The sequence below is a fragment of the Suncus etruscus genome, chromosome 11 (genome assembly GCF_024139225.1).
Source record: "Suncus etruscus isolate mSunEtr1 chromosome 11, mSunEtr1.pri.cur, whole genome shotgun sequence".
Lineage (NCBI taxonomy): Eukaryota > Metazoa > Chordata > Mammalia > Eulipotyphla > Soricidae > Suncus > Suncus etruscus.
The window spans coordinates 863-72,951 of record NC_064858.1 but is presented as its reverse complement, the minus strand read 5'-3'; the positions used below and the strand labels follow the sequence as shown (position 1 = coordinate 72,951).

The 72,089-nt window shown below is 44.4% G+C and overlaps 1 protein-coding gene and 1 non-coding gene across 2 annotated transcripts; one reads left to right on the top strand and one right to left on the bottom strand.

Annotated features, from left to right (window-relative positions):
- Positions 1–43,721: 43,721 nt before the first annotated feature.
- Positions 43,722–43,828, bottom strand: LOC126023631 (U6 spliceosomal RNA). Its single transcript, XR_007500738.1, has one exon. It is a non-coding gene; the product is annotated as a U6 spliceosomal RNA (small nuclear RNA).
- Positions 43,829–50,340: 6,512 nt separating this feature from the next.
- Positions 50,341–71,483, top strand: LOC126022951 (histone-lysine N-methyltransferase PRDM9-like). Its single transcript, XM_049783964.1, is given in 5 exon segments — positions 50,341–50,496; positions 52,226–52,352; positions 61,851–61,934; positions 69,883–71,383; positions 71,385–71,483. Coding segments are annotated over 5 exon segments (1,791 nt in total). The 5' UTR covers positions 50,341–50,463; the 3' UTR covers positions 71,431–71,483.
- Positions 71,484–72,089: the final 606 nt, after the last annotated feature.

The following is a 72,089-nucleotide window of genomic DNA, read 5'->3' as shown; positions in this document are numbered from 1 at the left end:
TAAACCAAGCTAGCCAGGAAAGGATGATCATGGAGTCCATGGCCTTTTACCTTGTATCCTCTGCCTTGAGCCCAAAAACCTAGAACACCTCTTTCTTTATTAAAACCAATTCCCAGTACCAGGAGGCTTCAGGTCAAGAGAGAGAGACAAAAGTACATATTCAGTGGACTTTTACATATCAAAGGAAGAGGTTTAAGAAAGGGAGACTTGGGACATTGGTGATGGGAATGTTGCACTGGTGATGGGTGGTGTTCTTTACATGACTGAAACCCAAACACAATCATGTATGAATCAAGGTGTTTAAATAAAAAAAAATTTAAAAAAAAAAAAAGAAAGGATGAGGTTGGGGGAACTCCTTTGTTTAGGGTTGATATTGGGTATCATCTTACACTCTTAGAGCCTGCCTCCTGGCCTGCACACAGGGTGCGCACTGACAGAGGCTAGGAGCAGAGTCCTGACTCCTGGAGCGGCCCCGGCACACAGAAGAGTCAAATTAAAAGTGTAAAGAGTCACATGTGGCTCGCGAGCCACAGGTTGCTGACCACTGATCTAGGCCAAGAGAATGTGGCATGTATGTACCCAAATTCCTTTTTGTGACCCTCTGAACAAGGGTTTCTTCTAAGGCAGTGAACTCCTCCACATTCCTTTCCTAATAATTTTTAAGAACCTCATTGCCTGAATATATTTTCCTTTTTTTATTTTTTTATTTTTTTTTTTTTTTTTTTTTTTTTTTTTTAGCGTTTCTATTTTTTATTTTTATTTTTTTTTTTTATAATTTTTTATTATGAATTATGAGAACAAAAGATGCAAAGAAAGAGGATAAGGTAAAGTTACAGTGGAAGGACAATCACCCATAACATAATTATCAGAAGAAGTCCCCTTGCTGATATCTTAACTTTGAATTTTCACCAAAGAAAGTTAAGATAAATAAAACAGAATCCATGTGCAATTACTTTTTCCCTCAAGTCCCCAGATTGTAGCACATTATAATATTTCTTAACAGCACACAAGGCAATCTAAAGCCATCAAACTTACGTAACTCCTTAAACATTAGAGGCATAGTGTTTTTTACATTTCCATGTACATGCATATTAGCTTAAGTTAACCTCAAATTTTAAGTGGGTGTGTTTTAAGGATTAGAGTCAAAGGAGCACAGTAAAAACGGTGTTAGAGTGGCAATTGTTGTTTGCATAGGCCCACCAAAATATGAGAGGCATGGAAAGGAATAGCCTTGGCCTAAATACAAAGAGATCCTACCCCTGAAGTTTCCTGGCATAAGACCAGCTCTAGGCCTCAGGAAAGTTATCGTTCGCTCCAAGACATTGTCCGTAGCGCCAACACACTTATCACACAGTCTCTGTTGTTGGTCTCATGTTTCTGTATTAAAGATTCTGGAATCTGCATGTCCTACATTGAAGTCATGATGAGGAGTGCCTTCTCGTTTCACCTCACCATGAAAGGGGAATGCAGGAAGCCCTGTCCTATAAGCAGGTTGTTGTTGTTGTTAAGTCTTCTCAGTGTTAAAGGAAGTCTCTTTTGAGCAGGACGATGTCTGAGCAGTGGTAGGGTCTTCCGTGGTAGAGGATTGCTTCCAGGTGATGTTATAGACAAACCTCACCATAAAGGGGCAATACAGCAAGCCCTGTCCAGTAAACAGGTCATTGTTCTTGTTGTCTTCTCAGTGTTAAGGGATGTCTCTTTTGAGTAGATCGATGTCAGAGCAGCTGTAGGGTCGTCCCTGGTACAGGAATGCCTCCGGGTGATGTTATATACAACCTTGGATGTTTTGTAAATGTCTTCTGTAGATCAAGGGGTAAATGGAGAATGTCCATTCTTCTGAGGCCTGTGCCAGGTCTTTATGTCAATGTTCAGGGTGTAAGGTCTCATTGTACTACAAGATTTGTGTGTTCCCATTTCTATTAGATAAGAACTTATTGGTATGTATAGTATTTTCCCATGTCAGTGTGCCTACGCAAACAAGATATAAAGCCACGTGGTGCTATCAGATATATGGGGGCATAAGAACATTTCCAACAAGACCCATGACTTGGTTCAAACATAAGTATTAAACTGAGGGATTCTTTCACACCAAATTCCATATTGAGCAGTTCACAAAGAGAAGATAAAAAAAAAATGGGGGGGGGGATCATCACTGTATAAGAAAGTATTTAGCAAAAGTTATAGCCGTCAAAGAAAACACCCATAAAATGTTGAAAAGATATGTGTCCTTTTTATGCCTTTTAAAATAGTTGTGTGGGTGTTAACTCTAGGGCACCACTTTGGTCTGTGAATTAGGACTCAAGAGTACTTAAGTTAGAAAGGGTAAAAAAGGAGTAATGATGATAGGAGTTAAAGAAGTTAAAGAGAAATATGAACTTATGAAGGGGTATGCAAAAGGGCAGAGTACAAAATGGACATTCTGCATACATAAAAACATAATTCAATGATAGTGAGTACTAGTAATGTTTCTTGTGAGAGTACTATTAATGTTTCTTGTGCGCGCAGGGGCGATAGCCCCCGCGCGATTTTGAAAATGTAGACTGGACAGAGATTACCAGTGCCAGCCAAACCTCCTCCTGCTAGACTCCCGGCTCCCAGGAAGGAGAGATCCTTCAAGAAGCTGGGAGAACAGAAGTTCAGAGCCCCACCCAGACCCTCCCTAAGGAGCCGCATGGATAGTGGGGGAAGGCCTAGGGTCCTTCAAGCTCCACCAAGGGACCCAACTCACCGGCTTGCCCAGGGGTGTGGCCCGGGGAAGCCCTGGAGATCTGGAGCAAGGCGGCAGAGGGGTGCTGGGGTTACCCAAATCCCACACCCCCCCTAGGCCTGGCCAAGCAGGCCTCCGGCATGGCGTGGGCCTGCCAAACCTCCTCCTGCCTGACTCCCGGCTCCCAGGAAGGAGAGATCCTTCAAGAAGCTGGGAGAACAGAAGTTCAGAGCCCCACCCAGACCCTCCCTAAGGAGCCGCATGGATAGTGGGGGAAGGCCTAGGGTCCTTCAAGCTCCACCAAGGGACCCAACTCACCGGCTTGCCCAGGGGTGTGGCCCGGGGAAGCCCTGGAGATCTGGAGCAAGGCGGCAGAGGGGTGCTGGGGTTACCCAAATCCCGCACCCCCCCAGGCCTGGCCAAGCAGGCCTCCGGCATGGCGTGGGCCTGCCAAACCTCCTCCTGCCTGACTCCCGGCTCCCAGGAAGGAGAGATCCTTCAAGAAGCTGGGAGAACAGAAGTTCAGAGCTCCACCCAGACCCTCCCTAAGGAGCCGCATGGATAGTGGGGGAAGGCCTAGGGTCCTTCAAGCTCCACCAAGGGACCCAACTCACCGGCTTGCCCAGGGGTGTGGCCCGGGGAAGCCCTGGAGATCTGGAGCAAGGCGGCAGAGGGGTGCTGGGGTTACCCAAATCCCGCACCCCCCCAGGCCTGGCCAAGCAGGCCTCCGGCATGGCGTGGGCCTGCCAAACCTCCTCCTGCCTGACTCCCGGCTCCCAGGAAGGAGAGATCCTTCAAGAAGCTGGGAGAACAGAAGTTCAGAGCTCCACCCAGACCCTCCCTAAGGAGCCGCATGGATAGTGGGGGAAGGCCTAGGGTCCTTCAAGCTCCACCAAGGGACCCAACTCACCGGCTTGCCCAGGGGTGTGGCCCGGGGAAGCCCTGGAGATCTGGAGCAAGGCGGCAGAGGGGTGCTGGGGTTACCCAAATCTCGCACCCCCCCTAGGCCTGGCCAAGCAGGCCTCCGGCATGGCGTGGGCCTGCCAAACCTCCTCCTGCCTGACTCCCGGCTCCCAGGAAGGAGAGATCCTTCAAGAAGCTGGGAGAACAGAAGTTCAGAGCCCCACCCAGACCCTCCCTAAGGAGCCGCATGGATAGTGGGGGAAGGCCTAGGGTCCTTCAAGCTCCACCAAGGGACCCAACTCACCGGCTTGCCCAGGGGTGTGGCCCGGGGAAGCCCTGGAGATCTGGAGCAATGCGGCAGAGGGGTGCTGGGGTTACCCAAATCCCGCACCCCCCCTAGGCCTGGCCAAGCAGGCCTCCGGCATGGCGTGGGCCTGCCAAACCTCCTCCTGCCTGACTCCCGGCTCCCAGGAAGGAGAGATCCTTCAAGAAGCTGGGAGAACAGAAGTTCAGAGCCCCACCCAGACCCTCCCTAAGGAGCCGCATGGATAGTGGGGGAAGGCCTAGGGTCCTTCAAGCTCCACCAAGGGACCCAACTCACCGGCTTGCCCAGGGGTGTGGCCCGGGGAAGCCCTGGAGATCTGGAGCAAGGCGGCAGAGGGGTGCTGGGGTTACCCAAATCCCGCACCCCCCCAGGCCTGGCCAAGCAGGCCTCCGGCATGGCGTGGGCCTGCCAAACCTCCTCCTGCCTGACTCCCGGCTCCCAGGAAGGAGAGATCCTTCAAGAAGCTGGGAGAACAGAAGTTCAGAGCCCCACCCAGACCCTCCCTAAGGAGCCGCATGGATAGTGGGGGAAGGCCTAGGGTCCTTCAAGCTCCACCAAGGGACCCAACTCACCGGCTTGCCCAGGGGTGTGGCCCGGGGAAGCCCTGGAGATCTGGAGCAAGGCGGCAGAGGGGTGCTGGGGTTACCCAAATCCCGCACCCCCCCTAGGCCTGGCCAAGCAGGCCTCCGGCATGGCGTGGGCCTGCCAAACCTCCTCCTGCCTGACTCCCGGCTCCCAGGAAGCTCCTTTTTTTATTTTTAATTTTTTATTTTGGAGAGTCTCTATTGTACTTTAGGCTTTGTGCTTGGGTGGTGCCATGAAATGGATGTGCTTTTGAAAACAAAGCCTACAGTTATCCCTAAAGCTTCTCTTTGTTCCTTCTGAACATAATTTTAAGGATAAACTATGTACAGATATTGTGGTTCACAGAATGCACAGCCTTGCCTTTTTGTCTTTTTTCTTTTTTTGTTTTTGTTTTTGTTTGTTTGGGGGGCCACACCGTTTGATGCTCAGGGGTTACTCCTGGGTAAGCGCTCAGAAATAGCCCCTGGCTTGGGGGGAACCATATGGGACGCCAGGGGATCGAACTGCAGTCTTTCCTTGGCTAGCGCTTGCAAGGCAGACACCTTAGCTCTAGTGCCACCTCTCCCGCCGCAGCCTTGCCTTTTTTATCATACCAATATATGCTGGGGCCATTGCGGTTGGGGAGTAACTTCCCCCATCAGTCTCCTTTCTGGGGTCTAGTTAGGAGAGGTGTTTTCTGTCCCAACACTCTCTTGGTCTAGTGGAGGTACCTCTGGCATTTCTATTCCTGGGAATTCCATGGTGTTGAGTGGGCAAACATTGTTATGCCCAGAGATTATCTGGCATTGAGGAACTTGTCAGCCTCTTGAAATCTTCAGTGTTTTGTACTGGGGTGTGATGGAAACCTCAGGCTCCAAAACCAGGACTTGGAGAGACATGGGTCTGGAAGATAACATAGACACAGGAAATAATCCACACAGTGAAAGGGGAGTAACAACAGGTTCAGGACATCCAAATACAAGTCTTCCGCTTCCAGGAGGCAGGTAGCTAGTGGAGGAAGACTGGATGATGCAATAGCTTTCCTGAGACTTTGGCTTTTGCTAGCAAGAACTAGACGCCAAGGTGGAGAACGAATACTGAGTAAGGTGGAACACAGTAATCCAACACCAGATCACACCTTGGGGTGGAGGATGTATTCTGAGTAGGGTAGGACCAAGTTACTCCAACACTGGGGGACAAAAGCCTTTTACTGTCTGGTGTGTAATGTTGGGAGACATTTCTGTCCCCACAGATCCTTGATCCTTTTGCTACTTTCCCTACTAGTTTTCTTGAATTGGATAAGGGATATTTTGCTCCCTATGCCTGGGTAAAGTACTATGATGTGTGGCATGTCTGACCTCCATCATGTGTCTGAGGGGCACACAATGATCCCTCTAAAGGGCATGTTTCTGGGATCCTATATGTGGTTATGGAGTGAGAGCATTTGTCATGCGTTGCTGGGCCTAAAAAATTAATCTCTGTCCTTCCCTGTTTTCCTTCTAGCTTAGTGAAAGGCTCATCTATTCCCCTGCTGCTTAGTATGGTGGGTGGTAAGGGACCTGGATTCCTTGAGAATTACTTTGGAGCTCTGGTTGCACTCACAAGTCATTTTTTTGCTTAGGTTTAATTTAAATTTTTTAATTCAATTTTATGAAGTTTTGGCCAATATTCATTTTATTCCCCTACCCACTAAAAGATAGAGGAGACCCTGTTTTTATGACTTGTCTATAGGAAAGGAGGCTCATCTGTTCTTGATTTTGAATGTTTCACAATTGCTAGAGTGTAGCACACTTTTGGAGTAAGGCTTGTTCTTATCTGCTATATTCCCTATAGTAGCTATTTCTTCTTCAATTGGAAGGGAGAGAGGAGGGTGGAAGGAGACAGGTAGGAAGGAGGAGGAGGGAAATGACAAGGCTGGGTCTAGAAAATGGTGACTTAGCTTGATGCTTCCCATCTGCCCAGTGAAAAAATGAGATAAAAGGCAAAATCTGAATCCCAGTGTAGATGTGGCTAGTGTGACAATCTGGTTCCCATACTGGTCCTTCTGGGCTCTGTAGTATCCTGCTCCATCCAGAGATGAGAGTCTGTCCTGTTCTGGTCCAGACACCTGTTAATTTCTATTTATCTTCTGCATGCTCACTCAGTTTCACCTTGACTAAGAGTGAGAATTCCCTCTGTTGATAAGAAGTCAGATGGAATGTGTTAGAGGGGATGACCTATGCAAGGAGGAGATTCTATTACAGACCCCTCATTGTGTAAAAGACAGGTGTGTGTGAGGCCAGCTTTTGGGATCCTGGCAGGAATTTGGGGATTAAGAGAAATCAAAGGGAGGAAACCCAGAGTTAAGAAGGATGCATTCTTGGGAAATGGTGGAGGAGGAGAGGAGATATTGGGCTCCCCCTGCCAGGTACCTGAAGACTCAAATTTCTTGGTATTTTCTTCAAGTTATAGAACACATTGCCAGTATCACCAACTGTGCCACCTCCACCACATCCTCATCCTCTTCCATTTTATTTTCTGTGGTGGAGTTGCAGGTCTGAGACAACCAAGAATAGTTTAGTGGCTTTGGATGGGGTTCACTTAGTTACCTCCCTTAATAATTCCACCTCCTCCACTAACAAAGGTGGCTCCTTCCTCCTGGGGAATCTGCCATTCATTTTCTTGGTTATCAGCATGCCTTTGAACTAGGCCTGGAAGCTGCTGGTTCTGCTCCTTGATGGTTTTCACAAGTCCATTTAAATAAGAAAGTGGGGAGAAGCAGGGAAGGAGGTTGGTTTGGGCCTTCCTCTCTAGAAGCCCAGGGCCCCTCTCACTGACCCTCCCTGATATCCTGCTGTATTTACTCCTGTTCTAGCAAGTCCAGGAACCTCAAAGCACCAGGTTCACAAATCTGTCTTGGAGCCCAGCCAGCTGCTGCTCGAGATTTTGGCTTGTGAATAGCGCACAGGTAATGATAGTGTGATATTCTCTGAAATGCAGCTCTGAGCAGTGATTGTAGGTGGGTTCATCACACATCTCATCCTCCCCATCAAGTTGCAGGAGGAACTGTCCCTACTCCATATTTATTTTTTTTAATATCTTTATTTAAGCACCAGGATTACAAACATGTTTGCAGTTGGGTTCCAATCATAAAAAAGAACAACCCCCTTCACCAGTGCAACATTCCTATCACCAATGCCCCCATCTGTCTCCTCCCCTCCCCCCTACCTGCATTCAAGACAGGCATTCTATTTCTCTCACTCTCTTATCTTTCTTTTTTTTTTGGGGGGGGGTTATACCCGGCAGTGCTCAGGGGTTACTCCTGGCTCTACGCTCAGAAATTGCCCCTGGCAGGCTTGGAGGACCATATGGGATGCCGGGGTTTGAACCACCATCCTTCTGCATGCAAGGTAAATGCATTACCTCCATGCTATCTCTCCAGCCCCTGGAAAGGATACTTAAACAGGGATCACTTGAGAGAATTATGTGCTGAGGGCCAGGGGTCAATATCAGAGCCATCACCATATTCATCCTACATCCTGTCAGACTGAGTGATTCTTCTTGTCTCCAGCTCTGTTCACTTCAGTTATGCACTGGGCACAGAAATGCTATGCATAAAGGCCCAAGTTTAAAATACATGGCTTCTTTGTTCCAGGGCGCGAGAAAGATAATTCTCCATAATCATCTCCTTCTGCAGCTGCTGCTTCTTCTCCCTCTATATCTTCTTCCTTTGCATCTCCTCCTCCCCCTCTTCCTCCTCCTCCTCCTTCTGCTTTTTTCCCTTCTTCCTCTTTTCTCTTATCCTCCTCCTCCTTCTGTTTAAAGAAGTTTAAAGTAGAATTATGGAAGATGTTCAGGGAGCTCAATAAAAGCATCCATAGACTTGACTGGAGCACAATTAAGCATCAAGAGGATTTGACGACTAAAATTAGAAATTTTCACACTGAAATAACAGGTCCGAAAAACTGAGCTTATGCAACTCTTGCCAGGCATGGGGTTTAGGGAGACCCCATGCCGGAGGCTTTCTCCCTAGCCTGGAGAGTGCTGGGAGGCTTGGCAGGCCCCACAGCCGTCCCCGTCTTTCTCCCCTAGACTCCAGGCCCTCCCTGGTGCCAGCTCAGATGGCCAGAAGTGGGTTCATGTGGATTCTTAGGGGTCCTCAGGCTTCCCCCCTCCTTCCGTACTCCAGGGGAGAGGTGCTTGGGGAGGAGGGTGGGCAGACATCTGGCTTCTGGTTTCCTCTTTGATTCTAGAGGCAAGCTCTTGCCAGGTATGGGGTTTGGGGAGTCCCCATGCTGGAGGCCTTCTCCCTAGCCTGGGGAGTGCTGGGAGGCTTGGCAGGCCACCAGCCATCCTTGTCTTTTCCCCCTGACTCCAGGCCTTCCCTGGGTGCCAGCTCAGATGGCCAGAAGTGGGTTCAGGTGGACTCTTAGGGGTCCTCAGGCTTTCCCCCTCCCTCCGTACTCTAGGGGGGAGGTGCTTGGGGAGGAGGGTGGGCAGATATCTGGCTTCCGGTTTCCCCTTTGATTCTGGAGGCCAGCTCTTGCCAGATATGGGATCTGGGGAGTCCCCATGCTGGAGGCCTTCTCCCTAGCCTGGGGAGTGCTGGGAGGCTTGGCAGGCTCCCAGCTGTCCCCCTCTTTCTCCCCTGGACTCCAGGCCTTCCCTGGGCGCCAGTCCAGGTGGACTCTATAGGGGTCATCAGGCTTTCCCCCTACGTCTTCCTACACTAATAGGAATGTACTTTGGGAGGAGGGTGGGCTGTTCTAGCACTGGTTTATGTTGGGACAGTCACTGGAATTTTTTTCTCCTTGGTCTCCTAGTGATAGTATTATATACATATAGTTTATATATGCATAATGTCCATTTTGTATTGTGACCTTGATACTGCCCTACTAAGCTCATTTCTAATATTTTACTGCCTCAGTCCCAACCCTTATTTCCCCCCACCTTCCCATGTAGGTGCAGCTCATGACATGAAGCTCACCACATAGAGTGATGAGTGCAGTTAGAGAAATACCTACACTGAAAACTATCATAACAATGTGAATGAATGAGGGAAAAAGAAAGCCTGTCTTGAGTACAGGTGTGGGTGGGGTGGGGAGGAGGGAGATCTGGAAAATCGGTGGTGGGAATCTTGCACTGGTGAAGGGGGGTGTTCTTTATATGACTGTAATCATACAACTACAATCATATTTGTAATCACGGTGCTTAAATAAAGATAATTAAAAAATAAATGTCTGTATTCCCCAAATAGAAAAAAAAATTGCTCATGCATGTCTGCTTTTCCACTAATCTTCCTGAACTTGGCTTTGAGATCAGAGTTGCATTGCAGGTCAATGAGCTCCATTTGAGGCACAGAAGCATCTTGCACATCAAAGGAAAGGGGGTCCACAAAAATTTAGAAAGTGGCTCTGTGCTTTTTGAAGTCTGCAAATCTGTGATCAAATTCCTTCTCTAGCTTAAAAATAGCATCAACATATTTCTCACCACTGAATGGTATGCCTGCATCCACAGTTCCTTGCATGCTGAGAACTGGCAAACGTTTGTCTGAGCTGGGATTTCCATAACACAAGTTTTATGGAGAATGCTCTCATGTTGTCATAGGCAGCACTGATAAGCTGCCCCGGGCCTTGTAACATCTTGTTTAGTACATTCAGCTTATGTGTGATGTTAACAAGAAAAGCTAAGTCCATGAGCCATTTGTGATCACTCAATTCAGAAACAGCATTTCCATCCTTCTCCATGAAGGCTTTTACTTCTCTCAACTCAAAAAATCTTTTCAGGACATTACCCCTGCTGAGCCAATGTACCTTGGTGAAATAGAGCACATCTCCGTATTCTGACTCCATTTCCTCTAAAATAGCATGGAACCTTCTGTGCTTTAAGCCCCTGGATCTGATTTGGTTGATGCATTTCACAACAACAGACATCACATTGTCACACGGCAGGCATTTACTACAAAGGGCCTCCTGATGGATAATGCACTGAAGAGTAATGGCCTTCTCTACACCCTCCTCTTCAAGTTTTTTTTTGAACAAGTGCCACCAGTCCATTTTTCCTCCCTGTCATTGATGGCTCTCCATTGGTTATTATTCCAACAAACCTCTTCCATGGCAAAACTGCATTCTCAATGGCATCACACAGATGCCAAAATATCTCATTAGCGGTGGTCTGGCCATGTATTGGAATTATTGTGAGCAGCTCCTCTGTCAATTCAAAATTGCAGTCATGTCAGAAATGCGCTCTGCCACAGTGTTGGCAGAAAGGCTGATTTTGTTAAACTGACCTTTCTTTTCCAGGCAGATAATACTTGCAGCCTGTAACATGCATTTTTTTTTTAACAAACTCTCCTGTGAATGGTTTCCCTGCCTTAGCAATCATCTCACTAACCATGTAACTAGCTTCGACTGATGCAACATTCTCTTTGGTTGCTTTCTTGAAGAAATCTTGTTGCCTCATTAGACATGCTTTAAGCCTAGCAACCCGTTTGGCTCTCTCATTTCCTTGATATTTTGCACATTCCTCAGCATGTTTAGTTAAATAATGGCGTTTCCAGTTGTATTCCTTGTGCACTGTAACTTTCTCTGAGCAAATAAGACATGTTGTGATGCCCCTGTGCTCAACAAAGTAATACTGCATCTCTCACTTTTCCTGAAATTGTCTGTGCTCATCATCAATCTTTCTCTTCACTGCAGGCTTTGATGAAGTCATAATGAAGGTATGACAAAATCTAATTCTGTAATAAACTTCTCTCCCTTAGGCCTCCAATAATGCAAGGGACAGCGGGCAGGAGTAGTGGAAATGATGTTTGCACCAAGTGCAAAGTATTCGCGATTATTCGCTTACCGAATATTTGCAATAAAAATCACATTAGTAAGAAAAAATCTCAAGAGTGAGTGAGTAAGAAATGGCTGGATGTGGGGGTTTCCAGGCAGAGTGCTGATTGCTCTACCTGCAGAGTCTCCACCCAGCTGTGCCTCTTCTGAGAAAACTGAGGACCTGAAGGGAGCCCTGTCCTACTCTTCTCTGTCTTTCCTGAACTCTGGAAGCTCTCCTCAGAGCCCTGGGAAGCGAACCCCAAAGAAACTACATTCGGAAGCTACCCAGCGAGTCAGTGAGTGAGTAAGAAATGGCTGGATGTGGGGGTTTCCAGGCAGAGTGCTGATTGCTCTACCTGCAGAGTCTCCACCCGGCTGTGCTTCTTCTGAGGAAACTGAGGACCTGAAGGGAGCCCTGTCCTACTCTTCTCTGTCTTTCCTGAACTCTGGAAGTGAACCCCCAAAAAACTGAAGCTACCCAGCAAGTAAGAAATGGCTGGATGTGGGGGTTTCCAGGCAGAGTGCTGATTGCTCTACCTGCAGAGTCTCCACCTGGCTGTGCTTTTTCTGAGGAAACAGAGGACCTGAAAGGAGCCCTGTCCTGTCTTTTCTGAATTCTTGAAGCTCTCCTCAGAGTCCTGGGAAGCGAACCCCAAAAATACAGCATTCTGAAGCTGCCCAGCGAGCGAGTGAAAACTACGCCTGTCCAGTGGGGACTGACCATGAAAAACTGTGAGTGCTGCCTGTGTGTGTCTCTCTACTATCCTGTTGCGTGAACCTCTTGAGAGTGGGCTGAAAAGAGGCTCCAGAAGTCACTTGGCTCCACTTTGCTACGCAGCCGTGCGCTCTTTCTTAAAAAAGAACACCATCACAAGAAGAAAAAAAAAACACACTAAGAACTGTGTTGGATCACAGAAGCAAGAATTTCTCTCCGGACTGTCTTCTCTGCTGCGTGCTCGGGCCTAAGATTTGATCCTGTGTGAGGCTTCATCCAGGGAGGACTCCCCTACCTTGGAGGCAAGTCGGCCCATCCAGAAAGGGCGGAGCCAGAGAAGTGTGCTGCCTGCATCATATAACCAATGAATACCACCACAGCACGTAGAAAAACCCACAATACAAGTGTGACAATGGGAAAACAACGCAGGCCAGCATCATACATAGAGAATGAAGATGACAATTCTGATGACCAGTTAATGATCAACCAACTAATCAACCTCTCAGATAAGGACTTTAGAGTAGCAATATGGAAGATACTCAAAGAACTCAAAGAAACCATGGATAGAGTGGAACAGAACACTAATAAGAACCAAGAAAATATGAAGACAGAAATCACAAAACTCCAAACTGAAATAACATGTCAACTAACAGGCCTGAAAAAATCAGTAAACGAAGTGAATGACAAAATGGATAAGCTCTGGGACAGGGTATCAGAAGCTGAGAATAGACTTGGTGCTGTGGAAGATGAGATACATAATAATTCCATACAGCAGGAGAGATTGGAAAAAAAACTTAAAGCAAATGAACAGACAATGGAAAAATTAGTCAAAGAATGGGAACAGATGAAAATAGAAGTCTATGATAAGATCAACAGAAACAACTTAAGAATCATTGGAGTCCCAGAGACCCAGGAAGAAAATTTCCAGGAAGAATCAACGGTCAAGAACATAATTAAAGAAAAACTTCCAGAGCTAAAGAATATATGTGATCAAATCCTGCATGCTCGAAGAGTACCAACCAAAAGAGACCCAAGAAAAACCACCCCAAGACATATCCTAGTCACAATGACAAATCCCACAGATAGAGACAGAATTCTGAAAACAGCAAGATCAAAAGGGGAAATTACATTCAAGCAAGCATCCTTGAGATTTACAGCAGACCTGTCACCAGAAACACTCAATGCCAGAAAGCAGTGGTGGGATATTATGACAAGACTGAATGAAATGAATGCTTCACCTAGAATACTGTACCCAGCAAAACTCACTTTCCGGCTTGATGGAAGAATACATGGTTTCACAGACAAAAAACAGCTCAGAAACTTTACAGACTCAAAACCAGTCTTAAGAGAAAAACTGAAAGACCTAATTTAAAACAAGACTAACCAAAAGACACACCAAATTTCGATATAAAGATGGCATTAAATCCCAGGACAATTCTTTCTCTCAACGTCAATGGACTAAATGCACCAGTTAAGAGACACAGAGTGGCTAAATGGATCAAAAAACTCAATCCAACCTTCTGCTGCCTACAAGAAACGCACCTGAATAGTCAGAACAAACATAGACTCAAAATAAAAGGCTGGAGAAAAATTATCCAAGCAAACAACACCCATAAAAAATCTGGAGTGGCCATACTAATATCAGATAATGCAAACTTTATACTCAGGAAGGTTGTAAGGGACAAAGATGGACATTTTATATTAATCAAGGGGTATGTAGAGCAGGAAGAAATAACTCTCCTAAACATATATGCACCAAATGAGGGGCCAGCAAAATATTTAAAACAGCTGTTGACAAATCTGAAAAACAATATCAATAACAAAACAATAATTGTGGGGGACCTCAACACGGCTTTGTCAACACTGGATAGGTCAACCAGACTGAAACCCAACAAGAATATACTAGACCTGAGGAGAGAAATGGAAGAAAGAGGCCTAGTGGATATATATAGGACACTCCATCCCCAGAAACCTGGATACACATTCTTCTCCAATGTACATGGGACATTCTCCAGGATAGACTACATGCTGGCACATAAAACATACCTCCATAATATCAAGAGGATAGAAATTTTGCAGACTACCTTCGCTGACCACAAGGCTCTGAAATTATTTGTGAATTCCAAAGGGACTCAGAAGAAAAACTTTAACACCTGGAAGTTAAACAGCCTCATACTCAATAACCAGTGGGTCCGAGATGAAATCAAGGAGGAAATCAAAAGGTTCCTGGAAACAAATGACAATAAAGACACAAACTTTCAGAACTTATGGGACACAGCAAAAGCAGTACTGAGAGGAAAATTTATAGCTTTGCAAGCAAACATCAGGAAGGAAGAAGGAGCTTACCTGAGTAGCTTAATGGCACAGCTAATAGAACTAGAAAGTACTCAACAAAAGGACCCAAAAATAGGAAGACAGAAGGAAATAACAAAGCTGAGAGCAGAAATCAACGAAGTGGAAACCCAAAAAACAATCCGAAAGATCAACGAAAGCAGAAGTTGGTTCTTTGAAAAAATAAACAAGATTGATAGACCACTGGCAAACCTAACAAAGAAAGAGAGAGAAAGAAACTTGATAACTCGTATTAGGAATGAAAAAGGAGAGATCACTACTGATATGACAGAGATTCAAAGGGTAATCAGAAACTACTTTGAAAAACTCTATGCCACTAAAAATGAGAACCTGGAAGAAATGGATAAATTCTTGGACTCATAATCTTCCACGGTTGAAGAAAGAGGATGTAGCATATCTAAACACCCCCATCACCATTGATGAAATAAAAATGGTAATCAAAAGTCTGCCCAAAAACAAAAGCCCAGGCCCAGATGGATTCACGAATGAATTCTTTCAAACTTTCCAAGAGGAACTACTACCAATCCTGGCAAGACTCTTTCATGAAATTGAACAAATGGAAGCACTCCCAAATAGCTTTTATGAAGCCAACATCACCCTGATACCTAAACCAGACAGAGATGCTACGAAAAAAGAAAATTACAGACCAATATCGCTGATGAATGCAGATGCAAAGATCCTCAACAAAATCCTGGCAAATAGGATTCAATACCTCATTAAGAAGATCATCCACTACGATCAAGTAGGTTTCATCCCAGGAATGCAAGGATGGTTTAACATCCGTAAGTCTATCAACATAATACACAACATCAACAACAAGAAAAATAAAAACCACATGATCATATCAATAGATGCAGAGAAAGCATTTGATAAGGTCCAACATCCATTCTTGATCAAAACTCTCAGCAAGATGGGAATGGAAGGAACCTTTCTCAATATAGTTAAGGTCATCTACCACAAGCCAGTGGCAAATATTATCCTCAATGGAGAAAAACTAAAAGCCTTCCCTCTAAATTCTGGCACAAGACAAGGCTGTCCTCTCTCACCACTCCTGTTCAACATAGCACTGGAAGTACTTGCTATAGCGATTAGGCAAGAAAAAGATATCAAGAGAATCCAGATAGGAAAGGAAGAAGTCAAGCTCTCACTGTTTGCAGATGACATGATGCTCTACTTAGAAAACCCTAAAGACTCTACCAAAAAGCTTCTAGAAACAATAGACTCATATAGCAAGGTGGCAGGCTACAAAATTAACACACAAAAATCAATGGCCTTCCTATACACCAATAGTAATAAGGAAGAAATGGACATTAAGAAAACAACCCCATTCACAATAGTGCCACACAAACTCAAATATCTTGGAATCTACTTGACTAAAAATGTGAAGGACCTATACAAAGAAAACTATAAAACTCTGCTCCAAGAAATAAGAGAGGACACGCGGAAATGGAAACACATACCCTGCTCATGGATTGGCAGGATTGACATCATCAAAATGGCAATACTCCCCAAGGCATTATACAGATTCAACGCTATCCCTCTAAAGATACCCATGACATTCTTCAAAGAAGTGGATCAGGCACTTTTGAAATTTGTTTGGAACAATAAACACCCTAGAATAGCTAAAGCAATCATTGGGAAAAAGAATATGGGAGGAATTACTTTCCCCAACTTTAAACTTTACTACAAAGCAATAGTTATCAAAGCAGCATGGTATTGGAATAAGGACAGACCCTCAGATCAGTGGAATAGGCTTGAATACTCAGAAAATGTTCCCCAGACATACAATCACCTAATTTTTGATAAAGGAGCAGGAAATCCTAAATGGAGTAAAGAAAGCCTCTTCAACAAGTGGTGTTGGCACAACTGGCTAGCCATTTGCAAAAAATTAAACTTAGACCCCCAGCTAACATCATGTACGAAGGTAAAATCCAAATGGATTAAAGACCTCGATATCAGACCCCAAACCATAAGATATATAGAACAACACATAGGCAAAACTCTCCAGGACATTCAGACTACAGGCATCTTCAAGGAGGAAACTGCACTCTCCAAGCAAGTGAAAGCAGAGATTAACAGATGGGAATATATTAAGTTGAGAAGCTTCTGCAACTCAAAGGAAATAGTGCCCAGGATACAAGAGCCAACCACTGAGTGGGAGAAACTATTCACCCAATACCCATCAGATAAGGGGCTAATCTCTAAAATATACAAGGCACTGACAGAAATTTACAAGAAAAAAAATCTAATCCCATCAAAAAATGGGGAGAAGAAATGAACAGACACTTTGACAAAGAAGAAATACAAATGGCCAAAAGACACATGAAGAAATGCTCCACATCACTAATCATCAGGGAGATGCAAATCAAAACAACAATGAGATACCACCTCACACCCCAGAGAATGGCACACATCACAAAGAATGAGAACAAACAGTGCTGGCGGGGATGTGGAGAGAAAGGAACCCTTATCCACTGCTGGTGGGAATGCCGTCTAGTTCAACCTTTATGGAAAGCGATATGGAGATTCCTCCAAAAACTGGAAATCGAGCTCCCATACGATCCAGCTATACCACTCCTAGGAATATACCCTAAGAACACAAAAATACAATACAAAAACCCCTTCCTTACACCTATATTCATTGCAGCACTATTTACCATAGCAAGACTCTGGAAACAACCAAGATGCCCTTCAACAGACGAATGGCTAAAGAAACTGTGGTACATATACACAATGGAATATTATGCAGCTGTCAGGAGAGATGAAGTCATGAAATTTTCCTATACATGGATGTACACAGAATCTATTATGCTGAGTGAAATATGTCAGAGAGAGAGAGAAAAACGCAGAATGGTCTCACTCACCTATGGGTTTTAAGAAAAATGAAAGACATTCCTGCAATAATAAATTTCAGACACAAAAGAGAAAAGAGCTGGAAGTTCCAGCTCACCTCAGGAAGCTCACCACAAAGAGTGATGAGTTTAGTTAGAGAAATAACTACATTTTGAACTGTCCTAATATTGAGAATGTATGAGGGAAATGCAGAGCCTGTTTAGAGTACAGGCGGGGGTCGGGTGGGGAGGAGGGAGATTTGGGACATGGGTGATGGGAATGTTGCACTGGTGATGGGTGGTGTTCCTTTTATTACTGAAACCCAAACACAATCATGTATGTAATCAAGGTGTTTAAATGAGAAAAAATAATTAAAAAAAAAAAAAGAAAAAATCTCAAAAAATCGCATTAAACATTTGCATACCCTGAACGGAACTGCTCGGGGTATGCAAATGTTTAATGTGAATTTTTTCTTATTAATGCAATTTTATTGCGATTATTCGATAAGCGAATAATCGCAAAAACTGCGATATTTGAAGGCTGGCTGCAGGCCACAAAATATTGTACAGAGGACCGCAAATGGCCCACGAGCTGCGAGTTTAAGACCCCTGGTCTAGAGGCACCAGGTTGAGGAAGGCCTTACCCCAGCACTAGAACTTTATATTTTATAATTAAAACAACAGTTGTCCATGTGCCTGTTTCTCCTCTGCCCTTTGCTCATGTTCTCACTCCCTGCCCTCGCTGTCACCTTCCTGTGTCTCTCGCCCTTCTGGATTGGCCTCAGGTCAGCCCTGAGCTCACTATTTAGCTCATCAGGGTAGGATTTTCTGTGGGTCCCTTTTCTGTGAGACATTTTCTTCAGACATAAGGTCCTTTTAATCAGTGTAATTGTAGTGAATGTCCAGAGAGAAGGTTCCTGATGCTGGAGTTTTTTTTTATTACAAATTATTTTCTGTTGAAATTGAGGAAGATGGAGAGAAAGAGAGAGAGAGAGAAAGAGAGAGAAAGAGAGAGAGAGAGATCATGTCCTAGAGAGAACATGAATTTGGATAGGAGCTGGCAGTGAGGCCGGCTTTGTTTGTGGGGGGTCCCCAGCTCCAGCCTTGCACAGTAGGATCTTGCCTTAGGCTGGAAAAGTCAACCTGGGACAACAAGCCCCTCAGTCGATGACTCTGCAAGGAGAGTCACAATGTCCATTGTGTTCCCAGTATTGCAGGTAAGGAACCGCCAGCTCAAAAAAGTATTTTTTTTGTTTTGTTTTTGACCACACCTGTTTGATGCTCAGGAGTTACTCCTGGCTATGTGCTTAGGAATTGCTCCTGGCTTGGCGGGACCATATGGGATGCTGGATGATGAACTGCGGTCCATCCTAGGCTAGTGCTTGCAAGGCAAACGCATTACCTCTAGCGCCACCACTCCAGCACCTCAAAGAAGTCATTTTAAAAATGTTTTCTTGTCCTGTTCACTTTATTTTGTTTTGATCCTGGTGTTGCTTGGCACCTTGTAGTGTGAGTTTATGGCTCATTGGTGAAGCATGGGTGGAAGAGATTCTATTTTAAAAAATAAAACGAAAACCTCTTTGGAATGAAGAGAACCCGGGGGGAGGACTACCTCAGGAAGCTCAGAAGGATCCAGTAAGATCCCGCAGGTCTGTGTGCAGGTGAAGGGGCCAGCGAGGCTGCAAAGACCAGGCCCTGAATGTCTCCTCCCTTTGTCTCCTTTGGGTCTGAAAAAGGCAATGGGTGCAGTGCTCCGAAGTGGCCACACGGAGGTGGCAGCCCCACGTCCCGAACATGATTTCCTAGCAAGTGGATCTAATTTTAGCATCCTGTAGTATGCTAGGGGCCACGTGTTATACGAAATTCTTTTCTTTTTGTGCCACCACTAGCAGCGCTTGCGGAATGTATGATGCCATGGACGGAACCCAGTACTTTTTCATGCAAATCCCAGTCTCCAACCTCTCCCTTTAATTTTTTTTTGAAGTGTTTTGGGCCAGATCTTTAGTACAGACGAAGAGGCAACTGCCATACAAGCCACTGACTGAGGCTCTATCTGCACCCTATTTGGTAGCCCCAAATTAAAAGTGATCTCTTGTTGCAAGTCAGCCCCTGAAGAGGTTGACTGATAGAGGGATGGAGGATGAGGCCTTTCTCTTCCAGCTCGGAGCAAGCGTCTGCCACCCTGTCTAGCCGAGGGTTCTGAGGTGAAACGGAGGGTAAACAGCTCGCAGACAGTCAGGCTTGTGGAAATATTAGCTATATTCGGTGGACAAGACTGAAAAAGACTCAGCCTCAGTTCCAGCAAAAACGCCCCGGCCTTCCACAGACCCTTGTTTTTATCCCCCAGAATCAGGTACCACCCAATGGTGGGATCAGATACCAATAAATGGTGGAAGCAGAATCAGGTACTACCCTAGGGTGGGGGCAGAATTACAGGTCACACCCTAGGGTAGGGCACAATCACCAATCAGGTTAGGGTGAGCAACATAATAATCCCCTAAAATATTTACATACACAAGAATCTCTGAGTGCAGAGCCTGGAGTAAGCCTAGCACAGCTGGGAGTGGCCTACAGGTGAAAATACCGAGTTGAGGGTCTGGAATGTGACTCGGTGGTAGAGCAAGTGGCTCACCGTGTTCTGGGCAGCGACTCCCAGCACAACTTTAAAAGATTAAAACAACAAAAACCTTTCTATAAACCAGGGTTAAAGCCACGACCAGTGGAGGACAGTCGTGGAAGCTGGTGTGTGTGTGTGTGTGTGTGTGTGTGTGTGTGTGTGTGTGGCAGAACTGAGATCTTGTCCCTAAGTGTGCAGGAGAAGGGTCCAGTGAGGCTGCAGAGAGCCCCCCAACCCCCCCGGCCCTGGAATGTGTCTCTTGCCTTTGCCTCCACTGGAGCTGAGATGGGAGCAGTGGCCCAGGGTGGCCATACGAGGGCGACTGCTCCACGTCCTGAGCATGAATTCCCATCCCAAGTGACTAATTTCTTAATTAAAGAGCATCCTTTCGTATTCTAGTTATAAAAATAGTAGTGAGTAGGGCACTTGCCTCACACGTGGGCAGCCAAGGTTTGATCTCCGGCATGCCATGTGATCCCCTCAACACTGCCTGAATTGACCCCTGATTGCAGAGCTAGAAGTAAGTCATGAGCAACACATAGCATGTCCCAAAAATTCATAAGGAAAAACGGTGATTTCTTCAATAAGTCATTTATCTGAGCTTTATTTGGGGGTCTAGGGTGGTTTTCAAGAAACCTGGGGTCCCTCTTGCTGGATCACGTGGTGCCAGTATTGAATCAGGGTCAGTCATATGTGAAACAAGTGCCCTATAAATGATCTTTCTAGCCCAAATTTGATTTTTGTAAAAGTAAACTATGTTTGTTAAATGTAATTTTTTTTTGGCTTTTGGACATCACACAGCGGTGCTCAGGGGTTACTCCTGGATCTGTGGTCTGGAATCTCTCTTGGCAGACTCAAGGGGCCATATGGGAGGCTGGAAATCAAACCTAATTCAGCCTCACTGTACTATCACTACAGTCCCTTAAATGTAATTCTTTTTTGGGTGCTAGATATGGAACTTATGGTCTCAAATATGCAAAGCAGGTGCTCCATTACTGATACAAGTTTTCTGCACCCAGTCTTACAGTTTTTGGGCCAAACTTGGTAGCACTCAGATTCCATGTCAGTACTTGGGTGTTGTGTATGCAAACATTTCAATGGGATTATTATGTTACTAACCCTACCCTGATCAGTGATTGTGCCCTACCCTACGGTGTGACCTGGCATTCTGCTCCCACCCTAGGGTGGTACCTGATTCTGCTCCCACCATTGGATGGTACCTGATCCCACCATTGGATGGTACTTGATTCTGGGGATCTGTGGAAGGCGAGGGGCTTTTTGGCTGGAATGGATGCTGAGGCTTTGGGCTTCAGTCTTGTTCTCCGAATAAAGCTGAATTTTCACAAGCCTGACTGTCTGTTAGCCTTTTACTCGCTGCTTCACCTCAGGACAGCCGGCTGAACAGGGTGGCAGATACGTGTTCCGAGCTGGAGGGGAAAGACCTCATCCTCCATCCCTCCATCAGTCAACCTCTTCAGGGGCTGACTTGCAACATTATGGCACCCGGACAGGCTGAACCTGGACCCTCAATAACTGTAAGTGAAATACTTCATTGGAAATGTCCTCTGCTGACTATTAAATGGTTTCTGTGGTTAGTCATGTGGATTCTGCCACCTTTTTTATTTATGCATTGGTTTTCTATTATACAAGTGGATTATTCCATTTTGTTTTAAACTAATTGGTTTTGATCTAAGGACAATCACTGCAGTTGGATGGTTGTGCTCTATATTTCAAATGAAAATTGCATTGTCTCCAGCCATCATAGTTTGTGGAGTTTCTGTGTTGGCTCACATTGTTACTGTGAGCATAGTTATTGGCTGGTATTTAGGAAATAGAAAGTGTAGAAATGGTGAGGCTAAAACCAGTATAAATAAGAAAATGTTTCTGACGAAAATTCAAACCAAGGTGCGGGCTGACGAATCCAGCCCCATCATCAACAATATAGGAATTTTTGCTGGAAGAAAAACAACTCAGAAAGTTAAATCTGATTCTAGTGAATTGCATGACAGTAGTGACTCAGACAATGATCAACCTCCGGTGCTAACTCCACAAGTGAGGCCTGATTCTATTCACAAAATTGAATCGCACAACAGTGCAGATTCAGACGATGAACCACATGCTCGGTCTCAGAGCTCTATTCAGAGTAATTTTGCTAAACCAGCCACATCCCCTTTACACGGGGTAAATGTTTCTAACTATGTACCCTATCAGATGGAAGAATTAGATCAGTTTAAAAAAGCATGTAAAGAGTATGGTCCAAAATCACCATACAATGTGAAGTTACTAAAACTTTGGAGTCATAACTCATCTTGGACTTTGTATGATTTAAAAAATCTCTGAAATATGCCTGTCGTCTACACAGTGAACTGAATGGGAAATGTACTATTCAGAAGGCATAAAAGCCAAATTATATAGCCCAGATGGTACCAAAAAAACAAGTGGCAGGTGTTACTCTATCATATGAATTATTGATGGCAAAAAATCAATTTGCTAATATTCAGACACAAGCAGCTTTACCTAAAGAAACCTTAAATTTAATTAGGGATATTGCATTGTCATCATGGGAAAAATTGATTCTAACAGCATTGGTAGAGGAAACTTTTTTAAAATTACCCAAGGCCCTTATGAGCCATATGCAGAGTTTGTAGGTAAGATTAAAGATGCTCTGAAGTTACAAGTCGAAGATGAGGAGATGAGAAACTTCCTCATAAAATCTTTGGCTTATCATAATGCAAATTCGGCCTGTATATTAGTATTAAATACATTAAATGAAAAGACAGATGTGAATGATTTCCTTTATACCTGTCGGAATATCTATGGGGAACCCCAACCCCCATCCCACTTAAACTTGGTACAAACCTTCCCAGTTACCAAGGGAATGATGCCTTACTCCCCTCAGGGACAGGGCACTTTCTGTAAACCAGGTCTTTGCCCTAAATGCAAAATGGGTCGCCACTGGGCGAAAGATTGCAGATCCGAAAACCTCATTGATAATAACCTAAGAAGAGGTTTCAACACAATCCCCAGGAGGCAAATCATCTGCTACCATTATGGTAAACAGGAGGCATATTCACCTTCTCAAGGGCACACATACAAGATGCAGGGAAACGCCCATATGGCCTCCCCCCAGGCCCTTCCAAATCAGGGGCAAAGCTCACAGACCATAATCCTTTCAAGCCCAGCCCAAGAAAATTCATCATGATAAGGGAATTAATTCCCGCCACATCAGGGAGCACTGGATTAGACACATTATGCCCAGAGGACATTACAATTTACCCAGGAGCATGCCCTTACATGTTAGAAACTGGCATTGTGGGCCTTCCACCCTCAGATACTATGGGTTTGATTCTTAGCAGAAGTTCCCTCAACATAAAGGGTATATCAGTAACCACTGGTGTCATTGACTCAGATTCTATGGGAGAAATCATTGTAGTTATTACTGTACCACTTACATGGACCTTTAAAAAAGGAGAAGCAATTGCCCAGATAGTAATAGTGCCTTATGTCAAATTTGGGACTTCAGATAAGACTAGAATTGGAGGTTTTGGAAGCACAGATCAGGGTGCTGCTCAAAACCCAATTGTGGCTCTGGTTACTAAATAAAGATGAACACCCAATGATCAAACTTCACTTGGAAGGGCAACCCTTTGACGGCATGATAGGTACAGGTGCTCAGGTTACCGTAATTTCTGATAAAGAATGGCCAAAAAATTGGACTCTTCAGGAAATCCCGTATTCGCTAGAAGGAGTAGGAGGCCTAAGCTCCTGTCTGTTGAGTATGAAAACTATGATATTTTACGGCCCAGAAAATCAAAAAGCAATAATCAGACCTCATGTGGACCCACTTTCACCATCCCTGTGGGGCCGTGAACTACACAATCAGTGGAAAGCAGAATTACACATCCCATTAGCTCCAGAAGAGCCCAAACCTTCTTTTGATTTAAAAACCCAAAATTTTTAGTAGGGGCCACTACCATTAAAACACCAGCACCAATAAAAATAAAATGGAAATCTGATGAACCAATTTGGACAGGTCAGTGGCCCCTTAAAACTGATAAATTAAAGGTGCTGACAGAATTAGTGGAGGAACAGCTAAGTTTAGGACATATTGAACCATCTTTTTCTCAATGGAATTCGCCTATATTCACTATAAAAAAGAAATCCGGTAAATGGAGACTTTTGATGGATCTTAGAGCTGTAAATTTATCCATGATACCTATGGGCAAATTGCAGACTGGTTTACCATCACCTGTAGTTATTCCAAAGGAATGGACACTAATTAAAATTGATCTGAATATGCTTCTACCATATTCCTATCCACCCAGGTTATAAAAAACGTTTTGCATTCTCAGTTTCTTTTCTCAATAACACCCATCCCTGCAGACATTTCCAATGGACTGTTCCCCAAGGCATGCTGAATTCCCCAACCATGTTCCAGTTTTTTGTAGATAAGGTTTTGAGCCCTGCTCGTGAAAAATTTCCTCAAGCCATGATATTTCATTATACAGATGATATCTTGCTCACAATGAACAATAAAACAGATTTACAGGACTTATACTCTTATGCTATTGACTGTTTACAAACATCAGGACTGAAAGTAGCTTTAGAAAAAATACAGACAATGCCACCATATCAATATTTGGGTTTTATTTTGGACTGGACATCAATACGTCCACAAAAAATTTCTATCAAAAAAGAAAACCTCAGAACGCTTAATGATTTTCAGAGACTTTTAGGTGACGTAAATTGGCTCTACCCTGCACTACGAATCTCGAATGCAGAGTTGTCTAATCTGTTTAAAACATTGGAGGGTGACCCTGCCTTAGATAACCCGAGAAACTTAACAACAGCTGCCAAAAATGAATTGACATCTTTTGAGCAGATTACAAAAATTGTTTCTCTTAAGATTCATCCCGGGAGAAAAGGTATTTCTGTTAATCTTCCTACTATAGAAACCCCCATGGGGGGCCTTGATGCAAGAGTCAGGACCTTGGAATGGATGTATTTACATAACAAACAGCCTCGCTCAGTTGTCCCCTACTTGGCACTGATTTCAGAGATTATTATCAAGGCAAGACTCAGATCTATATCTGTATTAGGTTTTGACCCAGATATAATAGTTTTTCCAATACCAAAAAAGAAAATTGAGTCAATATTACCTCTTAATGAATCTCTACAAAGGGTCCTCTCAGATCTCACAGGAGAAATATCCTCCTATTATCCAGCAGAAAAAACTTGGGACTTTTTAAAGAAAACTCAGTTTGTTATTTCTTCAATTGTTCAGGATTCCCCTATTCCCAATGCCAATGTTTTTTACATCGATAAATCCCAAAATGGAAAAGGTGGAATAACCAAAAACAACATTAATATGACCATAGATACCAAATATAAATCTGCACAGAAAGTTGAATTAGCAACGTTAATTTACCTATTAGAAAATGTATCTGAAGCCATGAATATAGTTTCTGATTCTTTGTATGTGGTAAATTTATGTCATGTGATAGCCACTGCTTCCCTTAATGCTAACAACCCGATCATACAGAACTTACTCAAACGATTATAGCAGCTTCTTCAAAAACAAACTGAGCCCATCTTCATCACACATATTAGAGCCCACTCAGGTCTTTCAGGACAGATGGCTCAAGGAAATAAAACTGCTGACTTGCTAGCATTCCCTATATTTAAATCACCTGTAGAGGAACATTCAACCCTACACACAAATGCTGATCAGGTTCAGACTATAAACTCCCCTTCAGATCAAATACAGAATACTCAAGACACTAACAACGGTAATATTGCTGAGGTCTCTGGGGCAGGGAACAAGGATTTAGCTGTCACATACCATACATTGAGTGAGACTGACGGTAGTGATAAAACCTTACACTCCGAGATGTAAAAGGAAAAACAGGAACATGTCTTAACTGGGCTCCAAAATATAGAAAATTTTTGCTACATGAACTCAATATTGCAATGATTGTATAATATTTCAGACTTGACTCAGTATTTTCATCAAGATCATTATAAAAAGGATATTAACAGGAAAATCCAATGAGGCATGAAGGTAAATTAGCCAAAGCATTTGGTCAGCTCATCAAAACCATGGGAAATGGATTTCATAGCTATATTAACCCTGAAAGCTTCAAAGTAACAATTGGTTTACTGAATGACCAGTTTGCTGGACACAATCAGCAGGATCCACACGAACTACTGATGTTTCTAATAGAGGGACTACATCAGGACTTGCTTACTGTAAAGCTAATGATAGATAAAACCATACATCTTATAGAAAATGAAAATTATGAACAGTTTAGTCCAGAAAACAAAAAGGCTCACAAATCTATTATTCATGATCTCTTTCAAGGACAATTTAAATCTATACTACAGTGTCTCACATGCCACCAAAAGTCTGAGGTTTATGTGACATTTGTTCATTTGTCTCTGGCTGTCACATCTACAGATAATTGTGCATTACAGGAATCCCTCTCTGAATTTTTTAAAGAAGAAGAGTTAAGAGATGACAACAAAGTTCAGTGCAACAGCTGCAACACTAAAAGGGATTTTTCAAAGAAAACATATTTATGGAAACTGCCATCAGTACTAATAATACACTTGAAACGTTTTGCTTTTGATGGTAAACAAATAAAAAATTGCACATTTATGTGGATTTTCCTTTAGAAGACCTCAATTTAGTAGAATTTACTTCAGAGAATAAAAGCAAGATTAAGAAATACAACTTATCATCAGTGTCAAACCATTATGGTAAAGTTCACTATGTACATTGTACTTCATACTGTACAATTGCTGCAAGACAACACTCGATCAATTTCGATGACAAGAAGATCAAGAAAGTCCCTAATACATTGTTGAAATCCACAGCAGCATACATCATGTTTTATATTTCTTAAAGATCTACAATGAACACACTTCCTTATCAGTTGCTACTAATGCTCTATGATTCTTTCCATATTGCATGATCAATGACTAGGATTGAAAATCATGGAACCCCAATATGTTTCCTTGTATGGCGGATTTATGACTTAATTTCATTATTGCTATAGGTCACAATTAATCATGAAATCTTACAATTTAATTTAGTCAAGGTTCACCTGAAAGAAAAATTTCTCATCATATTAATGTTGCTTTTCTTTTTAGGTATACTCATTTAACGACTTTCACTCTTTTTATTCTAACATCATTGCTTTATTTCCCTCAATTTAGGTTTTAAGAAGAAAATGAATTCATAATGCTGACATAACGATACTTTTTAGGTGGACTTTCTTCACAGTGCTTCTCGCCTATGATTGACTATCATAGAGTTACTGTTATACAATAACTTTGTATATATACTGTTATACACATATAGATTTTTTCATGTTTGTATTATGCATGAAATTCTCTTTAATATCTGCTCTGCCATTAAAATTTTTTTTGAATTTGAAATGATTCATCTAAACAGTTTGCCAGCTATTACATTTTAAAGCACTTTTTGTTGATTCAGCTGAATTTTTTTCTTTTGCTCTATTTTGGATCCTTTCCAACAAATATATTTTAGTATGAGTGAGTGTTATGGCCACATTTTTTGTGAAGTCTGTATGTGTATGTCTTGTTCTGTGTCTATCTGTTTTGCATATTTTGTATAGTTCCCCTTTTCCTAACTTTATCTTTCCCAATTTAGTCTTCCTTATCCTTCCCTCTCTTGTCCTAGTCCTTAACATTTAATTTTCAGGATTCCCTTCACATGTGTAAATCATCTCCTTCACTCACAACTACAAGCCTCCTGATCTCAGCCTGAGGAAGAAATCCATGACTGTTGGAGTTTTGTATCATGTTTGCTGAAAACTTGTTGGAAATGAAGCCACCTGGAATTTGTGTCACAATGTAACCCCAGAGAAAAGATCCATGGATAAGACTCACAGTCTCTAGATCCCAGTTAAACTGTGGTATCTGAATTTCTGGTTTTCCATCCACATACACAGTGTTATTGTTGACCGTTTTTACAATGGCTACCCCAAGATTGCACCGATCCCAAAAGAAATGCAGAAGCCCAACCAACTCATAATGGCAATGATGTAACGCTTGAGGATGCCCCAACACATGGATGCCTGTACTGGCCTTCCTTCTTCATTCAGCTTGATGTTATCTTCTGTACCAGGCTTCAACCCGCTTTTCCAGACCCATCAAGTGTCTTTTGCTGGTGTTTTCGGAGTTCCAGACCCCTCATCTTTACAGATTGGTACTGGACTCTAGAAATTTTACTTTTGTATTTTCCTTATAATTGTAACCCTTTTAATTTATATTTGGTACCACACTTCTTTTGACTATTGTAATTAATGTTTTTCTATTTTAGTTTTTAATATTAGGAATTGATGTTGTATTACATTAGGGTTTTGCTTTCTTGACTTTAGGTTAGTGGGTTAGATAGTGTTGTCTATAATTTCCTAAATGAAATTTTTGTCTGTTCTCAGGGGTTTTTGCGTGGGCGCATCATAGGCAAAAATACTAGGTTTAAAAGGAGGTTCTATCCATTTTGGATGGACCCTCAAGTTGTTTATTTACAGAGGGATGTTCTTTGCCTTAAACATTTTGTTCTGGTTTGTGACTTAAGCTCCCATCCATAAATAATCGGCCGTACTTGGTACATCAATTTCAGACATATGGACTTCTGCCTGGACTAAGAACTTGGATTAAGTTCAGATACCTATTGATCATCATTGCAGTGGCCCCCCACTGTGCAGGGGGTGTGTGCCTCTTCCTCCGAAATAAGAGCCTAATTCATTGCCCTCAAAGATGGGCTTTCTGGTCTACCTGGACTTGTATGGAAAATGTGCTTCTTTTCACCTGCTACACAACCTTTCTGGCATCTCTTTGAAGGATCTCTGACTATGGATAACAATTGGGTTTTCTGATTGCCCTGGGAGCTCCCCATTGCCTACTAGATCCTTGATCATTGAATTTCAGATTCTCCATCTGCTTTTCCAAGGAAGAACTTACTTGGAATTCTTCATCTTGTACGTCATAGATCTATCATCTCAGGAGCTTGTAGTTGATTTCTTGACACATGTTTCTGGCTTTAGACACCCTGTGTTTAGGTTAGAAGTTTTTCTTTACATTTTCCTGTGATTTGCTTATGCAAACAGCCGCTCTTTTTTTATTGACTAGTTTTTCCTTTAATATACGTTTGTATATTTTTGTCTGTTTACTAAAAACAAATGGGGGAATTGTTGTGTATGTAAACATTTCAATGGGATTATTATGTTACTGACCCTACCCTGATTGGTGATTGTGCCCTACCCTAGGGTGTGACCTGGCATCTGTTTCCACCCTAGGGTGGTACCTGTTCTCACCATTGGGTGATACCTGATTCTGGGGGATAAAAGCAAGGGTCTATGTAAGGCGAAGGGCTTTTTGGCTGGAACTGAAGCTGAGGCTTTTGGCTTCAGTCTTGTCCACCAAATAAAACTAAAATTTTCACAAGCCTGACTGTCTGCTAGCCTTTTACCTGCTGCTTCACCTCAGAACCGCCAGCTGAACAGGGTGGTAGACGAGTGCTCCGAGCTGGAGGGGAAAGACTCATCCTCCATCCCTCCATCAGTCAACCCCATCAAGGGCTGACTTGCAACAAAGAGGAAGGTTCCTGGGTTCGTGGGTCACCCCTGCAGTCTGAGACTGTATTGGATGCCAGGTTCCATGGTTGAACTCCAGGTAATACTAAAACTAAAACTAATGTTGGTGAAGGAGACCTTGATCCCAGGGTTTCTGCCATAAAATAACATTCCTCCCTCACCTGGAGAAAGGCTCTTGGATTAATTTCTAATTTATGTACTCTTGGGTTACTGATCCTACCCTAATCAATAATTGTAATCCATCCTAGGGTGTGATCCAATGATAGTATATTGGGTTATCCCTTGGACCTGATTCTTGTCCATAAAAGCAGGGGTCTTAGGAAGGCAGAGGCTCATTCTTTGGTCTTCTTCTGCTGAGCTGTGCTCCATCCTAGGAGCAGAAAGCTTGGGTGGTTTGAATTTCTTGCTTGAGCACTGAATTTCCTGAATCCATTCTTGTACCTCTTCACTGTGTGAATTATTTCTTGTGGATCTCTACAACTGGACTGTTCCCCCTGTCCTAATCAGACAAGGGAATGGGAACTGCCTTTCCTGTCTGGGAGCTCAGTGGGAATCAAACCTTAACCAATCTCCTAGAGAACGTTCATGACACTGCAGCCAAAAGGAGATTCTTCTGGCTCTGCACCCTGGATTCATACCTTCTGGGCTGGGGGACAATATGGGGTATCAGGGATTCAGCCTGGAATAGCCCATCTGAGGCAAGCACCCACCAAATTATCTTAATGGTCCAGCACAGGGTTCTTTAGTATTTTTCTGCTGCTCATAGATGCCAGGCTATTGGTTTACTAATCCTACCCTAATCAATAATTGTACTCCACTCTAGAGTGTGATCTGTTGATAGTACATTGGATTATACCTTACTTAGTATTCTTCTCCCACCCTAGGGTAGTACCTGATTCTTGTAATAAAAGCAGAGGTCTGTGGAAAGCAGGGGTTCATTCTTCAGTCTTCCTCCACTGAACTACGCTCCTTCTTAGGAGCAGAAAGTTTGGGTGGTTTGAATTCCCTGCTTGAGCACTGGATTTTCTGAACCCATTCTTTTTTTTTTCTTTTTTTCTTTTTTTTTTTTTTTTTTTTTTTTTGTTTTTGGGTCATGCCCGGCAGCGCTCAAGACTTACTCCTGGCACTATGCTCAGAAATCGCTCCTGGCAGGCTTGGGGGACTATATGGGATGCCGGTACTCGAACCACCATCCTTCTGCATGCAAGGTAAATACCTTGCCTCCATGCTATCTCTCCGGCTCCCCTGAAACCATTCTTGTACCTCTTTACTGTGTGAATTATTTCCTTCGGATCTTTAAAACTGGAACTATTGGGGCCGGAGTGGTGGCGTGGAGTGATAAGGAATTTGCCTTGCTGGCGCTAGCCTAGGACAGACTGTGGTTCTATCCCCCGGGGTCCCATATGGTCCCCCATGCCAGGAGCAATTTCTGAACGCATAGCCAGGAGTAACCCCTGGGTGTGGCCAAACAAAACAAAACAAGAAACAAAAAACCTGAAACTGTTTCCCCTGTCGTAATTGGACAGGAATGGAAACTGCCTTTCCTGTCTGAGAGTTCGGTGGGAATCAAACCTCAATCATCTTCTAGAGAAAGTATTCTTTCACCAGGCTAATGCCTGAGGTCCTTGCCTCTGGGCTCTTGGTGAAGAATTTTCTGCCTTACCTGAAGGAACACAGCAAGAACCTTTCCTGCACATGTATTTTCCTGTGGGTTTTGTTTGGTTTTAGTTTAGGTGCTTTGTGCTGTGCTGTGTATGCATTTTTGTCTTGTCCTAAATTTTGAGCCACATCGGTGGTGCTCAGGCTTTTCCTTGACTGTACACAGAGGGTTTGCTCCAGGCAACATAGGGGACACTAGACTATGCCTGGGATTGATCTCATGTTGGTTCATTCTGCACCCTCCCGACACTGTTACTCAAGACCCAGGACATGCAGCTCAACTCTTTTGTCCTCACTCTGCAGAGACAGGCTGTAGCCACATTTCTCCTCAATAAACCAGGTGCACTACCAAAGCCCTCTCTGCAGTCCCTTGGCTTGCAATTCTTATTGGAAAACTGGAGCAAAGGATCTTTCTGGAAGCCATAGTTTCTAGCAGTTGGGTCATTTTCTCTGGGCAGGGAGGTTGTGTCATACCTGGTTGAGCTCAGCGGTTACTCTTGGCTCTCCACTTAGAAATTGTTCCTGGCAGGCTCAAGGTCATATGGGATACTGGGAATCAAACCATGGTTCTTCTGGTGTTGACTGTGTGCAAGGCAAATGTCCTATCATTGTGCTATCACTCCGGCCTGAGTTGGTTCATTTTGACCTGTACCAGGAGGGATTGTTTGGGTGTGAACCATGAGTGCTGATATGCCCAAACTCACGTTAGATTTGCTCACTGGACCCTCAATTTACCTTCTCGAAGCTTGTATCCTGGGCAGAGATGGGCTCTGGTGACAGGAGGGGCTAGTGTGGGTTTAGCATTTGGGGCCACATCCAGAGTTGCTATTTCAGCTCCTTTTGGCTCTGTGGTCTTGCATTTTACCCACCAGTGCTCAGTGAATCTAATGCATAGGTTGGCCTTGGGTGGTCTGTGTGCAAAGCAGCATCTCCAAGAACCAGCACCTCCAAGAACCTTCTTGAATCCTGTCAGCATGTCTTGTTGGTTAATAATGCTTTGTAGTATTATGTCTATGTCTGGTAACCTTCCTTTTTGGGTGCCATAGAGAGAGGATGTGTGTTGAGGTAGAATTAAGAAAAATAAGTTTTTAGTGAAAAGTGTTAAGAAAATTAAGGGTAATAGTGGCTAATTCAGTTAATAATCAAGTGTGAGTTTTTGTTTCTTATTTTTTGTACTTCGCCCACCCTAGAATTTCCCCATCAAAATGCATATGTCAACTGAATGTATGTTGGTGTACCTATCTGAGACCCTGGATTTGGTGTAGATACCTAAGACCCACTCATTTCTGGGAGGGGTCTTGTGTGAGCGACCGAGCACCCACATGTTTAATGGGACTCTGAATGGATTTTCCACCGTCTGATTCAAGCCACAAAAGTTTGCATAGCCCTGAGAAAAAAGAACCCTGCAAATAAATTTAGCTCACCACAGAGAATCTGGCTTAACTAGATTCCTTAAATCTTTCCATGGAACCTGTTTTTGTAACTGCTCTCATACACGCAATTATAGATAGGTTTTTGTAAGGTTTACACTGTAAGATCTATTAAGGATTTGCTTCCCCTCCCCCCATCCTGCCAGGTTTCTCCTTATCCTTCCCGCCATCAAAGTGTGTCTGCTCCCATTGGTTAAAATCGTTGTACCTGTACAAATCTGATTGGTTTAAGTTTCAATCCTATGTTTTTGCTCCTCCCACTGAAGCAGGGCATAAAAACTCTGCTTGCTCCCTCAATAAACCTCTTGACAGGAACTCAGCTTGAGCGTTTTATTAACTTCTACGGCTTAATTTTCTAGGTGTTCACAAAAGAGCTTAACACTTGCGAAATATTTGTATTCGCCTTCTACCTTCTGTCCTGGTTGAGAGAAAGCTGCTGGCCGGAGATCTCTCCCATTAAAGGGCAGAAGCAGAGACGAGTACAAGTGGCGCCGCAACGTGAGTGTTTTTGATCCCACGTGTTCATCCCGTCGGCTGGAGGCAGGCGAATCCAGGAGCTAAACCCCCATCAGGGGTGGGTAAGCTCCCATCAGGAGTGACGCTGCGTAAAGTCAGCCTTTCTTAGTGTGCACACTTTTATTTTTGTGCCGACCTATCGTCCCACAATTGGCTTTTGGGACTCCTGTGCCTTTTTACTATGGGTAACTCGTTAAGCACAGAAGCCAAATTCATTGCTGATATTCAGTCTGAGTTAAAAGCCAGACGCGTAGAAGTCTCCAAACAAAATCTCTATAAATTTTTTGCCCTCGTTCATGAGGTCTGCCCTTGGTACGTCCTCACAGCGCCCCGTATTGCCCAGTCCACTTGGAAAACTGTCGGCCAAGAATTAACCTCCTTTTGTGATCAAAAGGATGACCTCCCCCATAAAAACCTTATTCTGCAATATTGGCAACTTCTTCAGGGAATTATTGTCGATGCTCCTTTCTCCCCCGCCTGCTCTCTTGCTGTCCAAGAAGCTCAGAAAGCATTGGACTCTGCGTCCCGTTCACAATCCCGCGCCTCCACCCCTTCTCTTTCCCCTACCAGCTCTCATTCTGATCTTACCAAGCCTCCCCTGCCTTCTCCTTATACTGTTAACCCCTCTCTCTCTCCTACACCCACTGCGCCCCCTCTGGACACTGTCATTGACCCCCCACCCCGTGTTCCATCCCCTGCACCCATCCAACAGTCCCCAGCAGCTTCACCCCCTTCGCCCCCCACCCTTACCCTTCACCCTTTGCCTTCTCCCTCCCATTCTGAGCTTCCCTCTGAACTGTCTCCCTCTGCTTTCCAAGCTACCGTCATCAAACTCTCTGAAGTCCTTGATAAAGTTCTCCAACGCCTGTCCCCACCTGACCCTCATCTCCTCTTCCCTGCCCTTGTTAAACAGCGTCCCGTAGCTCCTTCGGAACAACCCCTTTCTGACTCTCTTCCTGCCTCTGACCCCGCTCCCCCCCTGCTCCCTCCTGCTGATCCCGGAGCCACTGACCCCGCCCCCCCTGCTCCCTCCTGCTGATCCCGGAGCCCGGTCCCGCCGCCCTCACACGAGATCCCAAAATCCCCGCGACCCCTCACCTTCTTCCTTTGGCGCTGCCGCGCCTCCGCCTGACTCTCTCTCCCCCACCTGCTAATCCTGATTCCCCGCCATCCATTCCTGAGACACCTCTCGCCGCCCAGCCCGCCCCACCTTTGGTCTATCAGCAATATATTGAATATCAAGCCATGAATCGCAAAGACCTCCAGGAGCTCATGAAATCTGTCCGTGACTACGGAGTCCAAGCTCCTTACACCATTACGTGTTTGGAGGCGATGTCCTACGGTGGTGCTATGTACCCTCTTGAATGGCGCCTAGCTGCTCGTAGCGCCCTTAAGCCCGAACTTTTTGTTTTGTGGGAGGCGGAATTCACCAATAACTGTAAAGACCTTGCTAAGGATGATAAGCGTTATTTTCAACAACTCTCCGGTTCTGAGCCTTTTCATTCCATCGAACTACAACAACTCATTCCCTTCCCTATCCTCACTAACACCTCTCAGGCCGCCATGAAAGCGTGGCGTGCTCTCCCTCTCTCCTCTGCCCCCTCTGAACCTCTCTCTCGCATCCAGCAAGGTGCTGATGAGCCCTATCACGTATTCATCTCCCGCCTCCTTGAGGCCATTGAATGCACTGCGGGTATCCCTCCCTCTGATTCCTCCCACCCTCTTATTAAACAATTAGCCTATGAAAATGCTAATTCCTCCTGTCGCGCTTTATTTAAATCCCACTGGCAGAGTAAATCCCTCCAAGATATGATTTCTTTGTGCAAAGATGCACATTGCTTTGCACATCAGGTCGCCAGCGCCCTCGTGGCCTTCCAAGGTCAGACTAAAGGTAAAACCTGTTTCCAATGCGGCCAGCCAGGACACTTTTCTGCTCAATGTCCCCAGCGCCGCGCCCCCACTATGCGAACTGGTTCCTCCACGGCACGCGCTGTCGCAGGGGCAGACACTGGCTCTCTCAATGCCGCTCTGTCGCAGATGTGGAAGGCAATGCCCTTGCCCCCAACCCTAGTACTCGTGCTTCTCAGACCTCCTCTCAGAACAGTTTTCAGGGAAATGGCCGCAGGGGCCTCCCCCAGGCCCCGCGCGCCCAGCCTCGTCATATCAATTTTGTTCCTGCAACGGGGGACCACTCATCAGGAACACCCTCAGTTCCCTCTCAGGTGCTTTATCAGCACCAATCTCCCGCCCCACAGCCTCCTCCCTTATCAGGGCCACCCCAGGCTCCGCAGGGCTCGACCTCTGTTCCTCCTCCCCTCACTTATTAACCCCTGAGGGTGGCATTTACCAGCTCCCCACCGGCATCTATGGACCACCTCCTCCAGGTTTTTTCTTTATGATTATTGGCCGCGCCTCCCTTACTACTAAAGGTCTTATCATCCAGCCTTCTATAGTTGATGGCGACTACTCTGGTGAAATTATTCTTCACGCTGTCGCCCCTTACCACCCTGTGCAGGTTACACCTGGTCTTCGCATTGCCCAGGCTTTACCACTGCCCCTGGCTATGGAACTCCCCGCCCTGCCTCACCATCGTGGTGCATCCGACCCAGGTTCCTCTGACGTATATTGGATTAAGGCCATCTGTCAGGAACGACCATCCTCCATTCTCACCCTTACTATCCAAGGCCGTCCTTTCAAAGGTCTCTTGGATACCGGAGCGGATACTACCTGTTTCTCTCCCCTCGACTGGCCCCCCGAGTGGCCAACCACCACCTCTCCTGACCATGTCTCTGGCGTAGCCGGTGCTATCAAGCAAGTTCTTGTCAGCGCCCACCGCCTTGTCTGGCAAGACGAAGATGGTGATGCTGGTCTCGTCCGCCCTTACATCATTCCTGATCTTCCCATTAACCTCTGGGGCCGCGACCTCATGGATCAGATGGGCCTCCTGCTTCTTAAATGTAAGAATAAAACAGTTCTTAATCAACTTTTTGCTCAAGGATATGTCCCCACCAAAGGCCTCGGAAAACACCTACAGGGCATTAGCAAACCCATCCAGGCCACTCCCAACCTCGGCCGCCTAGGTCTCGGCTACTCCCCTTCTCCCCCTCCCACCTCCTCTGTGTATGCTCAGTTTTCCCTTCCTCCCGTTTCCTCCTCTCTTCCTTCTCCGTCCCCTGCACCCAGACCCTCCCTCCAAATTTCCTGGAAATCTGACTCCCCTGTCTGGGTTCCCCAGTGGCCCCTCTCTTCTGAAAAACTTGCAGCAGCCTCTTCCCTTGTTCAGGAGCAGCTCCACGCTGGCCACATTGAGCCTTCTACTTCCCCTTGGAACACCCCTATCTTTGTTATCAAAAAGAAGTCTGGATCCTGGAGACTTCTTCATGACCTTCGAAAAATTAATGCCACCATGCACCCTATGGGATCTACTCAACCTGGTCTTCCTGTTTCTACCGCTTTTCCTGAAAATTCTTTTAAAATCATTCTTGATCTCAAAGATTGTTTCTTTTCTATCCCATTGCACCCTGATGATTGTCCTCGCTTTGCCTTCTCTTTACCCCCAATTAATGCATCCGGTCCTTGTGCTCGTTTTCAGTGGAAGGTCCTTCCGCAGGGGATGACGAACAGTCCTACCTTGTGTCAAATTTATGTTGCCTCTTTTGTTGATCCTTTTCGTTCCCTCTACCCCTCCCTCTCCATTTATCACTATATGGATGATATTCTCCTCCTAGGCCCAGATGAGAATCTTCTTTTCTCCGCCGCCTCCCACTTGGTTCCCTCTCTTCAACAACATGGTTTTTCCATTTCTAAAGACAAAGTTCAACTTCATCCTCCCCACCTTTTTTTAGGTTTTGAACTACTGCCCTCTAATGTGCGCTCCCAAAAGGTTCAGCTCCGTACCTCTCACCTGAAAACCTATCATGACTTTCAGCGTCTTCTCGGAGATATTACCTGGCTTCGCCCTTATCTTAAGCTCTCCACTGGTGATCTTAAGCCGCTCTTTGATATATTGCAAGGCGACGCCGCCCCCACCTCCCCTCGATCCCTTACGCCTGCGGCTCGTGCTGCCCTTGATTTAGTTGAATCTGCAATCCAGTCTCAATTTCTTTCCTATTTTTCCCCCTCCTCCCCTCTTTCCCTCATTGTCCTTGCTACCTCCTTTGCCCCCACAGCCGTTTTTTGGCAATCCGCTCCCCTTTATTGGGTGCATCTTCCTGCCACCCCAAGCAAAGTTCTCGCTACTTATCCTGACCTTGTTGTTTCCCTCCTTCAACAGGGCACCACGCTTTCCGTTAAACTTTTTGGTAAATTACCTGATACTCTTGTCCTTCCCTACACTTATAACCAGCTTGACTGGCTTCTCACTCAAGTCCCTGACTGGACTTTATTTCTTACTTCCTTCCCTGGCACAATAGCACATCATTATCCCACTGATAAATTGCTTCATTTTTTACGTTCCCATCCTGTTATCTTTCCCACTGTTACCCGTTTTTCTCCTATTCCCAATGCTTCCACTCTTTTCACTGATGGCAGCAACTCCGGTGTTGCAGCTCTCCTTATACAAGGTAAGCTGCATTCCTTTCCTACTTCCTTTACTTCTGCCCAACATGTTGAATTGTTTGCTGTCCTTCAAGCCTTCCAAATGTTCTCCTCTCCTTTTAATCTCTATACTGACAGCTCCTACATTGCTTCTTCCGTTCCCCTTCTTGAAACCGTTCCCTTCATTAAGCCCTCTACCACAGCTTTTCAATTGTTCTCCCAAATCCAACAGCTCATCTTGTCCCGCTCACATCCTTTCTTTATTTCCCATATTCGTGCCCATACCGACCTCCCAGGTCCCTTGGTGCAAGGTAATGCTCAGGTTGATGCAGCCACCAGGCACACTCTTTTTCCTATCCTCTCGTCTTCCTCCACATGCCCTCCTCTTCAACAAGCTTCTATGGCCCATAAGCTTCATCATCTTAACGCTCAAACCCTTCGTTTAAAATTCTCCATCACCCGTGAACAGGCTAGAGACATAGTCAAACAGTGCCAATCCTGCGTCTCCCTCCTTCCTGAACCCCATCTTGGAGTTAATCCTCGTGGTCTCCTGCCTGGTTCCCTTTGGCAAACTGATGTCACTCATTTTGCCTCCTTTGGCTCTCTTAAGTTTGTCCATGTCTCTGTGGATACCTTTAGTGGTTTTATTTGCGCCTCCCTTCACACTGGTGAAGCTACTCGAGACGTTATAGCTCACTTTTTGCACTGCTTTTCCATTATTGGCCTCCCATCCACCATTAAATCTGACAATGGGCCTGCCTACACCTCCCACAAACTTCAAGATTTCCTTGCTAAATTTGGCATCGCCCACAAATTTGGAATTCCCCACAATCCCCAGGGACAGGGTATAGTGGAACGCTCCCATTCCACTCTCAAAAACATGCTTTTTAAGCTCTCTTCTAAAGACCTTGTTTTCCATGGTCACCGCTCCACTCCTCGCTCGCTCCTCAATCATGCACTTTTTGTGCTAAATTTTCTCTCCCTTGATCTTCATGGAAAGTCTGCTGCGGATCGCCTCTGGCATCCCTCTACCAAAGATTCCTTTTCCACAGTCTTGTGGAAGGATGTGCGCACTGGCGCCTGGCTTGGACCTCATCCCGTTCTTATTTGGGGAAAAGGCCATGCATGTGTCCATAATCCGGACACCAATGAAACTCGCTGGCTTCCTGATCGCTTGATCAAGCCCTTTATTCAGCCCAGGGATTTAAACCCTGAGGTTTCTCCTTCTTCTTCCATTTCAGATGCTGCTTCGCCTCCCGTCTCACAGAATGACACCTTCACTGCGCCATCCACTGATGACAGCCCTGCTCCTATGGCTCCACCTGCTGGCACAACCTAATGCTGCATTGCCATCTCCTCGTCACAGTCCCTCTCCGTATACCCTTTGGAATTATACGTGGCTCATCCTAAACGAGGCCGGTGATGTTGCCAACACTACCAGCATTCTTGCCACACTACTCCTTGGCCTACGCTCTCCGTCGATTTGTGTGCCCTCGCCCTCGGTGCTCATCCTGTCTGGGGCACTCCCAACTCCTTTCTGCCTCGCCCCGGACCAGCCAACCCACCTGATCAACAGTTCCAGCCTGCGGATCATTTTAACGTTCAGGGCGGTGCCTTTGCTTTCTCCAGAACCCAAAATACCTTTGGTTGTGGTAATCCCACCGCTCGTTCTCAACTTTCTTCCTACCCTTTTTATGTTTGCCCTGGTGGTCACAGAGACCGCTCCCTCAATTCTAAGTGTGGTTTCTGTGACGTTTATTTTTGTGCCTCCTGGGGTTGCGAAACCACTGGTGATGCCTCTTGGTCCCCATCCTCCACCTGGGACTATATCTCTGTCTCTCATGCCTCCTCTTCTTCCTCCCCTAAACCTCTTTGTCTAACCAACAAATGGTGTAATCCTCTCACTATTTCCTTTACTCCCGCTGGTAAAGCCCACCCCTGGTCCAAACGCTGTGACTGGGGCCTGCGCCTTTATTCCTCTGGACGTGATCCTGGCCTCATTTTTTCTCTTCAGTTACTCATTGAGCCCCTCGCTCTTACCTCCCTCTTGCTCCTAGCCCAAACCTCGCCCTTGCCTCCCGTCCCCAACCACCTCCTTCTCTACCTTCCACCCCGTCTCCCTTTTCCCCTCCCACTCCTGATTTCTCTCTTCAGCTTACCCTTCCCCCTAGTGTCACTTCTGACTCTCAACTTATTCTTGACATGATGAATGCCTCTGCACTTGCCATCTAAACTCCTGGCTATCAACACTGCTGGATTTGCTTTTCTCCAACCCCCCCTTTCTATGAGGGTGTTGCTATACTTGGTAACCTTTCTGTCACCTCAGATCCATCAAAGCTTCGTTGGGGTATTGATTCCCATCATGCCATCACCGTTGGACAAGTCGTTGGATCCGGACTCTGTGTTAAACCTGCCCATACTCGTCTTCCCCCTGAATTATCCTTCACCTGTAATGTTACCCATACTCTTTCTAATGCCTCTGATTCCTCCTTTTTGCTAGCACCTGAAGGCACCTACTTTGCCTGTGTCTCTGGTCTTTCCCCCCATATTATTCCTTCTGTCTTTCTAAAATCCAATGATTACTGCATTCTCATCCTTCTCCTTCCCCGCCTGTCTGTTCATCACACTGAAGATTTCCTTTTTGCCCGCTCCACCTCCGGTTATTCCCGTCATAAACGTGAACCTGTCATTGCCATTACTGTAGGTGTCCTGTTGACTCTTGGCACAGCTGGTGCCAGTACTGGCATTGCTTCCCTTGTCACCTCCTCCCAACATCTTTCTGCCTTGCAACGCTCTGTTGATGCTGATATTGATGAACTTAAAAAAGGCCTGCAGCACCTCACCAATACTGTTAACTCCTTAGCTGAAATGGTGCTACAGAATCGCCGTGGTCTTAATTTGGCTTTTTTGAAGGAAGGAGGAATCTGTGTAGCCCTTAAAGAAGAATGTTGTGTTTTTAAGGATGAAACAGGTTTAGTTAGAGACAGCATTCAACGTATAGAGGATGATTTAGTAAATAGACAAAAAGATTTAGAGCAGAGTGAGAGCTGGTACAAAAATTGGTTTTCTACCACTCCATGGATAACAACAGTGCTCCCAGCTTTTTTGGGACCCTTCATTGGCTTCATGTTGCTAGTTTCTTTTGGTCCTTGGGCTTTTCGCAAACTCACCACCTTTGTGAAGAATCAAGTGGATGAAGCAACCAGAAAGGACTCAAAAGTTTTATACCAACAACTATGCACCTCAGAAGACCAGCTGACGCCTGACATCTCCCCTCCTGCCAACTCTCCGCCACTTAAGTTTGAAGTTATCGAGGAGCTGGCGCATAGACCTCAATCTGTGCGCTCGCGCCTTGCCAAGCTTTGGAAACGACTGACTCAAGGGTAGCAGATGCAGTGACTGGAAGCCCCACACCTCTTCACCCAGTGTGGCCAGTCCACCGAGGCACATCTGTCCTTTCCATATTGTATACTAAACAGGGGGAGATGTGAGCGACCGAGCACCCACATGTTTAATGGAACTCTGAATGGATTTTCCACCGTCTGATTCAAGCCACAAAAGTTTGCATAGCCCTGAGAAAAAAGAACCCTGCAAATAAATTTAGCTCACCACAGAGAATCTGGCTTAACTAGATTCCTTAAATCTTTCCATGGAACCTGTTTTTGTAACTGCTCTCATACACGCAATTATAGATAGGTTTTTGTAAGGTTTACACTGTAAGATCTATTAAGGATTTGCTTCCCCTCCCCCCATCCTGCCAGGTTTCTCCTTATCCTTCCCGCCATCAAAGTGTGTCTGCTCCCATTGGTTAAAATCGTTGTACCTGTACAAATCTGATTGGTTTAAGTTTCAATCCTATGTTTTTACTCCTCCCACTGAAGCAGGGCATAAAAACTCTGCTTGCTCCCTCAATAAACCTCTTGACAGGAACTCAGCTTGAGCGTTTTATTAACTTCTACGGCTTAATTTTCTAGGTGTTCACAAAAGAGCTTAACACTTGCGAAATATTTGTATTCGCCTTCTACCTTCTGTCCTGGTTGAGAGAAAGCTGCTGGCCGGAGATCTCTCCCATTAAAGGGCAGAAGCGGAGACGAGTACAGTCTTGAAGTCCAAAGACTCAGCTTCAGTTCCAGCCAGCAAAAGCCCCCGCCTTCCACAGACCCTTGCTCTTATACCCCAGAGTCAGGTACCACCCAATGGTGGGATCAGATACCAATCAATGGTGGAAGCAGAATCAGGTCCTACCCTAGGGTGGGGGCAGAATGCCAGGTCACACCCTAGGGTAGGGCACAATCACCTAATCAGTTTAGGGTGAGCAACATAGTAATCCCCCAAAATATTTACATACACAACAAATGTACTTTAGATAGGATGTATCAACTATAGGACCCTCGCCTTATGGGTAGCTCCTTGCTACCTGACCTCAATGCACCGAAGATCCCACCCCTGTGATCCAAACTTGTGACACCTAGAAAATCACCCATTTTAAATATATGATTTGTGTAACTTAGTAACAGTTGCTATGTCACTCCCTACTTCCCCTTTTTGACTATAAAGGCTTCCTCTGGCAGACTTAGGAGCCCTAGCTGGCTAGAATCATTAAACCTGTTTGCTGATTACATTCTCCGAAGATTTGTGATCTTTATTTTAGGTGGTGGGCTTTCTCAGACCCTTCACATGTGGAGGCTGGGTGCTTCTAAGGGTAGATTTGAGAGGCCCTGAGTCCCTCTTGGACCCTGAGGGATCCTATACCGCTTAGAGCCCTTAGTGAGCCTTGACCCTGACCCCCTGTGTGCTTAGGGCTTGGTGACCATTCCCGATGTGGCCATGAGCTTCTCCCTGGATGAGATGACATCCATGCCTGGATATCTCTCAGAGGAATCTCTACAGAGATGTGATGCTGGAGATACCTGCAGGCAGTAGGTGAGAGCTGCCCTGGCCCTGGACCACTGATGTGGGCTACAACCTGAGATGACAGGGAGGTGCCTGGATCTGGCAGGGTTATGGGCTCAACAGGGAACATGATTATGCTGGGCCCTAGGTCAAGCCCTTCTCTACTGTTCTTTTTTTGTTTTTAAAGTTTTTATTTATTTTGTTTTGGGCCAACCCAGCAGCACTCAGGGGTTACTTCTGTCTCTGTGCTCAGAAATTGCCCCTGTCAGGCTCAGTGAACCACATGGGATGCTGGCAATCGAACCTGGTTCTGTCCCAGGTCGGGCAAATGCCCTATGGCTGTGCTATCTCTGGTCCCTCTTCTCTATTCTTCTGACCCCCAGCCTCTGACTGTATTTCTCAGATGAATCCAACTTTTTTTTCTTTTTTTTTTCTTTTTGGTTTTTGGGCCACACCCAGCGGGCGCTAAGGGTTGCTCCTGGCTCTGTGCTCAGAAATTGCTTCCTGCAGGCATGGGGGACCATATGGTGCACCAGGATTCAAACCACCTTTGGTCCTGGGTCAGCTGCTTGCAAGGCAAATGCCCTAACACTGTGCTATCTCTCTGGCCCCAACTTTATATTTTAAATGTTTTTTTCAGTGACTAGTCATATACATTGTTTCATGTGTTTGCCAATTATCTGGGCGAAACTGGATTTGATTCCTGGCTCTGCATATACTTCCCTAAGCCTGACAGTGTCCTCTTTGAGCACAGACCCAGAAGTGATTTGACCAAAAGTGATGTGATTTCATGAACCGTGTGATCTTAGCCTCTGGACTATGGTTTAAGAATCATTCCTGACTGACTTTAGCATCATCTTGGTTGCCAGTAATCATTCCTGGGTTGTCCTGTTTATGGTCACATGCTCTCCCCTCTACTATTGTTTCAATCCTAAGGAGACTGCAAAATTTATATGTGAGTTAATTTCTTTTCATGATTTCAGAAGTCCCACTCAATAGCAGATCCTGGGGTCTCCCCAGTGCTTTCTGGGACATTAATTTGGGCTGGTATCAAATCTGATGTTCCTGCATGCAGAGCCTGTTACCCAATACATTACGTCCTTTCTCAGTCCAGTGGCTTATGCTCAGATATGCACCCAGAAATCTTTTTCCACTTGGTGGAAGCTGTATGGTTCCTGGGATTGAATCATTGCCAACTCTGATCATGTCACATGCCCTAACTTCTGTAATATCAGTCCAGCCTCTCCTTTATTTTTATGGAGCTCTTCATGAATTTGCGTGTCATCCTTGCGCAGGGGCCTTGCTAATTTTCTTTGTATCGTTCCAATTTTAGTATATGTCCTGCCAAAGCGAGCACCAGCCTCTCCTTTTTAAGACATCCTTTTGGATGAATGTCTTTCTGTCTGGCGGATACATACCCAAAAGATGGTTTGCCTCGTCATATGGCAGTTCAGTTTTGAGGGCAGTGAGAACCCTCCATATGGGTTTCCATAGTGGTTGGATCAGGCAACATTCCCATCAGGAGTGGAGAGTTCCTTCTGACCACATCCCTGCCAGCAGAGATTGTTCCCAGTATTTTTTTATATGTGCTATCTTCACTGGTGTAAGATGATATCTCATTATTGTCTTGATTTAGATTTTCCTATGGCAAGTTGTCAGGCTCACTGTTGGTGATCTGGCATGCTGAAAAGGTCTGAAGTCTCTCCTTGACCAAGTTACTCCTTTTTGGAGTCTGAGACAGGTTGAATAAAGGAGTCACTGTGGGGTTGAATATACAGACACTAGCTGGGGGGAAAACTGTAAAGCAGAACCATTTATTATGAATAAAGGCAACCTTATATATGTTAAGCCAAGCAGGCTTTAGTCATGAGTAATTTATCACCTGGGCACAGCTGCATGTGCTCACTTCCTGGTGTCCAGGGTGGTATGCCATATAAGACTCAAGAGTATGCTGTTCATAGTGGGCAAAGACAAGGTAAGAAGGTGACTCTGTGTAGACCTTATTTGTCTCATTGTTAACCCAATAAAGTGCCAGATGAGGAGAGGGCTTAATTGCATGACCAAAAGGATTTATGCACACTGCTATTCATTGCAGCACTCAGCACAATAGCTAAGACTTGGAATCAACCTAGATGTCTAACAACCAATGAATGGATCATGAAGTTGTGGTACATATATACAATGGATTACTACAGAGCTGTAAGGAATGATGCCATTATGCACGTTGCAGCAACATGGATGGAACTAGAAGATACTGTGTTAAATAAAATAAGCCAGATGGATAAATACAGAATGACATTACTTGCATGTAGTATTTAGAATATCTGCATGAAGAAACACAATGGTCTAATTGGCTGTTAACTTGAACACCAGTGGCTTCAGAGTAGAAGGAAACAAGCAAGAAGAAAACAAACTGAACATAAGAGGAGAAACACAAAAGCTCATATTCTCTTTTATACATACAGACCTGCAGCCTGGAGATAGCTCTTTAGCTCAAGCAGGTGTTCAATTAACTGTTCTTTATAGAGGTCTATAATAATGTTCTAATGCTTTTACCCACAGAAACAGGTGCAGAATGTGATTGGAAGCATGGACTCTCACTACAGTGCTCACCAAAGAATGCTTTAGTGGCTTAATTTTAATGTCTATAATAATTCTTTAATCTTTTTGTTCACAGTGGTTCTTGGTGATATAGGTTGTTGTCCTATAATATAGCATTGCAGTGCTTTATTATATTAGATTCCCAATATGATGGGAATTTTCATAATTCTATATTATATAGAATATAATCTATATATTATATAGCTTTATTATATTAGATTCCCATATGATAGTATTCTCATAATTCTCATTATGATGTCTTGATATTCAAATCTATTCACTTTCCATTTGATTATGCCTGCTCATATATCTAATGCTTATGTCCACTATATGGATATAAGTGCCACTGGAATACGCAGCTGCATGTCAAGCACTCTTGCTATAGTGCTTATTCATTGAGTATGTTTTTGCTAATTATTTTCAATTCAAGCTAGTTTACTATTAGATCATAATTCCCATGTTTTCAGTTTGCTTTCAGCAAAGGAATCTAGAAGCTCAAGACCCGTTAGATGATACTTCATGGTGTAGGTTCTCTTTAGAGTGCTCATTGCCATATTACTTATTATTCTCAACTTGAAAATTATTATTCTCTTATAAATGTTTTATGCACAATCTAACCCAGGAACCCTTTCTTCAGCAAAGTTTTCCTGCACCAATGATAATTTGCCTAGGAATTGGAAAACCTTTCTATCTGACATGTTTGCTTGATTTTTTTTTTTTTGGGGGGGGGCACACCCGGCGGTGCTCAGGGGCTACTCCTGCTCAGAAATAGCTCCTGGCAAGCATGGGAAACCACATGGGACACTGGGATTCGAACCAACCACCTTTGGTCCTGAATCGGCTGCTTGCAAGGCAAACGCCGCTGTGCTATCTCTCCGGGCCCAGCTTGATATTTTTTTGAGTTTTAACCATTCCACCTGGGTCAGTTTTTTAACTGTAACCTATGGATCAATCTTCATTGTCTATGTCTTTGTGTGAGTGTGTGTGTGTGTGTGTGTGTGTGTGTGTGTATGTGTGTGTGGTGGCCACCTCTATGTCTGTCTAATGTCCATCTGTATTATACATAATGCCTATGTTGTATACAGTCCTTCCGTTATATATAACCTTTCCTTTACCCCTTCCCCTGATCACCACTTTACAAATCTTTCTTCTTTCTTTCTTTTTCTTTCTTTCTTTCTTTCTTTCTTTCTTTCTTTCTTTCTTTCTTTCTTTCTTTCTTTCTTTCTTTCTTTCTTTCTTTCTTTCTTTCTTTCTTTCTTTCTCTTTCTTTCTTTCTTCCTCCCTCCCTCCCTCCCTCTTTCCTTCCTTCTTTCTTTCTCCCTCCCTCTTTCCTTCCTTCCTTTCTATCTTTCTTTCCTTCCTTCCTTCTTTCTTTCTTCTCTTTCTCTCTCCCTCTCCCTCCCTCCTTTCTTTTTCTTTCTTTCTTTCTTTCTTTCTTTCTTTCTTTCTTTCTTTCTTTCTTTCTTTCCTCCTTCTTCCTTCCTTGCTTCCTTCCTTCTTTCCTTCTTCCTTCCTTCCTTCCTTCTTTCTTTCTTCCTCCCTCCCTCTTTCCTTCCTTCCTTCTTTCTTTCTTTCTTTCTTTCTTCCTCCTTCCTTCCTTCCTTCCTTCTTTCTTTCTTCCTTCCTCCCTCTTTCCTTCCTTCCTTTCTTTCTTTCTTCCTCCCTCCCTCTTTCCTTCCTTCCTTCTTTCTTTCTTTCTTCCTCCCTCCCTCCCTCTTTCCTTCCTTCCTTCCTATCTTTCTTTCCTTCCTTCCTTCCTTCCTTCCTTCCTTCTTCTCTTTCTCTCTCCCTCTCCCTCCTTTTTTCTTTCTTTCTTTCTTTCTTTCTTTCTTTCTTTCTTTCTTTCTTTCTTTCTTTCTTTCTTTCTTTCTTTCTTTCTTTCTTCTTTTCTTTCTTCCTCCTTCCTTCCTTCCTTCCTTCCTTCTTCCTTCTTTCTTTCTTCCTCCCTCCCTCTTTCCTTCCCTCCCTCCTTCCTTCCTTCCTTCCTTCCTTCTTTCCTTCCTTCCTTCCTTCCTTCCTTCCTTCCTTCCTTCCTTCCTTCCTTCCTTCCTTCCTTCCTTCCTTCCTTCCTTCTTTTTGTCCTTTGGACCACACCTGGTGGCTCTCATAGATTACTCCTAGCCTTGTGCTCAGAAATCGCCTCTGTCAGGCGATTGCTGGAATCAAACCCAGGTCTATCCAGGGTTGGCCGCATGCAAGGCAAATGCCCTACTGCAGTGCCTTCGCTCCGCCCCCTACAAATCCTTTTCTATCCTTTCATTCTGTCACCCATGATCTGTTGTTTCCTCTCTATTTAGCCCTTTTTCTCCTCATTTCTTAACTCTTCAGGAACCAGAAAATTCCCCCCATCCCAATCTGCTGCCAGCTAACTCCCAAAGTGAAAGGACAGCCATCTAGGCCACCTTGCTTTTGTCTGAGAAGAAGCTGCCACCACCACTGCTAATTTGCTCTTGGTGGCCTCTTTTTTCTCACTTCCCTTTGCTGTGGACCATTGCTTACTACCAAATTCAGGTTTTGAGAGACTCTTGAGGACATTTCCTGATCCATGACTGCTTCAAGGGAAAAGCAGGATGTGAACTCTGAGTGTTTTAGGTACACGATGCATTGCTGGTGATCCAATCCAGTCATCCTTGTGCAAAGCAAATGTTCCATTCAGCCCCTCCTTTTTTCTACCTTTAATCTATCTGCTTGGGTTCAAAGTAGTAGGACAAGACAACACAAGCTGAATAAAGTTTAATACTTTAATCCATCTGCCAACAAGTACCTCAAACTGGACAGTCAGGGCCACCTCCTGAAATAGATGAGCCCCGCCTAAGGTCATGAGGAAGAGTGTATAGCAAAAGAATATAGGGAGGTTCCAGCTTTCTCATGATCCTTAAAATGATTGGCTATTGTCTAGGGGGTATCTTCTCACTGCTCCCTTGTCCTTCCCTGATAGCTACCTGGCATGGTGTCCCTGCGTGTTCAGAACTTGGGTACTAACAATATCTACATTTTAACGTACACTTTTCATTAATTAAATACTTTAGTTAAATACCTTGTTTACAAAGTTGCTTATGATTGAATTTCAGTCATGCAATGTACACCCCTTTAACAGTACCCATTTCATACCACCTATATGCCAAGTTTCCCTTTGGCCCTATTCCTCTCTCTCTTCCATTTTTTCCTTTTTAGACATTGGTTTGCCCTCCTGTCAATGAGGGGGAACTGTGCATATTTTCATTTCATTTTGTTTCATTTTAGCACATAGTTCTTGTCCTGAGTGTCAAGTTTCAGCTATCATTGTCACTGGCAGAGTGGTTCCTTCTTTACCCTAACTGTACTGCCACCATTTGTGGCAAGCTTCTTACCAATAATTGGTTCTTTTGGTTCTCATCTCTATTGTCTCTGGATTTTCCAGCTATACTATATATATATATATATATATATATATATACACATATATATATATATATATTTATATCCCACAAGTGAGTGAGATCCTTCTATGTCTATTCTGTTCCTTATGACTCATTTCAGTCAGCATAATACTCTCCATATCTTTCCATGTATAAACAAAAGTTCCGACTTCATTTTTCCTAACAGCCACATGGAATTCCAGTGCATATATGCACCCAAAAGATTCTTTATCCACTCATCTGATCTTGGGCAGTTGGGTTGTTTCCTGATTATAACTATTGTAAATAGTGCTTACCAAGTGTGATTCGTGAGCACACAGCCAGAGGATGGCCTGGTGGGGACCCCCAAGAGTATATAAAAATAATTACAAAGAACAAAGTCATTGATGTTTCAGAGGAATATGCTATGGTGGGATGTTTATAAAAATTATTTTTGGGGGGCCGGAGAGATAGCATGGAGGTAAGGCGTTTGCTTTGCCTGCAGAAGGTCAGTGGTTCAAATCCCGGTACCCCATAGGGTCCCCCGAGCCTGCCAGGAGCGATTCCTGAGCATAGAGCCAGGAGTGACCCCTGAGCGGTGCTGGGTGTGACCCCAAAACCGAAATAAAAATAAATAAATAAATAAATAAATAAATTTGTGTTTGGGACCACACATGGCCATGCTCAGGGGTTCCTCTGCTCTGCATGCAGGGATGACTCCTGGCTGCCTCGTGGACCCTATGGAATGCCCGGGATTGAACCCAGGCAGGTCGTCTGCCGTGCATCAGCCTACCTAGTCGGAGCAAAGAAGTGCACTTTCTGTCGGTTCTGTGGGGGCAGGAAGGTGGCTTTCCCACAGGTGGAGAAGATCGGCCCCAGCGACGGGTGTGCTTGCGTTTCTTTGAAAAGGTCCTTCGGTTTCTGCAGAGGAGTCGAGTGAGTCGGCACTAAGTCAAGAGCAGGAGAACAACGGACCTTCGTGGCCCGGAAGCGGCTGGGACCTGGGCGGCGCCGGCCCTTGAAGGCTCCGCCGGAGCAGCTGGACCCGTCGCGGCGGCCGTTTTTCTGGCCCCGCGGCCCTTGCGCGGGGGGGGGGGGGGAGGGAGGGGGAGGAGGGGAGGAGGGAGGGGGAGCCGCCTTTCGGCCGCCCCCTCCCCTCTCCGCCTTCCTGCCGCCTTGGCTCCGGACCCGCAGTTCCGGGGCCGGCGGCCAGAGGGGCCTGTGGCGGGACGACTCTCTCCCCGCCGTGCGTGCGTGCGTGCGTGCGTGCGTGCGTGCGTCGAGGGCCTCTCGAGCGCCCCGGGGTCCCGGCCCGGTGAGCCGCGAGGGAGGGAGGGCGGGAGGGAGGCCGCGGGCGGAGCGTCTCTCCTTTTCTCTCCTCTCTTTCTCACTCTCCCTCCCCTCCGCTCCAGCTCCACCCTCCGCTCTGTTCCTGCGGCCCGGCTTCGGCTCGTTCCTCCCGGGGAGGAATTTCTGCTTCTGTCAGTCGCAGAGCACCGCCCCCCCCTCGCTCTCTCTCTGTCTCTCTCTCTCTCTCTGGGAGCGGGGGCCGCAGGCCTTGGGTGTGTTGGGATTTTACCCAAACGGCGCGTTTTCCAGGGAGTGTGGCCCGGGGACACCGCTGGGCCGAGCAGCCCGCGGGACGAACGCCCTCCCCCCGGCCGGGGTCCCTCCCGCCAAGACCGACTGATGGTGGAAAGTAGATTTTGCTCTGGAAACTCCAAGTGCGGACACAGGCCACATCTTGTCCTCAGTAAGCGCTGGGGACAGTAGGATGGTTGGGTGGAGAACACGCTTTGGGGGCGCTTTCCTCCTGCTCCTCCCTCCCCAAGGAGCCGGTGCTGGAGTGGACGCCAGGTTCAGAGGCTCAGATCTGGGTGGATCCACCAGACCCGGCGGGAAGCAGCTGGGCAGGGCTTGTGCTCATCTTTCTTGCTCTTGGCTGTGACTTTTCTGCAGGTCTTCGTCCAGTGGGCGTTGCTGCTGCTCTTCGGAATAATCCAGACTGGAGAAGATGGGCCCTCACCATCTAACGACCTGTCCCCAGGTAAGGGGGCAGTGTGGGCTCTGAGAAGGACAGGGAAACGGGAAGGCGCGTGAGCCCCCCAGGATCTGGGGACCTCAGAGATGTTTGAGGACGGAATCTGGGGGTGGGCGTGCCTGCTGGCTCTGGTCTCTGCAGTTTGTTCTTTTTTTCTTTTGTTCTTATTTGCTGTCTTATGTTTATTTTGGGAGCTACGAGGGTGTTGCTCAGACCTTCCTCCTGACTCAGTGTTCTTGGGTCACCCCTGCCAGTCTGAGACTGGATTGGATGCCAGGTTCCAGGGTTGAGCTCCTGGTCATAGAATAGATCCTGGATGAGACCTGGATCCCAGGATTTCTGCCATAAATTAACATTCTTCTCTTTTCTGGAGAAAGGCTCTCTGATTTATTTCTAAGTTATGGCACCACAGCTGAAAACAACTTCTTCTGGCTCTCCACTCTGGAACCAAACCTTCTGGGGCTGGGACTCTCTGCAGTATCGGATTCAGCCTGGGCCCGCCCCATCTGAGGCAAGCGCCCACCAAATTGTCTGGATGGGTTCTTTAGTATTTTGCTGCTGCTCTTAGATGCCAGGCTGATGCTTGAGTCTCTACGCCTGGGCTCCTGGTGAAGACTTTTCTGCTTTACCTGAAGGAACACAGCAAGGACCTTTTCTGCACGTGTATTTTCCTGTGGGTTTTGTTTGTTTTTAGTTTTAGGTGCTCTGTGCTGTGCCTGCTTTTCTGTTTTGCCCTGAATTCTGCACAGGGTTTGCTCAAGGTGACATAAGGGACACTAGCCTGTGCCTGGAATTGATCCTGTGCTGGTCCATGTTGGTCCTGGCACTGTTGCTCAAGACCCAGGACATGCAGCTCAACTCTTTTGTCCTTCACTCTGCAGAGTCAGGTACCTCCCTGCAGCCATATTTCACTTCCAAAGCCTCCTTGTCTGTGGTACTATGGTTTGTGGTTCTAATAGGGACACAGGAACAAAGGATCATTCTGGAGGCCATAATTGCAGGCAGTTGCAGCGTCATTTTCTTTTCTGGGGGGAGGGGGTCATGCCTAGTGGTACCCAGGGTTAACTCCTTGCTCTGCACTCAGAAATTGCTCCTGGCAGGCTTGAGGGACCATATGGGATGCCACGAATTGAACCAGGGCTCTTCTGGTGTTGACTGCATGCAAGGCAAACATCCTGCTACTGTGCTATGGCTCCGGCCTGAGCTGGTTCATTTGACCTGGACTAGGAGGGATTGTTGGGGTGTGAACCCCTAAGTGCTGACATCCCCAAACTCACATTTGGTTCACTTACTGGACCCTGAATTTACCTTCTGGCCACTTGTTTCCTAGACAGAGATTGGCTCTGGTGGCAGAAGAGGCTAGTGTGTGTTTAGCTTTTGGGGCCACATCCAGAGTTGCTGTTTCAGCTCCTTTTGGCTCTGTAGGCTTGCGTTTTACCCACCAGTGCTCAGTGAATCTAATGCACGGATTAGCCCTGGGTGGTCTCTGTGCAAAGCAGCACCTCCAAGAACCTTCTTGAATACTGTTAGCATGTCTTGTTGGCTGATGAGGCTTTCTAGCATGATGTCTGGGAACTTTCCCCTCTGGGTGCCTGTGGAGAGAGGATGTGGAGGCTCGGTGCTCTCAAGGGCAGACTGGAGAGGCCCTGAGTCCCTCTAGGACCCTAAGGGATCCTATCTCACCCTCAGAGCCTTGGGTGAGCCTTGGCCTTGACCCCTTCCCTTGTGTGCTTAGGGCTTGGTGACCTTCCCTGATGTGGCTGTGACCTTCTCCCCGGAGGAGTGGCCATGCCTGGACATTTCTCAGAGGAAGCTCTACAGAGATGTGATGCTGGAGACCTACGAGCACTTGCAGACAGTAGGTGAGAGCTGCTCTGGTCCTGGGCCACTGCTGTGGGCTACAACCTGGGGTGAGAGGGAGGTACCGTATTTTCCGGCGTATAAGACGACTTTTGAAACAAAAAAGTCAACCAAAAATCGGGGTTGTCTTACATGCTGAGTATATCCCGAAAAATGTTTCAATATGCTGCTAAACGAAAATTGTCTGAATATTGCCACAAAACGAATTTTCCAACTCGATCCTGCACCAATCACTGCCAGGCTGCTCGGACCGCCTCTCTAACTCAGCCAATCCAAGCAGGCTTTTGATGCATTGCAAATTAGACAATGTTCTACACTGTCAAAAGCCTGCTCAGATTGGCCAGAGTCAGAGAGGAAGTCTATTACAGTATAACCTTTGAACCTTTGCTTGTTGTGATTGGCTCACTGTGGTCCATACAGTTGCAGCACAGGAACGTTCTGTCTGATAAAGCGAATATAGGCCTAAACCTATGTTTTAACTGCAAAATTAGGGGGTCTTCTTATATGCCGGCAAATAGGTACCTAGATCTGCAGGGCTATGGGCTTAACAGGGAACATGATTCTATTGAGCCCAAGGTCAAGCCCTTCTCTACAGTCTTTTTTGTTTGTTTGTTTGTTTATAAAGTTATTTGTTTTGTTTTGGGGCCACACCCAGCGGCACTCAGGGGTTACTCCTGGCTCTGAGCTCAGAAATGGATCCTGGCAGGCTCAGGGGACCATATGGGATGCTGATAAACAAACCTGGTTCTGTCCCGGGTCAGGCAAATTCCCTATGGCTGTGCTATCTCTGGTCCTACTTCCCTGCTGTTCTGACTCCCAGCCTCTAACTTTCTCAGATGAATCCAGCCTTATATTTTAAACGTCTTTTCAGTGACTAGCAATATACATTGTTTCACCGGATTGCCATATCTGGGCGAAACTGGTTTTGATTCCTGGCTCTGCATATGCTCCCCTAAGCCTGACAGTGTCCACTTTGAGCACAGACCCAGAAGTGATTTGCCCAAAAGTGATGTGATTTCATGAACCGTGTGATCTTAGCCTCTGGACTCTGATTCAAGGTTCACTCCTGATGAGTTTTGGCATCATCTTGGTTGCTTGATCATCCCTGGGTTGTTCTGTTTTTGACCACGTGCGTTCCTCTCTACTATCCTCTCTACTATTGTTTCAATCCTAACAAGACTGCAAAATTTATAAGTGAGTTAATTTCTTTTTAAATGATTTCAAAACTTCCACTTGGTAGCAGATCTTGGGGTCTTATTAGGCATTATTTTGGGAGATTAGGTCAATAATGTTCCCACATTATTCTGTAGGAGCAAATCTGATGTTCCTGCATGCAAAGCAGGTTACCCAATATATTGCGTCCTTTCTCAGGCCATGGACAATTCGACTTTTTGGTTTGTTTTTGTATTTAGACTATACAGGCAGTTCAGTGGCTTATGCCCAGATATGAACCCAGAAATTCCTTCTGGTGGGGCTTGGTGGAAGCTGTATGGTTTCTGGGATCGAATTATTGTTAACTCTGTTCATGTCACGTGCCCTAACTTCTGTAATATCTATCCAGCCTTTCCTTTTTAATACATCCTTTTGGATGAATGTCTTTCTGTCTGGGGGATACATACCCAACAGAGGACTTGCCTGGTCATATGGCATCTCAATTTTGAGTGTAGTGAGAACCCTCCATATGGTTCATAGGGGTTGGATCAGGCAGCATTTCACCAGGAGTGGAGGAGATTTCCTTCTGACCACATCCCTGCCAGCAGAGATTGTTCCCAGTATTTTTGATATGTGGTATCTCCTCTGGAGTAATACGATATCTCATTATCTTAATTTGGATTTCCTTAATGATAAATGATTGTAAAATAAAATCCAAGAATTGTGAGATCACCCCTTGCATATATTTCTAAACTTTTACTTGGAGAGGTGTTAAGAAGCATAGTAGCAACAAAGAAGTAACTCAGGCTAGTCAGGCAAGAGTAATGGCTTCGGGCCCGGAGAGATAGCAATGCCGATCCAGGACCAAAGATGGTTGGTTCAAGTCCCGGTGTCCCATATAGTCCCCTGTGCCTGCCAGGAGCTATTTCTGAGCAGACAGCCAGGAATCACCCCTGAGCACCATCGGGTGTGGCCCAAAAACCAAAAAAAAAAAAAAAAAGAACATATTTGCAAACATAATTTGTGAATAAGTTGCTAAATGTCACAGCACAAACACATATACACACATACACATCACATACACAAACATCACAGCAATTAGGAAACATGGATTCACTAGGATAGCTGAAAACTTTTTTTTTTGATTTTTGGGCCACACCTGGCAGCGTTCAGGGGTTACTCCTGGCTGGCTCTACACTTAGAAATCACTCTTGGCAGGCTCAGGAGACCATAGGGGATGCCAGAATTCAAGCCAATGTCCTTCTGCATGTAAGGCAAACGCCCTACCTCCATGTAGGATAGCTGAAAACTTTTAAGAATCTAACATTTTACATTTCTTTGGAACTATGCAAACTAATATTAAACCACTAATGTTGAAAGCAAATTTTTCTGTTTGCAGGGGGCATAGAACAACACAAAAGCTATTAGAATCTATACAGGTCGAACACACAGTTCTAGGATCAATAGATTAACTTATCTTAACTTAATATTTCTTTTATTTTCTTTTTTATTTCCTTTATTTATTTTTATAAATTATTTTATAATATATAATATAATATAAATAATATTTCTTTTATTTATATTTTATTAATATTTCTTTTATTTTTATTTTTCTTAATATTAACTTAATAGGATCAATAGATTAACTTATAAGAAAGTTGCAGAGGTTCTAAAAGCAGTTTCTCCCCAGTATGGTCTGCTGCTGAGGTCATCTGGGATGGAAAGACATTTGGTTCCTGAGCTGGAATCTGGGGTGGACCTACTAATCTCCCTGCTATTTTTTTTTGGGGGGGGGGGTCACACCTGGCTGCGTTCTGGGCTTACTCCTGGCTCTATGCTCAGAAATCGCCCCTGGCAGGCACAGGGGACCATATGGGATGCCGGGATTTGAACCATCATCCTTCTGCATGAGAGGCAAATGCCTTACCTACATGCTATCTCTCCGACCCTCCCTACTATTATTAATGTCTCCTTGAAATGGAGCTTTCTCTGACTTCACACCATCAATGACCTTGATATGTTGGGTGGGCCAACATCCTCACACAAAACACTTTGGTAGAAGAAAGGTGGTAGTGTCACTGTCTCTGGGATGTCTTGAGTTCTCTCCCCCTCACTGCCTGCTTATGCCTTAAAGGGTCTCTAATACATTCAGAACACAGGCAATGTCCACTGATGGCCCAGTAATGGGCACTGTGCACTCAATCCAATTCAAGGAGGCCATCATAGCAATTATCCACCAGAGGGTCAAGGCACCATCGTTGTGGTGTTCTTATGTCCCTAGGTCTCTGGAGGCCAGTTCTGTGCTCAGAAATCACTTCTGGCAGGCTCATGGGACATATGGGATGCTGGGTATCGAACCTGGGTCCATCCAGGGTCAGTCGTGTGCAAGGCAAAAGCCCTACTACTGTGCTATCACTCCAGCCTCATTGGGCAGTATTTTAAATGGGATAGAATCTTTGATCTCTTTCTCCTCTGAGTTGTTATTTGTATAAAGGAATGCAACTGTCTTTGTGTGTTGACTTTGTAGCTGGTCACTTTGCTGTATTGGTTTATCGTTTCTAAGAGCTTTTGTGTGGGATCTTTAGGCTCTTCTATTTATATCATCTTATCATCTGCAAATACAGTTTTACATCCTCCTTTCCAGTTTGGATTCTTTGATTTCCTTCTCTGTCTGATTGTTATTATTTGGACTTCTAATACTATGATGAATAAGAGTAGAGACAGAGGAACACCCTTGCCTTGTGCCTGACCCTAGTGGAAATGCTTTCAGCTTTTTGCCATTAAGAATAATGTTGGCTGGGGCCGGCGTGGTGGCGCTAGAGGTAAGGTGCCTGCCTTGCCTGCGCTAGCATAGGACGGACTGGACCTCAGTTCGATCCCCTGGTGTCCCATATGGTCCCCCAAGCCAGGATCGATTTCTGAGTGCATAGCCAGGAGTAACCCCTGAGCATTACCGTGTGTGGCCCCCCAAAAAAAGAATAATGTTGGCTGAGGCATTTTTATAAGTAGCTATTAGTATCTTGAGGAAGGTTTCTTCCACACCTATTTTGTTGAGGGTTTTCTTAATGAATGGGTGTTGGATTTTGTCAAATGCTCTCTGCAACGATAGATATGACCATGTGACTTTATCTTTCCTTTTATTGATGTGGTATATGATATTGATTTATTTGTATATTGCTTATCCTTGCATTACTGAGATAAAACCCACTTGTTCATGATTATAATCTTTTTGATGTGTTGTTGGATTAAGATTTTGTTAAGGATTTTTGCATCTATGTTCATTATTGAAATTGGTCTGTAGTTTTCTTTCTTGGTAATATCTGACAGCTTTGAGAATGAGTGTGATATTAGCTTCATAGAAGGAATTTGGGAAGATTCCCATCTTTTCGATGTTTTGGGTAGTCAATGTAGTAATGTATCCCTGAATGATAAAATTCACCCTTAAACCCACCTGGTCCTGGTGGGAGTTTCTTTTTTTTTTTTTTTTTTTTTTGGTTTTTGGGCCACACCCGTTTGACGCTCAGGGGTTACTCCTGGCTATGTGCTCAGAAATCGCCCCTGGCTTGGGGGAACCATATGGGAAGCCGGGGGATCGAACCGCTGTCCGTTCCTTGGCTAGCGCTTGTAAGGCAGGCACCTTACCTCCAGCGCCACCGCCCGGCCCCATGGTGGGAGTTTCTTAATTACTGTTTCAACTTCCTTACTTGTGCTTTGCCTGTTTAGGCTTTTCACTTCTTTTTTTGTTTTGTTTTGTTTTGTTTTGTTTTTGGGTCATACCCGGCAGCACTCAGGGGCCACTCCTGGCTCTGTGCTTAGAAATCGCCCCTGGCAGGCACAGGGGACCATATGGGATGCCAGGGTTCGGACCACAGAATGAAATGCATGAAAGGCAAACGCCCCACCTCCATGCTATCTCTCTGGCCCCAGGCTTTTCACTTTCATTCAGTATTGGAAGATATTTTTCCAGAAATCTGTCCATTTCTTCCAGGTTCTCTAGCTTATTTATTTATTTTAAAAAACCAGCTCCTGGTCTCCTCAATTCGTTGGTTCTATATTGTTGATTTCTGCTCTGGTTTTATTGTTTTTTTCTGCTTGTATTTGTGTTCCTTTGCTATTGGTTGTCCAGATAGTTAAGGTGTCCCTCCACAGATTGTATTTGTATCTATTTTGTTTCTTCATTGCAAAATAAGATATATGCAGTGTGCATAAGAATTTGTTCATAAGTTTTGTTTTTACTATAGTCAGACCCTCCAATGGTCTGAGGGACAGTGAACTGGCCCCCTGTTTAAAAAGTTTGAGGACCCCTGCTTTAGGTTGTTGATTTTGTTGTTTTCTTTTCTCCTGTAGGCCTGTATTGCTCTGAATTAACCCTAATTACTGCTTTAGCTGTGCCCCATAGATTTAGTCATTTTTTTCCCTTCATTATCATTCATCTTAAGGAATCTCTTTATTCCTTGATTTCCTTTTTTTTTTTTTTTTTGGTTTTTGGGTCACATCCCCCGGCAGCGCTCAGGGGTTACTCCTGGCTCCATTCTCAGAAATTGCTCCTGGCAGACCAGAGGGACCATATGGGATGCGGGATTCGAACCACTATCCTTCTGCATGAAAGGCAAACGCCACTTCCATGCTATCTTTCCGGCCCCTATTTGATCCAGCTTTTTTAAGCAGCATATTGTTTAGTTTCCAGGTGTTAGATTTTCTTCACATCTTTTTGTAATCAATCTTGATCTCTGTGGCATCATGGTCTAATACGGTGCTTGGTATAATTTTTATATTTGTGAGTTTATGTTTGTTAGACTTGTGTCGTGAAATGTCTCTCCTAGAGAAGGTTCCATGTGTACTTGAGAAGAATGTGTATTCAGCTTTTTTTTTTTTTTTTGGTTTTTGGACCACACTTGTTGACACTCAGGGTTATGCACTCAGAAATTGCTCCTGGCTTGGAGGGGACCATATGATTCGCTGAGGGATCGAACCATGGTCCATCCTAGGCTAGCGCTTGCAAGGCAGATGCCTTACCTCTAGCGCAACTGCTCCAGCCCCATGTATTCAGCTTTTTGAGGAGGAAAGGTCATGTATAGATCCATCAGTCCTACTTTTAGTTTCTCCTTTAGGGCTTTTATGTCTTGCTAGTGTTCCAACTAGTGGATCTGTCTAGTGGAAATAATGGCGTGTTGAAATCTCTCATTACTATCACATTTCGGTCCATATGTTTCTCTAGGTTTGTGAGTAAAAGCCTTACATATTTTACTGGCTCTACATTTGGTGCAAAATGTTGATCAGGTTAGTACTTCTTGGTCTATTCTTCCCTTGGTCAACAAGTAGTGTCCATCTTTGTCTCTAAGTACTTTATTGAGGTTGAATGCAATTTGGTTTGATGTAAGTATGAATATCCCAGCTTTTGTTTGTTTTTCAGTAGCTTGTATAATTATTTTTCCAAGCTTTTATTCTAAATCTATGTCTAGCCTGAACTTTGAAGTATGTTTCCTCGGGGCAGCTGGGTTTTAATTTCTGAGCTGAGCTGCTACTCTGTGCCTTTTGCTGGGAGAGTTTAGTCCATTGACATTTAAGGAAACTATTGACAGAAAGGGCTCTTGTGCCATTATATATTGTGTAGGGTTGTTGCTGTTACAGTTGGGTATTTGGTTTTTATAATTGTCCTTTGGGTAGTGCATTTTGAATTGGTTGTTAGCATAAATATTGTGAGTTCTATTTTGTCCGAGAATGTTTGTAACCCTCTCTCCCATGTAATTGAGAGTTTGCTCAATAGTGGACTCTAGGTTGAAAGTTTCTTTCTTTTTTTTTTTTTTTTTTTTTTTTTTTTTTTGGTTTTTGGGCCACACCTGGCATTGCTCAGGGGTTACTCCTGGCTGTCTGCTCAGAAATAGCTCCTGGCAGGCACGGGGGACCATATGGGACACCAGGATTCGAACCAACCACCTTAGATCCTAGATCGGCTGCTTTCAAGGCAAAAGCCGCTGTGCTATCTCTCTGGGCCTGAAAGTTTCTTTCATTAATACTTTGAATATGTCATTCCACTCCTTTTGCCTGGGTTGTTTTAAATGAGAAATCTGGTTTGATTTTTATATTTTCTTTATACTTAAGGTTCTTCCTCCTTTACTGCTTTAAAGAGTCCATCTCTCTCTCTCTCTCTCTCTCTCTCTCTCTCTCTCTCTCTCTCCCCCTCACACACACTCTCTCTCTCTGCCATTTGTATTACTGTATGCCTTCTCTCTCTCTCTCTCTCTCTCTCTCTCTCTCTCCCCCTCACACACACACTCTCTCTCTCTGCCATTTGTATTACTGTATGCCTTCCTGCTTTTCTATTGAGATCTATTTTGTTGGCACTTTTTTTGGGCCACACCCAGTGATGCTCAGGGGTTAATCCTGGCTATGTGCTCAGAAATTGCTCCTGGCTTGGGGAACCATATGAAATGCCCGGAGATCGAACCACAATCTGTCCTAGGTTATTGCTTGCAAGGCAAATGTCTTACTGCTTGGCCATCACTCCAGCCCCTGTTGGCACTTTCTTTTTTTTTTTTTTTTTTTTTACCTCTGATTTGTATTGCAGTCTCTTTCCAGAGCTTTGAAATTTCTCTTGTTATCTCCCTCACTGTTTGTTCTTCTTTCACTCTTTCTTCCCACTGGTATTCTTATCATTCAGAGATCATTTCTTGTCTTTGTTCAATAGTACCTTACATTTTTTTTCCAATCATTTGTCCTTTCTTTTTTTATTATTATTATTAAATAATTTTATTTTTAAAGGTTTATTTATTTATTGGTTTTTGGACCACACACGGCAGTGCTTGGGTTATACCTGGCTCTGTGCGCAGAAATCGCTCCTGTAAGCTTGGGGGACAATATGGGATGCCAGGAATCGAACTGCGTCTGTCCTGGAGTAGGCCACATGCAAGGCAAAAATGCCTTACCGCTATGCCCCATGTCTGTCCTTTCTTTTTTTTTTTTGGCTTTTCGGGCCACACCCGTTTGATGCTCAGGGGTTACTCCTGGCCAAGCGCTCAGAAATTGCCCCTGGCTTGGTAGGACCATATGGGACCAAATTGCTGTCCTTCCTTGGCTAGCGCTTGCAAGGCAGACACCTTACCTCTAGCGCCACCTCGCCGGCCCTGTCTGTCCTTTCTTTTTTGACTTCTTTATTAATGCTGGCTTTCTTTTGTCTTTTTCAATAGGTACCTTACATTTTCTTCCAATGATTTGTCTGTCCTTTTCTTTTTTGACTTCTTTATTAATGCTGACTTGCATTTTACGTTCAACTTTGTACAATTCTCCAACTGTGTATATCTGGTATTGTGGCTTGCTAACATGTTTTTTTTTTCCCTTCAGTTTCATTTGTATGAAATCTGTCATCTTCTGAAAGAGTTCTTTTTTGAATTGGTTGAATTGTTCATCTATAGATACCTTATGTTCGCCAGCTAGTGACTCTGATTTCTGTTGCTGAAACATTAAGTGTTGGTTTTAGGTCCCCATCTATAAGGCTCAGGTGTTTTGGTGGATTTGGAAATTTGCCAGGATTTCTCTCCAAATCCCAACTGAGGTGTCTTAGATTTCCCATTGTTCTTAGCATTTGGTTGGAATTTGGTTGGAATGCTGCATTTGCAGAGTATTTAAGACAGTGATTTATTGAATGGATTGCATAAAAAGTGGCTAGAGGTATATCTGCTTTAGAGTTTATTTTCCTAAATAAGCAAGGTTATCTGAGTATAATTAAAAAATATTGCAAACTAATTCATTGGTTTGCTCAACTGGGTTTTGAGATATCTATTTTCTAGGAAAAAGAAGTGCTAGGTCCAGTCAGCCAGGAAATATATAATGTACATGGAAATGCACTAACATCATTGTAGATTGGGAAAAGCAGGCTTGATGGGAGGGACTGGAAGGACCCTGTCTCCACTGTCTCCACTCAGACAGACTAGAAATCCTGAAATGGCACAGGATGGTAGCGAGATCAGGACTAGCAGCCTCCAGCTTCCTCTTTTTAAGACCCCTTTGGGCTTTGGCAGTTCTTGGTTTTGCTCCTGGCTTTTCACTCTTTGCTCACTCCCTGAAAGACTCAGGGAAGTACAGAGGGTGCCGAGGTCAAATGAAGATTGGCCATGTGCAGGCAGAACTGACCTATTGCTCCCCCATCCCTCCGCTGTATTATCCATCCCCGTCAATTAGACTCTTTCTATTTTAAACTATTCTCATCTCTGCTATAACTGACATGCATATGGAGAGCAGCAATTCTGTTTTTCATTTGTTCTACAATTTGGTATTTTCATTAGGGATTCAGAATCATGCATGGACTGCTGCCCCTTCCTTGTCTCTAACCCAAGATTGTCCTTCTGCAGCAGGATATTTTGAGGTAAAGCCTGCACTAATCTCCTGGCTAGAAGGAGGAGCCCTGGGGAGGCTGCCACGAAGTCTGTTTGCCGGTGAGTGTGGGAAGAGCCTCCTGGGCTCTGGGTGTGTTTTGGGTATGAATTGTCATGGACCTGTGTGAGATCGGAGCACAGGGCTTGGGCCTTGGGACTCCCAGAGCATTGGTGCATAACCTCTCTTGTTCCCTTTCTATTCCCTTGATGCTGAGTCCCCAAAACAATCTGCAGCTTTGCTCTTTCCTTTGCTCTTTCTGGTTTCATAGCTGTGGGTGTTTAGAACATATCCTGAGATTCCTTCACTCCCTGTTAGTGCTCTCAGTGTGGTTGTACAACCTCATGTCGGGGTGCTCTTTTTAGACCCTAGATCATTCTGGGATTTTTGATATCCCCAAGGCAGTGATTTTCTTTTATTTTCAGATTCACTCAGTGATAATAAGTTGGGGTTAATCTTGGTCCTGTGCATCAGAAATTATTCCTGGTGCGCTTGGGGGACATTATGGGGTGATGGGAATTGAACTTGGGTTAGCCTCGAGGCAAACACCCCCCTGCTGTGCTTTCTTCTGGCCCACTCAGAAATTTTTGTCTGTATTTTTTTTAAATATCTTTATTTAAACTCTGTGATTACAAACATGATTGTAGTTGGGCTTCAGTTGCTAAAAGAACACTCCCCTTCACTAGTGTAACATTCTCACCACCAGTGCCCTCCATCTCCCTCCTCCCACACCCCTTGAAACAGGCATTCTACTTCTCTCAATCATTAACATTGTCATGTGTTATTTCTCTAACTGAACTCACCCCTCTTTGAGGTGAGTTTCATATTGTGAGCCGGTTCATAACGTGAGCCGGTCCTTCCGGCCCTCATCTCTGGGCATTATCACAATAATGTATTTAATTTTTCTTTCTTTTTTTTGGGGGGGTCATACCTGGCAGAGCTCAGGGGTTACTCCTGTCTCTATGCTCAGAAATCACCCCCCTGCAGGCTCAGGGGACCATATGGGATGCCAGGATTCGAACCACCGTTCTTTTGCATGCAAGGCAAACACCTTACCGCTGTGCTATCTCTCTGGCTCCTACTTTTTCTTTTTTTGTTGTTTTGTTTTTGTTTGTGGGTCACACCCAGCAGGGCTCAGGGGTTACTCCTGACTCTACACTCAGAAATCGTTCCTGGCAGGCTGGGGGAACCATATGGTATGCCAGGATTCGAACCATGGTCCTGTTGCATGCAATGCAAATGCCCTACCTCCATGCTATCTCTCCGCCCCCCCCCCCATTTTTCTTATAACCCATAGATAAGCAAGACTATTTTGTGTTTTTTTTCTCCCTCTGACTTATTTCACTCAACATAATAGTTTTCATGTCCATCCATGTATAGGAAAATTTCATGACTTCATCTCTCCTGACGGTTGCATAATATTCCATTGTATATATGTACCACAGTTTCTTTAGCTGTTCATCTGTTGAAGGGCATCTTGATTGTTTCCAGAGTTTGGCTATTATAAATAGTGCTGCGATGAATATAGGTGTGAGGAAGGGATTTTTGTGTTCCTAGGTCTATCTCTAGGAGTGGTATAGCTGGATCATATGGGAGCTCAATTTCCATGTTTTTGAGGAATCTCTATATTTTTTTCCATAAGGACTGAACTAGATGGCATTCCCACCAGCAGTGAATGAGAGTTCCTTTCTCCCCAAATCCCCACCAACACTTATTGTTCTTGTTCTTTGTGATGTGTGCCAGTCTCTGTGTGTATGATGGTACCTCATCATTGTTTTGATTTGCATCTCCCTGATGATTAGTGATGTGGAACATTTTTTCATGTGCCTTTTGGCCATTTGTATTTCTTATTTGAAAAGTTGTTCATTTAGGGCCCGGAGAGATAGCACAGCGGCGTTTGCCTTGCAAGCAGCCGATCCAGGACCAAAGGTGGTTGGTTCGAATCCCAGTGTCCCATATGGTCCCCCGTGCCTGCCAGGAGCTATTTCTGAGCAGACAGCCAGGAGTAACCCCTGAGCACCGCCGGGTGTGGCACAAAAACAAAAACAAAAAAAAAGAAAACTTGTTCATTTCTTCTCCCCATTTTTTGATGGTATTTTCTTGTTAAGTTCTGTCAGTAACTTGTATATCTTAGATATTAGCCCCTCATCTGATGGGTATTGGGTATATAGTTTCATTTTGTGGGTGGCTTTTGTATCCTAAGCACTATTTCCTTTGAGGTGCAGAAGCTTTGCAGCTTAATATAGTCCCATCTGTTTATCTCTGTTTCCATTTGTATGGAGAGTGCTGTTTCCGCCTTGAAGATGCCTTTAGTTTTGATGTCTGGAGTGTTTTACCTACATGTTGTTCAATATACGTTATGGTTTCAGGTCTGATATCCAGGTCCTTAATCCATTTGGATTTGACCTTTGTGCATGGTGTTAGATGGAGGTCTAAGTTCGCTTTTTTGCAGGCGGCTGAACAGTTGTCCCAACACCACTTATTGAAGAGGCTTTCCTTGCTCCATTTTGCATTTCTTGCCCCTTTATTAAAGATTAATTGATTGTATGTCTGGGGAGCATTTTTTGAATACTCTCATCTATTCCACTGATCTGAGGGTCTGTATTTATTCCAATACCATGCTATTTTAATGACTATAACTTTGTAATACAATTTAAAGTTGGGGAAGGTGATGCCTCCCATACTTCTATTCCCAAGGATTGTTCTAGCTATTCATGGGTATTTATTGTTCCAAATGAATTTCAGGAGTGTTTGATCCACTTCTTTGAAGAATGTCATGGGTATCCTAAAAGGGATTGCTTTACTTCTGTATTAATCTGTATTAAATATGCATTTGGGGACTATTGTCATTTTAGTGATGCCAATCCATGAGCAGGGTATGTGTCTTCATTTCCTTGTGTCCTCTTTTATTTCTTGAAGCAAGGTTTTGTAGTTTTCTTTTTTTTTGTTTTTTGTTTTTTGTTTTTTTGGGCCACATCCGTTTGATGCTCAGGGATTACTCCTGGCTAAGCGCTCAGAAAATGCCCCTGGCTTGGGGGGACCATATAGGACGCCGGGGATTGAACCACGGTCCTTCCTTGGCTAGCGCTTGCAAGGCAGACGCCTTACCTCTAGAGCCACCTCTCCGGCCCCGGGTTTTGTAGTTTTCTTTGTATAGGTACTTCACGTCTTTAATTAAGTTGAATCCAAGATATGTGCTTGTAAAGCTATGAATTTCCCTCTTAGTACTGCTTTTGCTGTATCCCATAAATTCTGATAGTTTGTGTCTTCATTGTCACTTGTTTCCAGAAATGTTTTGATTTCCTCTTTGATTTCATCTGACCCACTGGTTATTCAGCAAGAGTGCTGTTTAATTTTCAGGTGTTAAAGTTTTTCTTTAGTGACCCTTTGTAGTCCACTTATAATTTTAGTGCCTTTTGATCCGAGAAGGTAGTCTACAATATCTATCCTCTTGACTTTATGGATATATATTTTATGGGCCAGCATGTGCTCTATCCTGGAGAATGACCCATGTGCGTTGGAGAAGAATGTGTATCTGGGTTTCTGGGAATGGGTGCCCTATATATATCTACTAGTCCACTTTCTTCTATGTCTCTTTTCAGTGCTAGTATATTCTTGTTGGGTTTTAGCCTGGTTGACCTATCAAGGGGTGACAGGGCAGTGTTGAGGTCTCCTACTATTATTGTATTGCTATTGATATCTTCTTTCAGGTTTGTCAACAATTGTATTAAATGTTTTGCTGGTCCCTCATTGGGTGCGTATATGTTTAGGAGAGTGATTTCTTCCTGCTGTAGGTATTGTTTGATTAATACAAAAGGGCCATCTTTGGCTTTTATAACTTTTCTGAGTCTAAAGTTTGTGTCATCTGATATTAATATGGCCACTCCAGCTTTTTTAAGGAAGTTGTTTGCTTGGATTGTTTTCTTTCAGCCTTTTATTTTGAGTCTATGTTTGTTCTGACTATTTATATGTGTTTCTTGTAGGCAGCAGAATGTTGGCTTCAGCTTTTTGGTCCATTTTGCCATTCTGTGTCTCTTAACTGGTGCATTTAGTCCATTGACATTGAGAGAGATTATTGTCATGGGATTTGATGTCATCTTTGTTTTTGGGCCACACCCGGTAACGCTCAGGGGTTACTCCTGGCTATGCGCTCAGAAGTTGCTTCTGGCTTGGGGGACCATATGGGATACCAGGGGATGGAATCATGGTCCGTCCAAGGGTAGCACAGGCAAGGCAGGCACCTTACCTCTAGCGCCACTGCCCGGCCCCCTTGATGTCATCTTTGTTAGTTGTGTCTGTTAGTCTGTCTTTCTTTTTTTTTTTTTTTTTTTGGTTTTTGGGCCACACCTGGTGGCTCTCAGTGGTTACTCTGGCTATGCGCTCAGAAGTCACTCCTGGTTTGGGGGACCATATGGAATGCCGGGGAATCTAACTGCAGTCCATCCTAGGCTAGCGCTGGCAAGGCAGACACCTTACCTCTAGCACCACCGCACTGGCCCCGAGGTGTGTTTTTTTTTTTTTTTAATTTTTAGGGCTGTTTTTGAGTCTGTAAAGTTTCTGAGCTGCTGTTTATCTGTGAAGCTATGTGTACTTTCTTCAAACAGAAGTGAATCTTGCTGGGTGCAGTATTCTAGGTGAAGCATTTATTTCTTTGAGTTTTGTCAAAGCTTCTGACCTTGAGGGTTTCTTGTGGCAGGTCTGCTGTACATCTTAAGGATGCTCCTTTGAATGTAATTTTTCTTTTTGATCTTCCTGTTTTTGGCATTCTATCCCTATCTGTGGGATTTGTCATTGTGACTAGGATGTGTCTTGGGGTGCTTTTCTTCGGGTCTCTTTTAGTTGGTACTCTTCTGGCATGCAGGATTTGGTTTCATGCTGTCTTTAGCTCTGGGAGTTTCTCTGTAATAATGTCCTTGACTATTGATTTTACCTGGGGATTTTCTTCCTGGGTCTCTGGGACTTCAATCATTCTTATGTTGTTTCTATTGAACTTTTCAAGGACTTCTATTTTCATCTGTTCACATTCTTTAAGTATTTTTTCCATTGTTTGATTGTATGCTTTAACCTTCTTTTCCAGTCTCTTGAATATGGAGTTGCTCTGCATATCATCTTCCAGCTTGCTAATTCTATCCTCAACTGCTATTACTGTGTTGGAGAGGCTTTCCATTGAGGTTTTCATTTCATCTACTGAGTTTTTCATTCCTGTTATTTCACTTTGGAGTTTTCTGATTTCTATCTTTGTGTTCTGTTCAGCTTGATCTATTCTTTCTTTGAGTTCTATGAGCATCCTCCATATTACCATTAACACACTTGTAGTGTGGATTTTACTGTGTGTTGTGGTGGAGTTCATGAGTTAGGAGATACGTGTGGCCGGGTGCTCCCTGCTTCTCCATTTCCTAGCTGGCGAACCTTGATGGGATTAAGTTTACTGAGGTCTTCCTTAACAGCCTCACTCAAGGATCAGGAAGCCTGAATGGAGGAATGCAGAGGATTTTTAAAAGCTCCGGGCAGAAGTTTGGTACCACCTTGTGGGCTGGGACTGCCTATAAGTTTACTGGGGTCTTCCGTAGCAGCCTCACAGGGATCAGGAAGCCATTTCTAGGCTTAGACCTTCCCACACAGCATCCTTGTCCTCAAACTCTTTCCCAGGCCTCATTCTTCACCAAATAAGGTGTCAAGAAGACTGTAGAGTTGGCACTGGGGTTAAGGCAGTTGCTTTGCAGGCAGTTGGCTGGGAGCTGCTCAATCCTTGGCATCACAGATGATCTTCAAGCAATACTTGGAGTGATCCCTGAACGCAGAGTTAGGAGTAAGCCTTAAGTATCTCCAGAAGGGACCCAAACTGATTGCATTTTAAACTATTTATAAGCAAGCCCAGCACAAAGCTAATGTAGATTTTGCCAAGCTCCTCACTCTGGTGCTCCCAACCTGTCTTGCCTTTTCATGTTAGCTTATTTAGTACCTGAAAACAACATGTATTCACTCCACCTATGTTGCCACTTTAATCAGGTTTCATTCAATTAATTCTTTTTTAAAAAATTTTTTTATTTAAGCACCATGTTTACAGAAATGATCATAGTTGAGTTTTAGTCATAAATTGTACACTGCCCTTCACCAGTGCAACTTTCCCGGCACCAGTGTCCCCCATGTTCCTTCCCCACAATACCCCACTTCTGTCTAAGACTGGCATTCTGTTTCTCTCACAATCGTCATGCTAGTAGTGCAGTTACTGCTCTGTGCTCACCGCTCTTTGTTGCAAGATTCGTATCATGGGTTTGTCCTTGGGCTCTCTGTCCATTGTCTCTGGATAATATTACTATACCCTGTTTTATTTTTCTTACATCCCACAGATGAGCTTGACTATTTTATGGCTTTTTCTCTTCTTCTGATTCATAATATGATAATAATAATCTCCATGTCCATCCCTGTTTAAGCCAATTTTACGACTTCATTTTTTTTTAATAGCCTCAGAGTATTGCATTGTGTAAGTGTACCACAATTTCTTTAGCCACTAATCTGTTGTCGGGAACCTGGACTGTTTCCTGATTCTGGCTACTGTAAATAGTGCTACGGTAAACATAGTAGTGTGGAGAACATTTTTGAATTGTGTTTTTGTGTTCCTAGGTTCTATCCTAGGAGTGGTACTACTGAATGACATTAATTATTACATGACTGAATTAAGAAAGTTCCACTTTCTTGAGCCATATCCATAATATTTTTCAGAAAGGCTTGACTAGATAGCATTCTCACCAGCAGTGAGAGTTTCTTCCTTTCTGCATCCATGCCACACTGGTTGTTCTCACTGTTTCTTAAAGGCTATTCAAGATGTAGTGTTTGTGACTGGCTCCCAGTGATGCTGGGGTATCACTTAGATCCCCAGCACTGGGGATCTAAGCTGTTTGAAGACTTGTCATTTGTACTCAATTTCTATTGTTGGTGTTACTAAGTCACATCCAGCTCTGCTCATAGGGCCACACAGTGCTCAGGGACTAAAACTAGGACCTTGCCACTTGAATTATGATTGTGCCCCCAAATAGGACTTTTTGGGTTTTTGAAGAGAGGTTGGGCTAAACCCACTTATATTCAGGGATTAATCTTGGATTTGTGGTTAGGAATCACTCCTGGCAGTGCTTGGGGGACCAGATACAGTGTTAGGGATTGAAGTGGGATTGTTCACAGGCCAGGCATGTACTGTAGACCTTGGACTACATCTCTAGCCCTTAAATATGACTTTAGATGGCAAAATATGAAATTAAATATATTCATTCATAATTTCTAACCATAACCCTATTATACCTCTGTTGGTAAAACTCCATGCTATATGCTTCCTAATGATTAATAGCTTTTCCCTCATAGGAAGTCACTAAGGATGATTTGAGCTCATGAAATGAAGTGTCACTACATCTCAGGAGAGTAAAATATCTTTAGAAACCACATCACAGAGTAATAGGACTTCAGGATGCTGTATACCGAAAGGTCACTAAACATATTAAGTTCAAAAATTCCAGGTTAGAGGTATAAGCGATTGCACAGTGGGTAGGGTGTTGGCCTTTCATGCACCAACCCAGGTTCAATACTTGACATCCTTTATAGTCTTCCCCAACCAGCCAGAGTAATTGCTGATTGGCTAATAAACACAGTAATCCTGAGTACTCTGAGTTTTAGCACAAAAACAAAGAAAAGTTTCTGGATATGTACTTTCTGAATTTTGCAAGATTTAGTGAATGCAAATGGAATGAAAAAACACAATTTAGGGGCCAGAGATATAGTACAGCATTCCGTACAGTTTTCCAAGCCTGCCAGGAGTGATCCCAGAGCAGAGACAGGAGTAAGGTGTGAGCAACCTACAAGTGTGGCCACAAAATCCAACCAAACAGAAAACCCCACCAGACTTCTTAGGAGCATAAAGATTTTACCTTGCTTTATCAACAAAATAAGGAAAGTTAGGAGAACTATGGTTCAGACAACCTTGTCAGCATCTACTCTGACGAAACCTTTCTCTTTCAGCAGAACTCAAGTCAGAAATCCATCCTTGTCCCTTCTGCTCTCTCACCTTCTCCAGTCTGAACTTCCTCAGTCGTCACATGAAACGAAGTCATCCCTCTTGGAGCCTCCTGGAAACATCAGCAAAAAAGCACTTTCAATCAGAGAATTCCTATCCACATAAGCAGAACGAATGGTGGCAACATTCTGATCCATATAATGACAAACCAAAGAATGACATACTTGAAAGTCAAAAGCACAAAGAAAGCTCCATACATTTGGCTAATAGGATGAGGCATAGAAGAATTTCAACAGTGTTTTCTAGACAATTTAGCAGTCAAATAGATAGTGTTAGTAAACAGATGACTATGGAGGAAGATATTAACACAGGCCTGAAAGAAAATCCAAAGGACACAGGTGGAGTAGACTTGCCAATAATTTTAAGAGACAAGTATGTAAGGCCTGGGCAAGGCTTCAGTGATGGAACAAATCTCATCACACATCAAATGACTCACACAGGGGAAAAACCCCATGTTTGCAGGGATTGTGGGCAAGGCTTTACTCTGAGATCAAGTCTCCTCATACACCAGAGGATACACACAGGGGAGAAGCCTCATGTTTGCAGGCAGTGTGGACGAAACTTTGGTCGGAGGTCAAGTCTCATCACACACCAGAGGACACACACAGGGGAGAAGCCCTATGCTTGCCAAGAATGTGGGCGAGGCTTCAGTGAGAGGTCAAGTCTCATCACACACCAGAGGACACACACAGGGGAGAAACTCCATGCTTGCAGAGAGTGTGGTCGAGGCTTTGGTCGGAGGTCTCGTCTTATCGCACACCAGAGGACACACACACGTGAGAAGCCTTATGTTTGTGGAGAATGTGGTCGAAGCTTTAGTCTGAGTGAAGGTCTCATCAGACACCATAGAATACACACAGGGGAGAAGCCCTATGTTTGCAGACAATGTGGGCAAGGCTTCAGTGTGAAATCAAATCTCCTCATACACCAGAGGACACATACTGGTGAGAAGCCCTATGTTTGTAGCCAGTGTGGGCGAGGCTTCAGTCTGAGGTCACATCTCATCACACACCAGAGAACACACACAGGGGAGAAGCCCCATGTTTGCATGGAGTGTGGGCGTGGTTTCACTCAGAGTTCAAATCTCATCACACACCAGAGGACACACACAGGGGAGAAGCCCTATGTTTGTAAAGAGTGTGGACAAGGCTTTGGTCGGAGGTCAAATCTCATCACACACCAGAGGACACACACAGGGGAGAAACCATATGTTTGCAGAGAGTGTGGACAAAGCTTTGGTCAGAGGTCACATCTTATCACACACCAGAGAACACACACAGGGGAGAAGCCCCATGTTTGCATGGAGTGTGGGCGTGGCTTCACTCAGAGATCAAGTCTCATCACACACCAGAGGACACACACAGGGGAGAAGCCCCATGTTTGCATGGAATGTGGGCGTGGCTTCATTCAGAGGTCAAGTCTCATCACACACCAGAGGACACACACAGGAGAAGCCCTATGTTTGCAGGTTTTGTAGTCAGGGCTTCAGTGATTAGTAGTTTCATGATCCACCAGATGGCATACAGACAAGCCCCATATTTGGATAGAGTGTAGGCGAATCTAATGCCTACACTAATGCCGCACACATACTGGAAGGCCAATGTTTGAAGAAAAGGTGATTAATGAAAACAAACCTCATAGCATCCACAGAGAGCAAATGTAACCAACAAAATCTACATAGTGTGGCTGTGGAAGTGAACTGATATCTAAATCCTGTATTTAGTTTTCTGCAAAATAAAATGCATACAGATAACCCTCACTTAACGACCTACCTGTTTAGCGACCACTTGCACTTAATGACCAACTCTTCACCATTACGACTGCTCACACGAACATCTCACCGATGGTACATGCCATAGCAGTGGCCCTGCTTCTCAATGTCATTCATGGCTGATGTACACTATTCTAAGGTCTGGTACTGCTGTTTCCTGGTCAGTATTCACAGTTCAGCAGTAAATTAGTTTTTTGCGATGTAAAGAAAAAATTATAAACAGCTATACTGTACTGTATATCTACCTAAAAATACAATTTCAAGTATTTTTAGGTAGATATATTTATACTATTTATATTTATTTATATTTATATTATATTTTATGTTTATTTATATTTATACTATTTACACACAACTTTTTCCAAAGCTGTAGCAGCAACAGAA